At 46.7% G+C, this 71,299-nt stretch overlaps 2 protein-coding genes across 3 annotated transcripts; both read left to right on the forward strand.

Moving 5' to 3' along the window:
• The first annotated feature begins 2,683 nt into the window (after positions 1-2,683).
• HPCAL4 (hippocalcin like 4) lies at positions 2,684-19,037 on the forward strand. Of its 2 annotated transcripts, none has more exons than XM_083369153.1 (5): positions 2,684-2,821; positions 6,396-6,471; positions 14,669-14,838; positions 15,978-16,193; positions 16,611-19,037. In XM_083369153.1, the coding sequence occupies exons 3-5, from the start codon at positions 14,677-14,679 to the stop codon at positions 16,806-16,808; spliced, it is 576 nt and encodes a 191-aa protein (XP_083225279.1). In that variant the 5' UTR covers positions 2,684-2,821; positions 6,396-6,471; positions 14,669-14,676; the 3' UTR covers positions 16,809-19,037. The 2 variants fall into 2 exon arrangements, with proteins under 2 accessions (XP_083225279.1, XP_083225280.1); XM_083369154.1 differs by lacking the exon at positions 2,684-2,821 and adding an exon at positions 2,822-2,954.
• Positions 19,038-38,134: 19,097 nt separating this feature from the next.
• NT5C1A (5'-nucleotidase, cytosolic IA) lies at positions 38,135-65,725 on the forward strand (the record flags this gene model as incomplete). Its single annotated transcript, XM_083369150.1, has 6 exons — positions 38,135-38,248; positions 62,259-62,426; positions 62,728-62,857; positions 63,547-63,669; positions 64,789-64,973; positions 65,360-65,725. 6 exons carry the CDS (start codon positions 38,135-38,137, stop codon positions 65,723-65,725), a joined length of 1,086 nt encoding a protein of 361 aa, XP_083225276.1.
• Between the last annotated feature and the right edge of the window lie 5,574 nt (positions 65,726-71,299).

Consider the following 71,299-nt stretch of genomic DNA (forward strand, 5'->3'; position numbering starts at 1 on the left):
CATCCCAAAATGAACTTTTATTAGGAGAAGTTAACAGCAGGCATAAGGCAGGATCTGAGGGTTTCCTGCCCAAATCAATAGGTTAAAGGAATAAGAAGCAAACCTCACCCCAATAGTTCATCTGGTCAGTTCAAATGGGCCAATCCCCAGGTGTTAAGTCCGCTGTGGGAACGGGGCTAAGATGCCATTCCCAAGGCTGTGAAAACATTGTTGGGTCTTCGTAACTTTACTTCTGCAGCTAGAGATAAGCCAGATGGCTGAGGCACATTCCTTTCTCACCCCAGGCTGGCATCAAGAGGAAACAGTTCAAAGAGCAAGCAGATAGAGGATACATTGTACTGGTTAAGTGAAAGGAAAAAAAATACATTGCAATTCCCCAAAGCTTTCACCCCCACAGAACCTGCAGGAAAGGAAAGGGAAAAGAATTAACTAACAAAAGTCTCTCTTTCCCCCAGCAAAGGAACGGGTTCTGATATGCCGCCCCCTTTAAAAGAATGAGAGATCCACCTGTAGAAAAAAAACCAAATAAACAAAGGGACTAGTCTGGTTTATCATAGTACATAGCATGGAATTTACTAAGTAACCTAGGGGCTTTGATGTGGCGTTTATGAACCCATTCGTTCTGGGATGGAGGCAGGTGTTTCTAAGCTACTAAATACTGTGTAGAACCATATTTCCTAGAGTCTAAAATGTCCTTGATTTCAAAATGCTGCTCTCCTTCTACCATGATTGGAAAAGGAGGAGGGGCTGCAGCTGACCTTAAAGGCAAATTCAATTCATGTTTTAAGAGACTACAGTGAAATACTGGGTGAAGCTGTCTAAGTGTCTTAGGGAGCTCTAATTGTACTGTTACCAGATTGATTATCCTTTTAATGGGGAAAAGTCCCACAAACTTTGGTCCTAGTTTTTTAGAGGGCTGCAGGGATTTCAGGTATCTAGTAGACAGGTATACTTTTCCCCCCACTTGGAATGGTTTGGGCTCAGTTTGTTTCTGATCTGCCTGGAACTTATATGCTTCCCTAGCCTTGTCTAAAGCTTTTCTCACAACTGGGCAGGTGTTTTGGAGTTGTGAGATCCAATCCTTCAGGGAGGGGATGATCGGCTCGGTAGAGGGTAGTTCAGGTATTGGATTGAAGCTTTTCCTGGTCGCAGGAGCAGCAGATGACCTTGGTCCCCACAAGACAGAAGATTATTTTGACTAAAGAAACACCTGGGCAACCCCCCTCCCTCCGGTCTATGTGGCAACCTAGAATGAGAAGAAAAAAATCACTGCAGCCATGCTTATTGTAGAGTTGACACTGGCAGTGATGCACATGCTGCTCCCTCCTCTCTTTCTCCTTGTAACTTTGCACATGGGAATGGCAACTCTTGTGACTGGCAGCTTCCGTTGATTTAATGAGCACTGAAAGACTGGTCTAGGTTGGCTGTGCACACTGGAAGAGATAAAGAGGGCTGTGGCACTATCATGTTTTGAATTAGTCTTTAAGCAGTTTCAGCTCACCTTCCTGGGCACCTGAACGTTTCTAAAAATTGTGCTTGAACATTACAGGTAGTCCTCGATTTATGATTGCAAAGCATGTTGCTAAGTGAGCCCAAAGCATGTTGCTAAGTGATATAATTGGTGAGTTTTGCCCCATTTTATGACCTTCCTTGCCACAGTTGTTAAGTGAATTGGTGCAGTTGTTAACTCAGTCATACAGTTGTGAAGTGAACCTAGGTCTCCCATTAACTTTGCTTGTCAGAAGGTCACAAAAAGTGATCACGTGAGCCCAGAACATTGCAAACGTCATAAATATGAACCAATTGCCAAGTGTCTGAATTTTGATCACGTGACCATGGAGATGCGACAATAGTTTTAAGTGTGAAAAACGGTCATAAGACAGAGGCGGTAGGACACACATATCCCAGGCCAAACCCAAAGCCATGGTGGAGCAAAGGGGCTGTTCTAGGCAATGAGATTCATAAACAGGCTTTACAGCTGGGCTGCCAATTCACCTGCAGACCCATCCCTGTCCTTGCTGGGTTCCCCCTCCACCTAAGGGTTTCCTGAGTCGACTGCTTCTAATGGAAAATTATTTGAGTTTTTCAAAAACTCGAAGCTGCGTGGGAAACGGCTAGCGAGCACCTGCACGTTCTTTATTGGCGGTGCCGCCGCCCCCCCAATTTTCAGAAAAGGGGCAGAGCGAGGGAGGGGGGCTGCGGCAAGGGGCCTTCAGGTGAATCTGGGCCGCCTTCCCTACTCTCCCCCTCCGGCAGCCATCTTGTGACTAGGCAGCCTTCTCGCCTCAGCGCCCGCAGTCCGCTGTCCCCCGCGGCGACCGAGCCGCCCGCCTGAGCAGGTTCGACGGCCCTCGGCCGCTCCTGCAGGAACGGAGTCCGCGCAGCGAGCAGCCCCTCCCGCCGGCCCCTCGGACTACCAAGCGCTCCGAAGGGCTACCCCGCCTCAGGGCAACCCCTGCCCGCTCCTGCCTCGGCCGAGCGCAAGGCTGCTGCTTTTCCGGGGCTCCGGACCCCTCCGCTGCCCGGGCGAGGAGTCGCCCCTCCGGGAGCGAAAGAGGGGTGACTGCCACTCGGCGCAGCCAATGAGGCTCCGCGCGGAGGCGGCGGGCGGGCGCCGGGCGCGCCACATTCTGCTCCAGGCGAGGCGGGCAAGGAAGGTGCCGAAGCGGCGGCGCAGGTGGGGCTCAGCGCGGCGGAGCTCCTCCTCGGCTTCCCCGTGGAGCGCTCGCTGTTCCCGCGGCTCCGGCTCCGCACCGGGCGCGCCTCCGAGGGAGGGAGGGCAGGCAAGCAGCCGGCCGAGGAGCAGACCCGCGCCCGCCAGGTGAGCTGCGGCGCCGGCGCTTCTGGAGCTCGGGAGCTTCCGCTTGGCGGCTGCGGCGCCTCTTCCTCGTGGGGGTGCGGCGGATTCCTGCCCTAGGGCTCCGCAGACCACCCCCGGGCCCAGGAGCGCGCAGGTGGGTGCCGGGGAGACACGCGCCTCACGCCTTCAGGCTTCCTCGGCGGTTCTGGAGCCGAGCGCTGGAAGGCGAAGCAGGCGCTGCCTTCCGGCCCGAGGGAAGGCGGAGATCGATGCGGTCCCCTTCCACCCGCTTCTCACTCCCCCGCCAAGCCCCCTTGGGCTCCACCCGTCTGCCTGCCCGCCCGTCCCCTACGCCCCTTCTCCCAGTCCTTTGCGGCAAGCCCGTGCCTGGCCGTAGGGCATCTCTGTCTGTCTGGCGTGGGGGTGGGGGGTAAGGTTCTTGCCTTTGCAAACCGGGGGAGGGGGAGGCAAAGGAGCTGCGACGTTGCCTCTTCTCAGCCAAGGAGAGAAATGACAAAACTGTTGTCTGAAGTCGGGGGTGGGGAGAGGCATTTTCCTATTTTCCAGCTATTTTTACAATAGCTAGAGAAGGAAGTGCTGACCTTTGACTGTAACCTGCTTCTCTGCATTCAAAAGGTCACACAGCTCTTCCCCACTCCCGTAAGGGCTTTCCTTATCCATCAGGGTCTTTGCAACAATTAGTCAGGCAGAGGGATTGATAAAAAGACTCTTGCTGTGTCCAAAAAACTTGCAGATGGGCAGATGGGGTGGGCGAGCAAACCATTGTTGTGTCTCACGCACATACACACCCCTTGCAGCAGGAAGCTCCTGAGGGAGGCAAGCAAGGGGGTCTTGGGTCTGCGACCCTCATGCCTGCATTTCCAAGGACAGTAGCCTGAAGCCCACAAAGCCTCTTCTGGAAATCCAGTTTGTGCTCTGCTCCTCCTTTGCTGATGCAGCCAACCTCAATGTGAACAACTGTGTGAACATCTTCTACATGAAAATGAAGCTGACTGACTACCACTCTGGGTCCTCTTAATTGACTGAGTCGGTGGCCCGGTTGGCTCACCATGAGCCGGTCTGGCTGTAATTGCCCCCCTGGGCTGTCTTTGGGCAGGGAACTGGAAGAGTCAGCCAGAGCCTTCCCTTGGAGGGGGGCAGTGGTGGGCCTGCTCTCCTCTGACCCGTCTTCAAGAGCCAGTTATACATCTTATCCAGCCTGGGGGTGAGGGGGTGAAAGTGGCCAGGGTCATCTGCTAGGGAAGAAGTCTTGGGTTCAGCAATGGAGAGAGACCCCTAGATGTGGGGTGAGTATGGGCAGAATGCCTTATTTTACAAGTGGTTGTACAGGAGGACTTCATAAGCATATTTAGATGGATCAGTTACAAACCTGAGCCAGCTGCATTAACACAACAGACTTTTGGAGGGGGTCTCAGTGAATGGGCCCCCACCACTGGATTTTGTTTCTGATTGAGTGGTTTATGCGAACCCAGAGAATAGCCAGCTAACTTAGAACACTAAGTTGAACTCTGTATCGGTTATGCAGTCATTTGGATCACAAGCAATCACAAGCTTGCTTGCATCACTGAGCCCTTAACAGTCTGAGCACCAAGACTGTTGATGTCGCTGGGCACCAAGCTGGGAAATGCCAGGCTGGAAAACAGACCAAGAAAACAGCCTGCAGAAGTGTGGATGAGGGCAAGTCAGAGGGAAGGGGTAGAGAGGTCCCTTGATGGCACTGTTCCACCTTGAGTTTTGAGGGTGAATTCCTGGAGGTCTGAGCAGGGATCTCAGTTGTCAAGCAAATGCCCAGCAGTAGCCAGAATAGGGAGTCATTTTGGAGCATTTTCTCGTGTTCAGAACATTTTGTAAGCCAGATTAGATCAGCCTTGTTTTCTCCTTGGCAAAGCGGAGGGGGCGGAGTGTTTTGTGGCTCCTGCTGTGAATGCACCGCAATCCTGAGGGTGTCATAGCTCAACTCTTTCCTACTGAAAAGCCTCCAGCTCCCCAAAAGAGATCCCAAGAGGATGAGCATGACTCGTGTCTAGCGCTCCACAGGAGCAAGGCAGGTTCCAACTGAATGTTGGGGAAAAGATTCTCAACAGGAAGGGCAGGTTGAGAGCTGAGCCAATTTCCCAGGGAGTCCATGGTGTCCCCTTCCTAGATGGGTCCAAGGAGAAACTGGACAGTCATCTGTCATGGGTGCTGGCCTGTGGACTGAGCCCAAGGGTGGGCTTACTGACCTTAAAGGGCCTTTCTCCGATTGATTCTGAGATCACGGATCCAACACGAAACCTCAGAGGGAGCCTAAGAAGCAGCAGATGAGTAGCTTTTTCCACTAAGCAATTATTAAAAGGTATCAGCTGCTCAGTTTCTCCTGCTCTTGGGCCACCACGGACTGACGTGACTCTTCTCTTTGCCAGTCTTTGGACATGCTGGATGAGGGTTCTGTCTGTTGGCTCCCAGAGTGGTGAATTGGGAGAGGCTGACCTTGTCATTTGAAGACCTTGCCTCTCTCCCTTCCATGGGCATCTCTTTGGGTTAGAGTCTCTGTCATCCAAGGCAAGATGGTCAGCCCCAGTCAGGACATTCCTGTGTCTGCTGGAGATTCTCTCTGGAGGAGCTTGGTGGCGTAACTGATTTTTTTTACCCTTCTTGCCTATTTTTGGCTTCAGTGTTTGTCCAGCTTGATTATGGAGAAAATAACCAATATGCAGAGAAAGCCAAGGAAGGGAATCTCTGGCTGAATGTGAGGGCTCAGTGATGTGGGACTTTGGGTGCTTTGAAGGCTATTTCTGGGGCCCCTTCCCAGGTCTTCCTTACCTGTCATAGAAGTCTGTACAAACTGCCACTGGGAGGGACCCAACCACTTATAGCAAAATGACACCTCAAGCAAAGTGGTGTTTGCCTTTTGGTTTTGGTTTTAAGAGCACCATGTCTAGCTGTAACTCAGAGAGACCCAGGATTTTAAAGGCAAGACAAAACTGCATCCTTACCGGACCATTTTTTTCATTCTCTTACGTGGAATTATGCAAATGGCCACTCCTGTTATGGTTCCTGAAGCAAAATTCAGAAAATCAGTCCAGCCCCCTACCTCTACCAGCATAGAAAGTGCATGGGTCAAACAAGAAAGGGTAGGGGATTGGTGGAGCCGGACATGCCTTTGGGGCTGTGCTTGCCTTCCAAGGGTGGACAAGCGCACCTGTGCCAAGAAGGACGATGGGCAAAACAGCATGGAACCTGGCAGCCATTATAGGCATATTAAATAGCACAGTGATGTCAGATGCTGATGGGGAACTGGAAGGCAGCCCAGAGAGATGGGCATGACGGTCCATCAGGTGAACTGTTGACTTCCAGATACCTGGCTGCTGGGGGTATGGAGACAGCAAGGGCAGGATTGGCATCTGAAGCAGTGGCCCAGTTAGACAGAACGGAGAGCTTGACATGCTGGTTGGAAGAGTTGACTGCAGCATATCTGCTTGCCTTCATGGGTGGGGAGTAGAACCTGTGGGAGTTCCTTGGAAAACGGCAATTCCCCCTCCCCCTCCCATATATGCATATAGATGCCTTAACAAATAAACATTTCTCTTTCCAGTCTTTCAGCAGAAAGCTGCATTGCAAATCAAGGAAGCCTCCAGTTCTGAAAAAGGTTCTCCTAGTCTTCTGCTCAGGTAGGGCTACAGGCCTCCTTCCATTTTGCTTTTTTTTTGGTAGCACAGTTGAGAACCTGCAAATTCAACTAGCCAGACATTTTATCTGGCAGGCCTTTTTTGCAAGATCCCTAAAGAGCCTGAGGATTCAGAGGTGGTAGTACCTCCAGTCCCGTGAGATGTTCTGTAATGGTTTTTGAGGATTGCCTCCTCTGTTTTGGATGTTGAGCACAATCTTAGATGTTTGCAAGTTAAGCTTAAGCTCCTATGAATCCACCTTGTATTTCTTTATGTTACCAATCAATGCAGTGCTTTATATATTTGACCTGAAGAGTGTTGAGTACAGACATAGCAGCAATGAGAGGAGTCAGTGTGGCTACCAAGACTAACTCACTGTTTGGTGACAGAATCCCTGTTGAAGTATGTGTGACAGATGGTGGTGCAGCTTATGCTTAACTGCACCCAGTGAAGGAGAGCCATCCCTTCCCCGAAAAATTGGCTGCCCCATCTTTGGTTCCACTGAAAACGGGCCTTGCAAGTTAGGATCGAGAAGACTTTCAAAATGGCAGCAACCTCTTGCCTGGAGCCGCAGGGACCATCAGAAGGTGGTCCCTGTGGCAGCTTTGCTTGGTCATAACAGAGCAGGGACAAGAAGGAAGAGGGGCGCATGGATGAAAGGGCCAGCTGGGCAGTTGCTTCAGGGGAGATGTTTGCTGCTGCTGCTGCAGGGGTCAATCTTGCAACAGTGCAGCAGTTGCCATGACAGTCACAGCATCTGTTGCCATGTGCAACAGAGGAAGGGGACGGTGAAATGGCTGCTGTTCCTTTTCTGCCCTCTGAAGATCATCCACCAGGTATCCAGCCTGGGAGAGAGGAGAAGGAATCTGAGGGTGCAAAGCAGCCATCCCTCAGCGGAGCCTCAAAAAGCAACTCGTTTCCACCTCCTTTGACTTTGCCAGAGCAGACAGTGGTTCCCACAAAACTGGTCAGCCCTCTGAGGTACTGGTTAAGGAGTGGGAGGAGGTGGGCCTAAAACCCCCCTGACTTTGGCCACTTGGTGACAGCCAGCCTACTTTCAGGGTTGTTGCCTGGGAAAAATTGGAAAACAGAGTGTGGTGTCCAGCGCCTGGCAAAAAGGTGTGATAAACAAAGCGCCCCCCCCCATAAAGAGGTTCTGGACGAAATACAGTAGAGGTAAAGAGACGCATGGAATGCATAAGTGCAGCTAAGACTTTTATGAAGACTGGCCTGTTCCGTACAGTGTAACTTATTTATATTTGTTTTTGTACTTGTAAAATAGACTTTCCAAGAGATTTAAAACTGGTTAATTTATGTTTGGAAACTTCATTTGTCTCTTCTCCCCCCCCCCCCAATTCTACTATTACACTTTCTTGGTCATTCACTTGCTGGACCCACACAGGATTAAATCTGCGTAGGACTGAGTGAAGCTGAGTCTTGGATCCTGTCTCTTTAACAGCAAGTCCTGGGTTGCACAAAGCAATGGAAAAACGCCCGTCTCTATATCGGGGCATGTACAGATTGTATATCATAGGCAGACAAGTCAAATGTTTGCCACAAATAAACTGTTCTGACTTGCAGCAGTTTAGGTTTTGGCCTGGAATGTTTTCCTCCTGTTTGGGAGCCTGATAGATTTTTATTTTATTTTATTACTTTGTTTTATTTTATTTTACTTTATTTTATTTTATTATTTATCTTTATTTTATTTTATTTTATTTTATTATTTATTTTTTGGAAAAAGATCAGACATCTTTCTCGCAAGGCCTTTGCAAAAAATGGCTGAACTGGTGATACCTGCAGTACTAAACGTACTGCAGTACTGCAGGCCTCAATTTATCACCGCAACTGAGACATTTTGGTTGCTAAGCAAGGTGGTCCTTAAATGAGTCACACACGGTTTTACAATTTTTTGCCATGGCCATTAAGTGAATCACGGCTGTTGTGAAAGGAATCTGGCTTCCCCAGTTCCCTTTGCAAGTGGTGATGAGGAGACTTGGGTGCTGAGACTGCCCTAGGTACATGCCAGTTGCCAGCACCCAAAATTTGGTCACATGATCCTGGGGAGGCTGCAGGGATCGTAAGTGTGAGGAATGGTCATAAGTCACTTTTTTTCAGTGCCGTTGCGGGCTCAAACGGCCAGCAAATGAACGGTTGTAAGTCTGCAAATCTACCTGCATTGCCCAAAATGTCACACAGAAAATCATAAAAGTTGTCCTCACAAAACAGGGCAATTGCCCTAGTAAAGGCACAACCGTTATTAGGCATGGTGGTGAAACATCCAAGTTCAGGGGCAGTATATCTTCAGACCTCACTTGCTGCAGAACCGCCGCTGTTTGGGTCACAGTTTTGCTGCTGGACTACACAGACTGGGCGCCAAGAAGTGGCGTTTCTCGGGTCAGTCTTTGGTCTGCAGACCAAATTCCTCTCTACGCCCATCTGCGTCGCTCGCCTGTGGCTGGAGACTTGTGGAACGGGCATAAAATGAGCCATTATGGTCCACGGTGGCTGGCAAAGAAGGAATTGTGATTCTCGGGGCCAGTTGGCACAAGGGCTTCCGGGCCCTATCAGGACAAAGACCTGACCAGAAAAACAAGATTTCCTCTCCTGGCCCTTAACTTCCCTGGAGGTTGGAAGAAATGTGCCTTTCAAGAGAGAAGGGTAAATACATTAAGCGCTGAGTTGTCAGTTCCTTGGCACTGAAAGGAGAGCATGGAAGAGAAACTGAACTCAGAAGTGGAGGCGGCGGTTTAGCAGCAGCTTTCCTTTTGCAAAGGGGGCAGGGCCCTCCCCAGAATTAGGGGGCACCATCCCTCTGTGCCAAAGCCCTCTCTTGATCCCCCAAGTGTTCGGCTTGCAGGGGGGGCTTTCTCCCAGGCAGCTGTTTCCTCTAGTCTACTGGCATGGGGCTGCGAGGAGGAAGCCTGAAGCGTCCCAGCCAGGCACCCTGGCCAGTGCGGAGAGGGCTGCAGGGTCCCCCAAAGGGGTGACATGATAGGAATATTTCAATACTTGAGCAGCTATAAAGAAGAGGGGGTCAATTATTTTTGAAAGCACCAGATGACAAGGCAAGAAACGATGGAAACCCATTAAGGAGAGAAGCAACCTGGAATTAAACTTCCTGACATGAGAACAATTAACCAGTGAAACTCCTTGCCTTCAGAAGTTGTGGGTGCTCCATCACTGGAGGCTTTTAAGAAGAGACTGGGCAGCCATTTGTCTGGAATGGCAGGGTCTCCTGCTTGTGCAGGGGGCTGGACTCAAAGATCTTCAAGCTCAGTTATTGTATAAATTAGTAGCAAAATGTTCATTTATTTCCTCGATTGGATGGTGTGTAGTATACACCTATGGCAACGTCATTCCTTTTTCCTTTTATATTAACCACATGCATTATATTAACCAAATGCATCCTTGGTATCATGTCCTGTTTTATATCGGAGTTCCCCTTCCTTCTCACCACTCCTTACCTCATGGTTTGATTGGTTGTCAAGTGAGTTGCTGAAGTTGGCAATGCTGTTGTTCAACCTCAAAGAACTATTTGCTGCCCAAATGCTGAAGATCGGTTTTGCTTTTCTCTCTGTGTCATTGTTCAGATGGCAAACCTAGTAATCTTACGCCACTGAGGATGTTACCTAGCCTGGTAACAAAATGCTCAGAAACCAATCCAAAAGCTCGGAGAACAAACTTTCATCCTAATAATCTTAACCAGAATAGAGCTGGAAGGCACCTTGGAGGTCTCCTAGTCCAATCCCCTGCTCAAGGGGTACCCAAACCTATGGGCCGTGGTCCACTACTGAGCTGTGGCCTACTGGCCACTGGGCCTCGGGACAGGCCAGCCAGTGCGTGCATGTGTGTACATGCACTCACCACCACTTGTACTAGTGCAAGGCCGCACAGCTTAAATGGGGTGCTGTGTGGCCTAAGTGGGATGCTGTGCAGCAAAAACGGCACCACACGGCCTAAATGGGGTACTGCACAGCAAAAATGGCACCGCATGGTGAAAATAGGTGCCATGCGGTGAAAATGGGGCACACATGGCCTAAATGGGGCACCACGTGGTGAAAACAGGGCGCTAGCACCTGTGTGGCAAAAATGGGGCAGGGTGTTGTGATTCAGGGTCAGCCTGTGGGTTTGGCAGTTGGGTCGGACGATTCAGAGGAGGAGGAGGAGGAGGGGTTTGGAGAGCCTGCAGAGGACAGTTCTGAGGCTTCGCAGAGCTCTCAGCCAGGCCCCTCCCATCTGGTTACTACACAGACCCAGCTGTGTGAGCCTGACAGCGTGGATGAAGATGACCCACAGCTGGCCCTGTTCAAGGACGCCCGACGCAGGAGGCAGTCAATCAGGAGTAAACAGAGGAAGGCAATGGGGCACCTCGGAAGGAGGCAGAGAGAAGCCACGCCTTGAACTGTTTAAAAGGGGAATGTGTGGGAGGGCTGGTTTGCTGAAGGCAACCGTTTGAATAGCTCCTGTTTTAGTGGTTCGTATTTTGTTTTGCTCTGTTTTGGATCTGTTTTGTGTAAATAAATTTGGCGGGCTTACTTCCAGCCTTTTGCAAAGGGGTTGTCCCTGCCTTTTCTGCAGGGCCGGTAGTAGGCTGGAACAGAATACAGGGCTACTGTGTCATGTGGGCGCTAGTGTCACCCAGTTTGCATTGTGTGTGTGCTCATGGCCCCGTTTGCACACACACACCTTTGTAAAATCCTTCCCCCTCCCTTTCCCTCCAGTCCACCAACTGAGAAAGGTTGGGGACCTCTGCTCTGTACCATTCCAGATAAGTGGTTGTCCAGTCTCTTCTTAAAAACCTGCAGTGATGAAGCACCCACAACTTCTGAAGTCAAGCTGTTCCACTGGTTAATTTTTCTCACTGTTAGGAAGTTTCTCCTTAATTCCAGGTTGCTTCTCTCTTTGATTAGTTTCCATCCATTGTTTCTTGTCTTGCCTTCTGGTGCTTTGGAAAATAAATTGACCCCCTCCTCTTTGTGGCAACCCCTCAAATATTGGAACACTGTTATCATGTCACCCCAGTCCTTCTTTTCTCTAGCCAAACCCAAATCCTGCAACCATTCTTCATATGTTTTAGGTTCCAGGCCCTTAATCCATCTTAGTTGCTCTTCTTTGCACTTTTTCCTAAGTCTCAACATATTTTTTATAATGTGACCAAAACTGGATGCAGTATTCCAGGTATGGTCTTACTAAGGCTTTATAAAGTGGTACTAATACTTTACATTATTTTGATTCTATACCTCTGTTTATACAACCAAGAATTGTATTAGCTTTTTTGGCTGTTGCCACACACTGCTGGCTCAAGTTTAAGTGATCCTCCACTAGGACTCCAAGCTCCCTCTCACAGTTTACTGTTTTTGAACCAGGTTTCACCTAATCTGTACTTGTACCTTTGGTTTTTCCTGCCTAAGTGTAAAACTTTGCTTTTCTCCACCTTAAATTTCATGCTGTTGAACAGGCCCCATTGTTCAAGTCTATCAAAATATTTTTGGATCCTGAGCTCGTCTTCTGGGGTGTTGGCTAATCCTGACAGTTTAGTATCACTTGTAAATTTGATGAGTTCCCCTTCTATTCCCTCATCTAAAGTCATATCTTCAAGATATTGAAGAGTACCTAAGATGGAGCCTTGCCCACTGCTTCTAGGAGTTTTTCATTTTTGTGGATTTGTAGAGATGTAATGATCTTTTAGGGATGCAGTGGCTCAGTGGGTTAGGATGCTGAGCTTGTTGATCAGAAGGTCGGCAGTTTGGCGGGTCGAATCCGGAGTGCCGTGTAACAGAGTGAGCGCCTGTTACTCATCCCAGCTTCTGCCAACTTAGCAGTTTGAAAGCATGTAAAAATGCAAGTAGAAAAATAGGGACCACCATGGTGGGAAGGTAACAGCGCTCCGTGCGCCTTTGGCATCTAGTCATGCCGGCCACATGACCACGGAGACGTCCTCAGACAAGCGCTGGCTCTTCGGCTTTGAAACGGAGATAAGCACCGGCCCTTAGAGTTGGAAACGACTAGCACGCATGTGCGGGGGAACCTTTACCTTTACCTTTAATGATCTTTAATATATAATGCAACTCCACCTCCTCTTTTGTTCTGTCTGTTTGTTTTGAATAGTTTGTATCCTTCCATCAGTAAATTCCAGTCATGAGTTTCATCCCACCATGTTTCAGGAATGGCAACCATATCATATCTGCCTTCATGTATTAGTACTTCAAGTTCACCCTGTTTGTTCCCTAAACTTTGAGCATTCGTGTATAGGCATTTGAGTACTTTATGGGTCTTGGGTATGTTTCTTTTATCTCCTACTTTGGAACAAGGTTTTCCATCTTTTCTATCACTCTCTCCTTCACAGTGTTCTGCCTCTTCTTCTTCTTCTTCTTCTTCTTCTTCTTCTTCTTCTTCTTCTTCTTCTTCTTCTTCTTCTTCTTCTTCTTCTTCTTCTTCTCTCCCTACCTCCTTATATGATTGGTAATCTAGTGGTTTGTGCTTGGAATCAGGTTCTAAAGGTCTTGATCACGGTCTAGGAAACCAAAGTTCTCTTGACGACACCAGTTTTTCAGTTAGTGGTTCTAAAATCCTTTGCTCCATCATTGGATGTTGGCCTTTTGTTGGAAGTGTGGATGAAAACACCACTTGAGCTGCTAATTCTTTAACTTTCTTCCCTAGCTGTTTGTAATCTCTTGTTATTGTTTTTGTTGTGTCATTGGCCCCCACGTATAGGAGAAGAAAGGGGTAGTAATCCATGGGGCTGATTATTTTAGAAAAGGACTCAGTTACATCTTTGATTTTTGCTCCAGGGAGACAACATACCTCCCTAGACTGACTATTCAGTCTGCAGACTATAGTTTCTGTTCCCCAAAGAACTGAATCTCCTATCACCAATATTCACCTTTTTCCCCCCCTAAGGAAGTCTGGGATACTATTCTGCCTGTCACAGGATTGCTGGGTTGTCTCTCTTTCTTTAGAGACTATTGATGTCTGCTCTTTTATAGGGTATCTGCATATTTTCTTCTGGGGGGAGGCTATGAAAGCAGTTCCAGAGGGGCTTCACTGGAGTGGGCTAGGAGTAGATAGTAGGGGCTTTGCTCTTGGTTGTTGTTTTCTTCTAAAAGTGACATGTTTCCATCGGTCTTCCTTGTTAGGCTCATATATAGGGTCATTTTTTGAAGCTTTTTATTCCCTACTGTGTTTAATTTGGCTGTATTGGTGTTCTTATTTTGTTCACATATGGGGTCATTTTTTTCAAGCTATTTGCTCCTATTGTGTTAATTTTGGTGTAATCTTCTTGTTTAGGTTGGGGATTCTTACTTTGTTCATTGAGTTTTAGAGTGGATGGAGTTGCTTCTAGACCCTTTACTTTTTCTTCTAAATCATATAGTTTACATTTGATACATATATAGGTTGAGTCTTCTGTGGGCATAAGCTCAAACATATGACATATTTTGCAAGTCGCTATAACGTCAGTCTTTATTTCAATGATTTTTTTGTTTGTTAAAAATTAAAATGTTTTAAAAATTAATATTTTCCCTGTTGCAAAATGTCAGTTTAGAATAGTTTACAAAAGTTTTTGACCCTTTGTAGAAAAATTCATCACTATCTTCCCTGTTTTAAATGTCTGTCTCTTTTTCTGTGATTTTTTTTATTTTTTTCCTCTTAGATCATTATGAATTTAAAAATTTCTAAAGAATTAAAACAAGTAAACTGGTTTTTCCCCCAAATGTTTAGTTGAAAAAGAAATTGAAAAATTGAAAAAAAGCAGTTCCATTGGCTTAATTCTAGAATAATGTTGACTAGACCTGTCAAACTCGTGACATCACGTGACATCATGCAATGTATTGGGACAGTTTTGCTATTGCCAGCAATGGGGTGGGCGCGTGACGCATCTGGCCCATGGGTGGGCAGTTTGACACCCCTGATGTAGGCTTTGTATAGGTATAGGTATAGGCATTCCTTCTGGCATGTCTTTCTCCTGGTGTTAGTGAATCACCGTTTGGCTCCCTTTTTATTATGAAATATGTAGCACCATCAGAGGAACAGTCCTCCGGGAAAATGAAGGGGTACAGCTTTATGACCCAAATGAAGGGGTACAGCTTTATGACCCATGCAGCTTTATGACCCAGAGTGGGCACATGACAGAGAGAGGGAGCCAGAGGCAACTGAAGACTGTGCCAGGGCAGTGGCATGGCTAGCATCTTTCTCTTTCCAGAAGTCACAATGGGGAAGCACAACAGCAAGTTGGCTCCAGAGATGCTGGATGACCTGGTGAGAAGCACTGAATTTAATGAGCAAGAGCTGAAACAATGGTACAAGGGCTTTTTGAAAGATTGCCCCACAGGCATCCTCAACTTGGAGGAATTCCAGCAACTTTACATCAAGGTATGGCATGGAGGGGCGAGGGCAGCTGAGTTAGGGCAGCTTGCTTCAACCAGGCTGTCAATGCTGCAAACATGGGATGTTTTTGCTCTGACAATGTAAGAGGCAGCCTTTTCCTTTAAACTGTTTTGCTTTGAATTAAATGAAGCTGGGGCTGGGGGAGGAGAATGCTACTCCGGTTGTTTTAAATAAGATAAGGAATGGCAAGAACGGAAGTGAAGCTTTGCATGTTAAACTAATTGGAGAATGTGATTTATGACATTTAAATTAAGGGAGGGAATTATTTGATATGATGTATTCGGGGAGGAGAATTCAGATTTTGGCATCCCATTCATGCCATGCTGACGTGTTGTTCTTATTATATAGACTTTTTAGAATAAACAATGCCTGAAGATTCTTTGAACTGTTTCATTAGTCGGAACCTTGACACAGGCATTCTCTTGATGTATGAACTTCAAAGCTCCCGGAGTAGCCACAAAGGTTGGAAGCTCTACTGTCCCATTTTAAGAAGTTTGTTGGTTGTATCTTTTGATTTATGATTTATCACTTTGTTGCTTGTGAGAGCACATGCACATGAGACAAATTCCTTGTGTGTCCAATCACAGTTGCCCAACAAAGAATGTTCTATTCTGTTCTACTTTCTGAGTGCTATAGGTCCGATGAAGTTCACTTGGATAATGTTGGCTTATCAGTAAAGCCTCCCATCTGGAGCTCAAGGTGGCCATTATGTCCTGTAACATCAGTCCTGTGAGGCAGGAGAGTGTGACTGGCTCTGGGTTACCTAGCGAGCTCTTGAGAGAACTTGAACCCAAGACTCAGGATATCATAAATAAATAGATAAATAAATCTGAGCTTCATCACTTCTAATCCAACAGATTAGCCGTGTCACCATACTGGCTTTGCAAGGGATAGGATGCACTTTTCAAGTCATTTGTGACTTTCTGGAATGAACCTTAGGAAAAGCAACAAATTAGGTTCAGCAGCAGCATCCCATCCCTCAAGACCCTCACCCAACCAGCTGAACAGGTCTTCAGGGATGGGATGCTGCTGCTGTTGCTGTTTCTGCTGCTGGAGCACCTGCAGGCGTTTCACCTGAGGCAGCAACCCCTGTGATGACGCCTCTCCCATTTTTCCTCTTGCAGTTTTTCCCCTATGGTGACGCATCCAAGTTCGCCCAGCACGCTTTCCGCACATTTGACAAGAACGGAGATGGGACCATTGACTTCCGGGAGTTCATTTGCGCTCTGTCCGTCACTTCCAGGGGCAGCTTTGAGCAAAAGTTGAATTGGGCCTTTGAGATGTATGACTTGGATGGGGACGGGAAGATCACACGCTTAGAGATGCTAGAGATCATTGAGGTAACAGAAGTTCTCTTGGGTGGATTTCCACCTCAGGCTTAGTATTCATAATTAGGCCAGTGCAGGGTGGCCAAGCTGAAATTATGTTTTGAAGTCACAGCAGATCATCACTCAGACACAATTTTCTACAGCTTTATAATTTTTTCCCCTGGGAACCCCATAAAATAGGCTTGACCAAAAGTCAGGAAAATCAGGAAATCTTGTGGTTCCCAATCCCCCCAAAGTTGTCCTTTCCTGAAATGAAGAGCAGATAACGGTACCATATCTCCCTTAGGCTGGTCCTATGCTGATGGTCCTACTTTCAGGTGTCCAGAAGTCTATGCACAGTCTATGGCTGCTTATTGCAGCAAAGTAGGGATTAAGTCTTGTGATCAGCACTGGAAGAACCATGGCTCATTTTTCCCATCTGTCTTTCAGGCTATCTACAAGATGGTGGGCACTGTCATTATGATGCGGATGGATCAAGATGGGCTGACACCCCAGCAGCGGGTCGACAAGATCTTCACCAAGATGGATAAGGATAAAGATGACCAGATCAGCCTGGAAGAGTTCAAGGAGGCAGCCAAGAGCGACCCCTCAATTGTCCTCCTGCTGCAGTGTGACATGCAAAAGTAGAAGGGTTGGGGCACTAGTCAGCCCGTCCTTTGCCTGGCTGTGTGCTCTTTCTTTTCTCTTTAGGCCTGCAAGCCCCCTCTTGAGGGAGGCTGCTGCCTTTGCCCAGATGAGTCTGCAAGTGCCTGTCCCAGCACTTGCACCAGCACAGCCAGCCCAGATGTTGACCCTTTGGCCAGGGGCCTTAGCTTCTAAGCCAGGAGATGTCCACCTCTATCTACTGGGTCTACTCTGGCTGGAGCCCCTGGCCTGTGCTTTTCTTCTTGGACATGAGGTGTTCCCAAGACCTGGCAGCAGCAAATTTAACTTCTAATGGGCTGCCTGAATCCAAGATCCAGATGGCTACAGCTGCAAGGTCCATTGTCTTAAATTACTAGCTTTTGCTCTTAAGGGTAGAAAAAACTATATCCCCTCCCCCCCCATTGTGTCCCCCACAACAAATCTTTACAGAAACTCTTTTTGATGGCAGGTCTAGGGCTGTGTTTTCCACTCAGTGTCCTGAGATTTCCCCTCCAAGCCTGAAAAGAGGAAATATTTCTTTTCTCTCCTTCCCCCTATCACTTCTTCACTACCAGATGCAACTGTTTTTGGCCAGGGGGAGCCTGTGGTTTCTTTTTGGAAATTTTAAAAAAACTGTAACTCCCCCCCTTTAGATTAGGGGTCTCCAAACTTGGCAGCTTTAAGACTTGTGGACTTCAACTCTCAGAATTGAAGAGTTGGCTGGGGCTTTGGCTGGCTGGGGAATTCTGGGAGTCCATTAGTCTTAAAGTTGCCAAGTTTGGAAATCCTGCTTAGACCATTGTTCCCTGCACAAATCCACCCTCTGGATCTCTAATTAAATTCCCACCTCCAGCCAGCCAAAGGGCAGGACTGGGGATGTGGGAGCTGTATTCCCACACCTCTGAAAAGCTTTGGTTGGGGAGGGCTGGTTGAGATTCCTGCGTGCTTGCTAAAAAGTATATTTCTGTACTAATCGTATGTAAAAGTACAGGTTGTTTTCATTTTTGCTTCTGCCAATAATTCATTGTAATAATTAATGGGCTCTAAAGACGGGAGAGGAAGAGGCACTGGCTTTTCCAAAAAGCCAGGGATGGTGCCGACAACCCCTATTGGTGGAGATTTCTGGACGGCCCCCAGAAAGATTATTCTTGGGTGGCCAGTGCATTAAAAATAAACTGTTGGTGCAAGCAAAGGGCACCAGAGGGGACTCTTTCAATGAATGACCCTTGCCAAGGACTGGAAATTCTATGGAGGAATGCTCTGTTTGGGGACAGATGTAACCTGTGACAGACGTAAATAAGCTGCTTTTTGTTCCTTCCAACTTACAACCTGGGAACTAGCTGTGCTCCTAAGGTGAACAGGAAAAGGAAGTGTGGCAGGGAGCATCAGTAGTTCTGGCAACTCTGATGCCTTTCCACTCTTCATTCCTTCTCTCCTCCCCCCCACTTAGTATTTAAGGTTTACAACTGAGCAGACATGCACTGTGATTGATTCCCCATGAAATTTAGGGCAAAATGTGAATTGGCTACTCCAGAAGGCCAAGGTGATGGTAACCTCCCTGCAATGAAGTGTCTGATTAGGATAGCTAAATACAGAAGTGCCAAGAAAAAGGGTGATGAGAATTTCAGGCACTCTTAGGAGGGGGGAATGTCCCCCCCCTTAAAGCAGTGGAAGGACTGGGCAAAAGGCCCAAGACAGAGCACAGTTACTGGCAGCTGTAGGTCATTTGCTCCCCAGGAGCTTTTGCAGGGTGGGAGGTTAGCTGTGGCTTGCCATGTGAATGAAAGGCCTGGAGTTCATCTATGGAAGGAAACAAGTCAGGTCGAATGAAAAAGACTTTGTCCAAGCAGAGTTCTAGTGAATTGCACTTTTCACAGTGGGTGTTTTAGTTTCTTCATGGCAGTTCTTTGACTGGGGCAGAAGAAATGAGGTGGGGTCAGTTTAAGGTCCCAGGAAGGTTTCATGCGCTGCAAGGCAGCCACCGTCTATGCCAAGGCAGTCCCTTTGGCTGCCGTGTCCTGCCCTTCCATGTCCCGTCCTGCCCTGAACATTGCTCTTGGAGATTGTCCTATCTGCTTATTGTGATTGTGAGTATTGTACTTGTTTAGGAACTGTGAGGTAGGTTGGGGAGTGTTTATGTGTGCGCACATGTAAATCTATTTTTATTTAAGTGTTCAAAGGAATCCTCATCCGATGGGAGTTTGCAATTTGGTCTCTGAATAAAAGAATGATCAGTGAGCCTGGTCTGTCTCTGCGTACCAGGGAGGGGAGGGGAACTCTTGAGAGTTTCCAGTCTCACCTCATGCGTGGCTTGCTTGCCTTTGCCATTTTCCCAGATGGTTTGCAGTAAGAAAATAATGAAACTACAGGAAAAGGGATTTGCAGGTGAAAGCTGTCAGCATCTGGGAGCAACCCACGTGCTTGGAAATGGCTGAAACTAGAGAGGAGGGTGGGAGATGGAGGAGAAAGCATGGAGGGGCCGGCCTCAGGCCCAGCCACTGGATGCACCCTGGCACTCCCATTCCAGCAGCGTGGTTCCTTTGTGCCGAGAGCCACATCACGTGTTTGCTGAGCTCCAGCAAGGTTTTGGAGCCTGGGCAAAAGCAAGGTTTGATCTACTTCAAACTAAGGGATATTAATTAAAAGCAGTTGGCATATTTATACTTTTCTGCCATATTAAAAATCAGTCTGTTGGGCCTCTGGTATTGGCAGCCAGCAGTTGTGATAAGGGCAGCCAATGTGGTTTTCAAAAAGGGGGTGCGCTTTAGCTATGCACTTTGGGATGAACAGCCTTTGAATGGTGAGAGTATGAATGGGTTTCCAGAAAACATTGCAAACTATAGGAACCATTTGCACTTCAGTTTGAGATGCAGACATCACAGACTCATCCCCAACAGCTTCCACCTGTCTTCAGCCGTGAAGGGACCCAGGGCAGAAAACATCCTGCAGCCAAGAAGGCACCACACCCATTTGCACTACTCAGGTGACCCAGAGGACACAGCTAAACCTCCAAATGGTCCCAAGGAGTCGCTAAAAGAATGCAAATGACCATCGGTCTGCAAGCAATATAAATCCTTCCACTCCCCACCATCTAGTCAGAGCTGAAGAAGCTTCTTGGATGAGAAGTGAAACATCTTTAAAAGAAACATAAGAAAGTTCAGTTGCCTCCTGAAAAAAACACCTTTGGTTCAAAAAGGGCAGTTCAGGTTTCCAGATTTGGGCCTTCTCCCTTCTTCATCCGAAGCACCTAGTCTCACAGGCCGGCTGTAAAGCAGGCTTGACCACTGGATGCTGACAAGGTGGACCTTAGCACCTTTCCAATGTTCTTATCTATAGGTAGTCCTCGACTTACCATTTGTTTAGTGACTGTTCAATTCTGCAACAGCAATGAAAAAAGTGACTTATGACCATTTTTCACATTTACAACCGTTGCAACATCTCCATGATCGAAATTCAGATGGACCCACCCTATTGCAGCTTGGCAATTGACTTATTTATGACAGTTGCAATGTCCCGGGTCATGTGATCGCCTTGTGTGACCTTCTGACAAGCAAAGTCAATGGGGAAGCCAGATTCACTTCACAACCCTGTTGCTAACTTAACAACTTCGCTGATTCATTTAACAACTGTGGCAAGAAAGATTGTAAAAGGGGAAAACTCACATAAATGTTTTGGTTAGCAACAGAAAAGCCTAATTCAAGGACTACCTGTTCTATGTTGCTGGGATATCTGTTGGACAGTGACAAAGATGGATGGATACCCTGTTGCTTTTTTGGGGGGGGGTCCTTGCAACTCCTACGAGAGGGACAGTAGTCGTGGGGCAGCCAGTTTGCCCACGAGCTTTATTTACCAGGCCAGCATCCGCACTGGACCACGAGGTTTATGTATAGTAAAGTGCTTTCTTTTTTTTCCAGGTATAACACAAACCTAAGAAATGGGTTAACTCAAAAACTAAATGAAGTCTGGGAACTATCATCCTCTTGATCAAAATTTTGAGACAAGGACAACAAAAATGATACTCCTCATCAGGTTGAACTAAAGTCATATCATTTGTGGAGTCTGTTTCTTTCACAAGTATTTAAAAGCTACTAAAGTAATATAGGTGATGCTATATTTTGGCTAGGTTTGTGTAGGTTAATACATTTTCAAGTGGATTCAATACTTGGAATCGAGTTTTTTCAAAATGGTTCAGACAACTGGTTCTTTGCCCATCCAGTGTCTGACACGTCCATTGCTCGTTGGGACAGTCATGGGCAACAAACCAGTAATGCGGGGGGCAGTGGTCTGTTCTCCTTCCTAAATTGCCCCCAGGGACCAACCTATCAATTCTGGTGGACCTTTTGACTGGCTACAGGTCTGAGGTGGCTGTTTGAGATGGGTGGGTGGTGGAAGAGAGGCTGAAGGTTCAGTCTGCACCATCCCTGTGCTGAAGCACTTTCTCTTCTGGGCTTTGTGGAACCTCTGCAGTTCCGGTGAGACACCAAAGTGAAAAAGGCCGCTGTGTGTCAGATGCAAACAGCAGAGAGCAGTTTGGGACCTAACAGTGAAAGCAAACATCATTTAGAAAATAAGCCACACTCCTCCTCTGTCTGCCAATGAGTGTGCAAGAGAAGAGCCTGCCCATTGCATCTCTCCTGTTAAGGGGGCAGAAACCTCTTGCCTTGTATAACTCTTATTGCTTTATCAATGCATACAATACAAAGAAAGATAAAAATAGGAAATTAAGGAAGGGGTAAAGAAAATATGAGGTTCAAGGGAAGAAAGAAAAAGGCATTACAACCTCAACTTTTTACTTTTACACATTTGTATATAACTAGCCATTTCTATAACAACCAATCTAATTGGCAAAACCAAAGTCAAATTTTCATTTTTTTTCATTACAACCACAAAATTCAGAAGTGATATCCAAATAAAAACATAAATATATTCTCCTCTTTGAATAGAACAACCAATTTAACCATTTCTACTTTATCTTCCTTGCTGTTCAAATGTATTTCTATTTGCACTTAATAATCTTTATAAACTATCATCATTTATATTAACAAAATTTATGTATTCTTTCAGATTCTTTAACCTTAAAGGGAAAAATATTTTTTCATCCATTTTAAAACATTAACCTTTTCTTTAAAAACATTTCTAAATTTAAAATATTCTAATACCTCTTTTCCTCTTAGCATACATCCTTTAAAGTTCGCTTTCAGGCCAATAAAATTAAAGTATTAAATTTAGATCACTCCCTTCAAGTTACCCTCATAGAATATTTTTTCTTGTATATATCCTTTTTGAAACTATATTTTCCTTTAAGTTAATACATCTTTTTCTTTAACTTTCTCTTAACATAGATATTTTCAAATACATTTCAAATAACATTTGGCAATCTTTAGGAATTACTTAAACATTATATATAAAGGAAAATACATTTTCAAACTTTAGATTAAGACTTTTAATTACAAATATCAAATCAATGAAAATACATCCTAATTCCAATTGATTCATTAAGTTTAAGTCACTCCTTCCAGCTTGTCTTCATGGAATAAAATCTTTTTCTTCTCTGATAAGCTTTTTTTTCTCTCAAGGATTTCTCAACCTTGTTAATGTCCATGAGGAAAAAGTCTCAAACTTGTCCTTCTAAAAGTTGTGAATTTTCTTGGAGCTAATCTTTCAATTGTGTTGGGAGGCGGTATTTAAACCATCATAATAAAAATTGGTGTCAGGTTTATATTCCAAAATTACAGTTGACTCTACATTTGCTTCACCATTTTCTTAACCCTCTTTAGAGAAAGAGTAGTACCATCAGGTATACTACTGCGGGCAAGAAGCCCTCAGAAGAAATGGAGTAGCCTTCATAGTCAATAAAAAAGTAGGAAAAGCAATACTGGGATACAACCCTCAAAATGACAGAATGATCTCAGTTCAAATCCAAGGCAAACCATTCAATATCACAGTAGTCCAAGTCTATGCCCCAACCACCAGTGCTGAAGAGGATGAAATTGACCGGTTCTATGAAGCCCTACACCACCTTATAGAACTAACACCCAAAAATGATGTCCTTATCATCATGGGAGCTTGGAATGCTAAAGTAGGAAGCCAAAAGTTAACTGGAATAACATGCAAGTTTGGCCTTGGAGTACAAAATGAAGCAGGGCACAGGCTGATAGAATTTTGTCAAGAGAATACGATGGTCATAGCAAACACTCTTTTCCAACAACCCAAGAGACGGCTTTACACATGGACATCACCAGACGGTCAACACAGAAATCAGATTGACTATATGCTCTGCAGCCAAAGATGGAGAAGCTCTACACAGTCAGTAAAAAACAAGACCAGGAGCTGACTGTGGCTCAGACCATGAGCTTCTTGTTGCAAAGTTTAGGCTTAAATTAAAGAAAGTAGGGGAAAGCGCTAGGCCAGTCAGGTATGAATTAAATCATATCCCTGTTCAATATACAGTAGAGGTGACAAATAGATTTAAGGAATTAGATCTGATAGACAGAGTGCCTGAAGAACTATGGACAGAGGTTCGCAACATTGTACAACAGGTTGCAACCAAAACCATCCCAAAGAAAAAGAAATGCAAGAAAGCAAAATGGCTGTCTGAGGAAGCTTTGCAAATAGCTGAGGAAAGGAGGGAAGCGAAAGGCAAGGGAGAAAAAGAAAGATATGCCCAATTAAATGCAGAATTCCAAAGAATAGCTAGAAGAGATAAGAATGCCTTCTTAAATGAACAATGCAAAGAAATAGAAGAAAACAATAGAATAGGGAGGACCAGAGATCTTTTCAAGAAAATTGGAGAGATGAAGGGAACGTTTAATGCAAAAATGGGCATGATAAAGGACCAAAATGGCAGGGACCTAGCAGAGGCAGAAGAGATTAAGAAGAGGTGGCAAAATTACACAGAAGAACTATACAAGAATGAGTTTAATGTCCCTGATAATCACAATGAGTTGGTCACTGACCTCGAGCCAGACATCCTAGAATGTGAAGTGAAGTGGGCCTTAGAAAAGCTGAGCAACAACAAAGCTAGTGGAGGTGACAGTATTGCAGCTGAGCTATTCAAAATCTTAAAAGACGATGCAGTAAAAGTGCTACACTCAATTTGCCAGCAAATTTGGAAAACTCAACAGTGGCCACAGGATTGGAAAAGATCAGTTTACATTCCAATTCCAAAGAATGTTCAAACTATCGCACCATTGCACTCATTTCTCATGCTAGTAAAGTTATGCTTAAAATTCTACAAGCTAGACTCCAGCAGTATGTGGATCAAGAACTACCAGAAGTACAGGCAGGATTTCGAAGAGGCAGAGGAACTAGAGATCAAATTGCTAACATACGCTGGATCATGGAGAAAGCTAGAGAGTTCCAGAAAAACATCTACTTCTGCTTCATTGACTATGCTAAAGCCTTTGATTGTGTGGATCATAACAAACTCTGGCAAGTCCTTAAAGAGATGGGCATACCAGACCATCTTATTTGTCTCTTGAGAAACCTATATGCGGGTCAAGAAGCAACAGTGAGAACTGGACACGGAAACACTGATTGGTTCAAAATTGGGAAAGGAGTCCGGCAAGGCTGTATACTGTCGCCTTGCCTATTTAACTTATATGCAGAGCATATCATGAGAAAGGCAGGGCTAGATGAATCAAAAGTTGGAATTAAGATTGCCAGAAGAAACATCAACAACCTAAGATATGCAGATGATACCACTCTAATGGCAGAAAGTGAAGAGGAACTAAAGAGCCTCTTGTTGCGAGTGAAGAAGGAGAGTGCAAAAGTTGGGTTGAAACTAAACATTAAGAAAACCAAGATCATGGCATCTGGCCCTCTCAATTCCTGGCAAATAGATGGGGAAGAAATGGAGGTAGTGACAGACTTTATTTTCCTGGGCTCCAAGATCACTGCAGATGGGGACTGTAGTCAAGAAATTAAAAGACGCTTGCTCCTTGGGAGGAAAGCCATGGCAAATCTAGACAGCACACTAAAAAGCAGAGACATCACCCTGTCAACAAAAGTGCGTATAGTCAAGGCTATGGTCTTCCCAGTTGCAATGTATGGCAGTGAAAGCTGGACCATAAGAAAGGCTGAGCGCCAAAGAATTGAAGCCTTTGAACTATGGTGCTGGAGAAGACTCCTGTGAGTCCCTTGGACTGCAAGGCGATCAAACCGGTCAGTCCTAGAGGAGATCAACCCTGACTGCTCTTTAGAAGGCCAGATCCTGAAGCTAAAACTCAAATACTTTGGCCACCTAATGAGAAGGAAGGACTCACTGGAGAAGAGACTAATGCTGGGAAAGATTGAGGGCAAGAGAAGAAGGGGACGACAGAGAATGAGGTGGCTGGATGGAGTCACTGAAGCAGTAGGCGTGAGCTTAAATGGACTCCAGAAGATGGTAGAGGACAGGAAGGCCTGGAGGAACATTGTCCATAGGGTCACGATGGGTCGGACACGACTTCGCAACTAACAACAACAACAAGCTTTTTTGTAAGTCAGTTAAGAATTGCTGACCAAACAGAAATCATAAAAATCAGAAAGTTTTAGCCATCCATAGCAAAGCAGACCAAGTTACAAATTACTAAAAATAAGAAACTATAACCACTGATAATTCTCCATCATTTTTTAAAGATAGTCCATATTTCCTTATTTAAGCTTGTGTTAGCAGCCTTTTTCCTTGTTGTTTAACAAGAAGAAATCCCCAAAGTGGCACAGATCTTCTAAATTGAGCCTCTTTTAGCTTAATAAAGATTAATAGTCCTTAAAATGATTAAGAAATGAAAGGCACAACTTACTGTCATGGTTCCGACTGACGAACCCAATGAAATAAGCGCAGCTGAGGCAGTCCAATCTCTAAGGCAAAACTTTATTGAGTACATCACTTTGGCACAGATGAAAGAAAAGCTAGCTCTAACTTATTTGGCACCAAACTCAGCATATTAAAAGTATAGAAACTCCCCTTTCTCTAATACTGCAGGTCACATTGTCCAGTTAAGTTCCAGGCAGTTATTACAAGAGAAAGCCTTCAGTTCTTTGTAAACAGCATCTGAGTGACCTTGGTTCTCACAGCCTGGCCGTTGGGCACCTGCAATCCACGTTCCATTCCTCCCCCTCCCCCTGAGTCTGTAGGCAAGCTAAGAAGCAATTATGGCCAAAACAGCATGAGCGTTCTTCGCAGCTTGACTGTCTGTTTGAAAAAATAAATTCCAAAAAGGCTGCTTCAACAATGAACTGATTGCAGCCCTGTCAAGGGGGGGAGAAACCTCTGGAGTCTGGGGGTGACTTGATGCTGCAGCCAAATGGCAAGGCTAGTTTTGGGAATGTGTGAATGAAAATGGACAGACTGCCCTTAGAAATCCATATTCTTTTTTTTATTGAAAAGTTTTACAATACATTTTTTTAATACAAAACCCCCCCTCCTCCCCCTCCCCTCTCCCCAACCCCCCCTCCCTTCCCCTCCTCCCTCCCCGACTTCCCAGAGCTGAATACAGGGTATAATAATACAAACAAGCATAACCTAAAATATGCTAACAACAAAAATAAAACATTAAATTCTATCGCACTTTAACTCTCCATAGTCAAAATATTAATGACATAACTACTAACTAGTTATACGTCATAAAAATACTACTTATTCAAATGCTAAATGAAACTTTTTAGTCCCATATTTATTCTGAATATATTCAATCCATCTTCTCCATTCCACAATGTATCTCTATTGCATGTTTAGGTATTGCCCACATTGGTATCTTATAATTTAACTTATGTCTATGCTTTTTCCAAACTCGCAACAGAGCATACCTTAAAATATGTGTCTTAAACACATTATCCACCTTCTTATCATACAATAAATATGCATGCCAACCAAATAACAAATCATGACCCTCAAGATTTAATAATCTCCCTTGTGTTAAATTAAACCAGTCACTTATCGATGACAAAGCAGCAGCCTCATAATATAATTTGAAATTAGGCATTTTAAGACCACCTCTTTCATGCGTATCTTGCATTATCTTAAATTTAACTCGTGGCTTTTTCCCTGCCCAGACAAATTTATTAATTCCTTTTTGCCATTCCTCCAAATTTGAATCCTTTTTAAGTATAGGTATCATTTGAAATAAAAATAAAAATTTTGGCAAAACATTCATTTTGACTGCTGCAATTCTTCCCAATAAAGACAATTGTAGTTTTTTCCAACTATCTAATTCTTTTTGTATTTTTCCCCATAACATTTCATAATTATTTTTATATAACTTCACATTTGAAGCTGACAAATATATCCCCAAATATTTAATCTTTTTAACTATTTCAAATCCTGTTAGCTCTTCTAGAGCAGCCTTTTGTGCTATAGTCATATTCTTAGACAATATTTTAGTTTTTTGTATGTTTATCTTAAATCCAGAAACTTTCCCATATAACATTATTATCTCCATCAATTCTACAACTGAATAATCCGGCTGAGTTACTGTAATAACCAGGTCGCCCTCAATCTATAATCCTGATGTCTTATTTGAATTCCCCTAATTTTATTTGAATCTCGTATTTTAATCAGTAATATTTCCAATGTTAAAACAAACAATAAAGGTGACCCCTGTCTTGTACCCTTTTCAATATTGCATGATTCTGTCAAACTGTTATTTACTATTATACGGGCTGTTTGCTTCTGATATATTGCCCTAATAGGTTGTAAAATTTTTTCCCCAAATTCCATTTTCTCGAATACTTTCATCAAAAATTGCCAGTCCAATTGATCAAAGGCTTTTTCAGCATCCAGAAAGATCAGCGCTGCGGGGATCTGGTTATTTCTTTCCAAAAATTCCAATAAATCTACAATATGTCTCACATTATTCTTCATTTGTCTACCACTTATAAATCCAGTTTGATCACTATGAATCACTTGTTGCATTACCTTCATTAATCTGTTAGCTAAGATTTTTGCAAATATCTTATAGTCAGTATTTAAAAGCGATATTGGTCTGTAGTTTTTAGCTTGGGTGGCATCCTGATCTTCCTTCGGAATCAATGAAATAAAGGCAGTTTTCCACGATGGAGGTACCCCTCCTCCCAATTGAATTGTCTTAAACAATTCCCTTAAAGGTTCCACCATTTCTAACTGTAAATTTTTATAATAAACAGCAGTCAAACCGTCAGTTCCCGGCACTTTACCCACTTTTAATTGTTTAATTGCTAGAAAAATTTCTTCATCAGTTATCAATTGGTTCATCCCTTCCTTTTGTTCTTGCGTAAAAACAGGAATATTAGCTTTTATCAAATATTCATCTATATCTACATCTCTAATCTTATCTCTGGCATACAACTTAGAATAAAAATCAACAAAGGTCTTTTTTAATAAGATTCTGCTGATATACTACTTTACCCTTATGTTCTATTCTAACTATATTACAAGCTCTTTGTTTCTTCCTTAGCAAGTAAGGTGCTGGTACTTACCTTTAAAGCCCTACATGGCTTAGGCCCAGGATACTTGCAGGACCATCTGCTGCCAGGAACGAATTCCCATCGCCCAGTACGCTCACACAGAGAAGGCCTCCTCAGGGTACCGTCAGCTAGGCAATGTCGGCTGGCAACCCCCAGGGGAAGAGCCTTCTCTGTGGGAGCGCCAGCCCTATGGAATCAGCTCCCCCCTGAGCTTCAGATGGCCCAAAATCTCCAATCCTTTCGCCACGGCCTCAAAACACTCCTTTTCCACCTGGCTGACCTGGACTGACAGGCATTTTAATTATATTTACAATTTTTAATTTTATTTTTAATTTTTAATTTTAATTTATTGCACAGATGATTTTAATTTTATTTTTATCTTAATTTCTGTACTTATTATGTTTTGTTGTTAGCCGCCCTGAGTCCTTCGGGAGATAGGGCGGGATATAAATCCCATTAATAAATAATAAATAAATAAATAAATAAATAAGCTAACCATCTACCCGGTTTATTAGCATTACAAAAAGTGTTATGTCTAGCATACCGTAAGTTAGTTGCCACTTGATCTGCCATTAACATATCAAACTGACTCCTTAATAAAGTAATTACCTCTTTAATCTTCCCATCAGATGGATTCAGAATTAAAGCCTTTTCTTTTTCCTTAATTTCATCATCTAATTCTTTTCTCTTAAATTCCAATTTACGTCTATGTTTATTGTTCAAATATATTAATACACCCCTCATGTAAGCTTTACTTGCATCCCAAACCATCTCAATAGAGGTACCTTTATGCATATTAATTTTAAAAAATTCTTTCATCTGTTTTTTACACTCTTCCACATTTTCCTGGTACCTAAACAAATTTTCATTTAAACGCCAAGACCGTCTATCTCCATTATCTTTTTCTATCTCCAACCATACTGGACTATGATCAGATATAGTTCTTGGACAAATCTTGATCTTCTTAATCCTAGGAAAAAAATCGCCGGCGGTGGGGTCCCCATGTTGCCCTAGGTCGCCTCGGGCCGCTTTCAGCGGCGGTGTCGCCCTCGGGCCGTTTTGGCGGTGGAGAGGGCGATTGTCAGTCATCTTGGCGGCGACGGCGTCTTCAAGCCATTTAGTGGCGGAGAAGACGACTGCGGGTCATCATAAGGGTGTAAAGATGATGTGGTTCCTGCACCACTTTTGGACTGCTTTTGCAGCGACGATGGCGACTTTGGACCATCTTCACTATCCTGGCCTGCCTACCCTTTTTGCCTCGGACATATGGACATATATATTTATCATCTTCCTGCCTACCCTCCCCCCTCTCCCCTTGGATTTTGGACACACCTGGGTATTGGCCACGGTGGGAGAGTGGCTTGACTTTTCCATTTGCAGCCCCATAGAGGTGGGAGCTCTATGGGGTTTGCCTACCCAGAGGATATCTGGTCCACCTCCAGGAACAGAGTTGCAACCCCTCGTGAGAGGGCGGGGGGCGGCCCGTCTCTGGGGGCACCCGACTGAGTGGCAGTGAAGTTGGGTGGGGACCCAGATATCTGTCTCCATGTTCGATCCTCCCATGGAGAACTAATGGGATGCCTATCCTGGACTTCCTAGACTCATGCGACAATACACTAGCACGGACTTGTACGCCCTCAGGGGTGCCCCCCTCTCCTGGGTGCGACCCGCCTCCTTAAATACTCGTAACCTCGATGACGGGCCCGAGTTCTGGGACCCGGAGAGATGGCTGGGCAGGGGCAGAGGCCGTCAATACAAATTTAATAGAAGGCCTCTGATTACTTTTTTATCAAAATTTTTTATGGGGTTAGGGAGAGGGGTGGGAGATAGGGGTTGTTTGGCTATGGGGGGTGGCCAATCAACCATGGCTCAGGCCAGACTTGGGTTTGACCGCTCGGGGGGAGAGCGGGGTGTGGTTGTCTCCGGGGCTCATGAGCGGGTCGTGGGATTACCGATTCCCACGATGGGGAATGGCAGCAGGTGGATAGACAGAGGGCCGTATCGTTACCGGGAGGGCCGTCTCCGCTATTTGCAAGCGGTGGGGCGCTCCGACCCTCTGCTTCTTTCCCGAGGCTCCGGGAGCGAGGATGTGCAGCCTCCTGAGCTCCGGCTGGTGTACCTGAATGCCAGGTCCGTGGTTAATAAAGCTCCCCTCGTTAGGGATTTAGTTGAGGGTGAGCACGCGGACCTGGCTTGCATCACGGAGACTTGGTTGGGCCCAGAGGGTGGGGTCCCTTTGGTTGACCTCTGCCCACCAGGCTTCTGGGTGCTACATCGGCCACGAGCTCATGGTAGGGGTGGGGGAGTGGTGGTGATTATTAGGGAGACCTTATGTCCGCGGGAGACCACCGTTTCTCAGATAGTCGGGTGTGAGTCTCTCTTTGTGAGATTTGGTTCTGGGGCGCAGTTGGGCTTGCTGCTGGTGTACATTTCGCCTAGTCGCGCAGCAGCAGCCCTGCCCGAGCTGCTCGATACCCTCTCGGGGTTGGTGGTTGAGTTTCCCAAACTTATAGTTTTGGGAGACTTCAATCTACCATCCCTGGGAGGTTCATCTGAGCTAGCTCGGGAGTTCATGGCTTCCATGACGGCCATGGACCTGACGCAAGTAATTTCTGAACCAACTCATGAGGGAGGCCACACCCTTGACCTGATTTTTTTATCTGGATGGTGGTTGGATGATCTTGGTGGGGGCTCTCCATTTATTATGCCCCTGTCATGGACCGATCATCACCTCCTGCGGATGGTCTTCCGTTTTGCCACCCCCCGCCATGGGGGTACGGAGCCAATTAGATGGTTCCGCCCCAGACGCTTAATGGATCCTGATAGATTCCAAGCAGCGCTGGGGTCCCCACCTGCCTCCATTGCTCACAACTCGGCGGATGCCTTAGTGGAAGCCTGGGAAAGGGCAGCCACTGAGGCACTTGACCGGGTTGTACCCTTGCGGCCCCTGACCCGGTGCAGATCCCAGCGAGCTCCATGGTTCTCCGCGGAGCTCCGGGAGATGAAGCGTCAGAAACGGGGCCTAGAGAGCTGCTGGAGGTCTAGCCGAACTGAATCCGACCGGTTGCGGTTAAGAACCTATATTAGGTCTTATCTCGCAGCGATGAGGGTGGCGAGGTGTAATTACTTCTCCACCCTCATCGCGTCCGCAGATAATCGCCCGGCCGCCCTGTTTAGGGTGACTCGCTCCCTTCTTAATCAGGAGGTGAGGGAGGATCCCTTGCAGGGTCGTGCCGAGGAATTTAGTCAACATCTGTTGGATAAAATCGCTCGGATTCGGACCGGTTTGGACTCCAGCTGGGCAGAGTCTGGCGATCAGGACACGGGCGGTCTTGTCAATGTTATCTGGGAAGAGTTTGACTCTGTGACCCCTGATGAAGTAGACAGGATTATGGGGAAGCTGAGCTCCACCACATGTTTATTGGATCCGTGCCCTTCCTGGCTGGTTCATGCAGCTAGGGAGAGGACACGAGGCCTGCTCCAGGCGGTTATATCTGCTTCTTTGAGTGAGGGTTATTTCCCCACCGCCTTGAAGGAGGCGGTGGTGAGACCTCTCCTCAAGAAGCCTGCCTTGGACCCAGCTGTATTGAACAACTTTCGTCCAGTCTCCAACCTTCGCTTTCTTGCGAAGGTTGTTGAGAGTGTGGTGGCGCGTCAGCTCCCTCTGGTCCTGGAGGAAGCGGATTATCTGGACCCTTACCAATCGGGTTTCAGGCCCGGGTACAGCACGGAGACGGCATTGGTCGCTCTGGTGAATGATCTCTGTAGGGCTCGGGATAGGGGACATTCCTCTGTCCTAGTCCTATTAGACCTCTCAGCGGCTTTCGATACCATCGACCATGGTATCTTGCTGCGGCGTCTCAGGGGATTGGGAGTGGGAGGCACAGTTCTTCAGTGGTTCTCCTCCTATCTCCTGGGACGTTCGCAGTCGGTGTTGGCAGGGGGGCAGAGATCGGCCCCTAGGTCTCTCCTTTGTGGAGTTCCTCAGGGGTCGGTTCTCTCGCCTCTCCTGTTCAACATCTACATGAAACCGCTGGGTGAGATCATTCGTGGTTTTGGAGTTGGGTATCATCAATATGCTGATGATACCCAACTTTTTATTTCGACCCCAAACCACCCCAGTGATGCCCTCGCTGTGATGTCCTGTTGCCTGGAGGCGGTTCGGGTCTGGATGGGGAGGAACAGACTTCAACTCAACCCTGACAAGACTGAGTGGCTGTACATTCCGGCATCCCGGGACATTCAAAATGTTCCATCTCTTTCTATGGGGGGTGAGCTGTTACCCCCCGTGGATAGGGCTCGCAACTTGGGAGTCCTCCTAGATTCACGACTTACCCTGGAAGATCATGTAGCAGCTGTGACTAGGGGGGCTTTCACCCCGGTTTGCCTGGTGCGCCAGTTGCGGCCCTATCTGGACCGGGATGCCCTGTGTACGGTCACTCATGCGCTCGTGACCTCTCGCCTAGACTACTGTAATGCTCTCTACATGGGGCTTCCCTTGAAGACCACTCGGAGGCTCCAACTGGTACAGAATGCGGCCGCGAGAGTTGTCTTGGGAGTTTCCCGGTACTCCCATGTTACACCTTTGCTCCGCGAGCTGCATTGGTTACCAGTTGTCTTCCGGGTGAGGTTCAAGGTCCTAGTTATGATCTTTAAGTCCTTACATGGCATGGGTCCGGGTTACCTCGGGGACCACCTGCTGCCGGCGTCAACTTCCCTCCGCCCAGTACGTGCCCACAGAGAGGGCCTCCTCAGGGTGCCTCCGGTCAGGGAATGTCGACTGGTGGCCCCCAGGGGGAGGGCCTTCTCTGTGGGCGCTCCGGCATTATGAAATCAACTGCCGGTTGAGCTCCGGATGGCATCTGACCTCCGAACCTTCCGCCGCGGGTTGAAGACCCACTTATTTGAATTAGCTGATCTGGCCTGATGGGGGAATACGGGTTTTTAAATTGGTTTTTTACTATTTATTATTATTGTTTTAACTGGGCACTGGTTTAATTTTCTTTTAACTTTTGTATTGTTGTTTATGTATGCCCTGTGAACCGCCCTGAGTCCCTAGGGAGAAGGGCGGTATACAAATCTAATAAACCTAAACCTAAACCTAATACAAAATCAATCCTGGAGAAAAATTGATGCCTATCGGAGGAAAAAGTAAAGTCTTTTTCTTGCAAATTCCTCTCTCTCCAAACATCTCGCAATTCCAAGTCATCCTTCATCTCAAAAAAAGATTTAGGCAGTTTAGCATGACTTGGGATGCTTTTAAAAAGACCTCCCTTATCCATTTGTACATCCAAGACGCCGTTCCAATCTCCCATAAAAATACAAGATTTATAATCCCACTGAATAATCTTGCTGTGTAATAAATTGTAAAAATCTCCTTGCTGTTGATTAGGAGCGTATAATCCAACCAAAAGCGTTTTCTTGCCTTCTATTAATAATTCAATTATAACATATCGTCCTTGTTTGTCTGCTTCAATTAAACTCGCTGTTAAAGTATTCTTAACATAAATAACAACTCCATTTTTCTTATCAGGCGCGGAAGCAATAAACTGTGTGCCCAACCTATAGTTTACCAAGAACTTTTGATCAGCCGCTCTAATATGTGTTTCCTGTAAGCAAATAACATCGTTTTTAAATTGCTTTAGATATTGAAATACTTTCTTTCTCTTATGTGGTGAATTTAAACCATTAACATTCCAGGTTAGAAGCTTTGTCGCCATCTTTTGCGACCTGAAGCTTTTGGAGCACCTCTTCCAAAATCACCTGCACTCTCTTTGGCCTCGCTCCTCCCACTGCTTCACTGTAAGTAAGTTTTTGAGATGTAGTCATAACTCTCTGGTGTTCTTGCTCTTGTCTCATTCGTCTAGCTGCAGCGCATGTCATTCTTTGTTCTCTGACCTCCTCCATTGATACTGAAACCTGATCCACTCCTGTAACTTTCTGGAATTCTCCATCTTTCAGCTGCGTAACTCCTTCAGCACCGTGGGTACTCTCACTTTGTGGTTGACGCTCTCCTTCACCATTCTTCCTTTTGGATTCCAGAAGTGGTATGGGGACTGCCTGTGAGATGTTCTCACGAGGCCGATGGTTCGTTAAGGTGCTTCCAAGTAAAAGGCATCACGCAGGGATGCAATCAGTCAAAGCTTTATTTAACGATAAAGTAAATAGAAAGAGTTCCCTACCATGGAGGCATCCATGCCTGGGTTGAGCTCATGGATCAGCAAGCAAGCAAGCAGAAGAGAGAACAAAGAGAGCAGAGAAGAGAGAGCAGCCCATGAGCAGAGGTTTTTATGGGGGTCCTCAGTCCCTCCCTTACCAGTTAACTCTCTCCAATGGGGATGCAGGGGCCGGGGACCCCTGACCCACCAGTGGGAGCAAAGAAGCCTCTTTGCTCCCATCTGATGACCTTTTTGGGGAACTGCCATGGCTGGCACAAAACATCTAACACTGCCTTCAAAATGTTGGCATAAAAATCACGTGCCTGTAACACTGTGAGAAGACGATATCTCATGCCTGCATGCATCACCACCATACCTACTGGGATCTCCCATCTGAACTGGATATCCCGTCTTCTTAATTCTTCTGCCAAAAAAGCAAACTCTTTCCTTCTCCTTAAAATTATTGGAGGGATCTCTTTAAAAATTAAAACTTCTTGCTCTGCAACTGCAAATTTGCTATTATAAAAGGCTTGAATAACCTCATTTCTAATTGCTCTCTTTGTAAAATAAACCACCACGTCTCTAGGTAGTTTCCTTTGTCTTGCAATCCAGGAATTAACACGAAATATTTTATCTATATCCACCATAATATCTTCTGCTGAGCGCCCCAGAACCTCTTCAAGGGCTTCTGAAACTACTTTTTTCAAATTTTCCTTAGGGTCTTCCTTCATCCCTCTAATTCTCACAGCAAACTCCATCTCTATGCTGCACCAATAATAAATCGTCATCAATCTTTTCCATCACCGTTTCAGCATCCGTCATTTTGGCATCTAATCTCACATTATTTTGGCTAAGTTCTTCCACTCTCTCATCCAAACGTTCAATACAAACAGCCATGCCTTGAAGTGCAAGTAAGATGTCTGCCCTTATTTCTGTGTTCTTCTCCTCAATAAGTTCAGCTAATTGCTGAGATTGCTTTTTCAAAGCCTCTTGCAAAACATCCTGCAAATCTTTTATTGTCAAGGCTGGTGCGGGTGCAAGTGCCGGGGGGTGGGCATTAAAGGCTGTAATGAAGATTGCTGAACTGGCGAAGCCCCCGTGCTTCTAGTAACTTTAGATGATTTGGTAGCCATTTTTACCCACTTAATTCTGTTGCGCACTTTCACTTTTAAAAGTCTCCACAAAGTCTACTGAGTTAAAGTTCATATACTTGCTCTGACAACGTTCTCCTGTACAGCTCTGCCTGCATCCAAGTAATCAAAAGTTCACTCTCGCTAGCAGGGATGGTTGCAGCGTCCTGCTCTGCTCCAAAGCCTTGGAGCAGAGGCTTCCCAGAGTCCGGAGCAAACTCAGGCTTCGGGGTGGCTCAACCCTTCAACCACCAGAGTTTCAACTCTGGCGATCTGGGGGAGCTCTACCCTGCCTGGGCGCTCACCCCCTCCTCTTCTCCCGAGGAGCGGGCTTCCGAGCCACCAAACAGCTGATCGTCGCTGTTTTTGGCGGCTCTACGGAAACAACGGGGCTGACAGCTGAAATGGCTGCCGTCAACGGAGCCTTGCTACCCGGAAGTTCCAGAAATCCATATTCTTAAAGCAGCAATTTCAAACACACACATTGCCCATCAACTGAGGCAGACTAGCCTTCCTGCTCCTGAGTGGCACATTGGCAAGGCAAAAGGGGGAGGGGGTGCTGTACAGAGATTCACTGGGGCTCTTGGAGCCACTAGAGGGCCCTGGAAACCACTGAGCTGAAAACACAATGCAGAGAAGAGCAGGTGCTTCCGCTTCCGACTGGGAGGGGGATATTTTTCCAGGTCTGCTGGAGGGAGAGGTTTGTTCTGACAGCTAAAAACTGTTTCTGCATTCACTTCAACGTGACACCTTTCTTCCTATCTTCAGGAGAAGCTTGGCCTTTCCTGCCTGGGAGACGCTCGGCTGAGTCTGCCTTGCGGGCATTTGTGGGGGGGATGCCTGGAAGGGAAGCCCTGGAGCTGCCCGCGAGGCTCCAGCTGAAGCTGCCCAAGGAGAGCAAAGTGTGCCCCCCCAGATGATGCCAGGCCAGGCCCAGGGCCAATGCAGCATGCCAGAGAAATTCAGCTTCCCGGTAAGATTCACTCATTCCTTGACAAAGATTGGTTTGTCAGGCTTTTGACCCACTTTTTCTCCAAGGCAGTTTCCATGAGGATCAGCCTTTGTTTTCAGCACAAGCACCACCTTGCAAGGAGGCTGATCTAGAACTCCCCACCAGGGGAAGCTGTGTACAGGACTGCACCAGCTGTAGCTGTTGCTTGTGGATGCCAGTCAGAGTCAGCTTGGATAAAGTGGGTTACAAATGCAGAAAAAGTGAGCCGAAAGCACCAAGTGCTGCACCATCCTGGCCCCCTGGCCAGTGGTGTGGGAAAGGGAGGAAGACCCGGGGAAAAGCACGGCAGTGGCCACCCAGCAAGCGAGTTGAATGGACATTCCGGGAAGCTTCTCCCCGACTAAAATCAAGCGGGAGAATCTTTAGCCTTCTAAGCAGCTGGATTTTGGACTACTGTAACTAAAGCTTTGCTCTTCTCCAGCCAAATACCAAGGGCCTCTTTTCAGCACCTGCAATTAATTTCTCTTAAAGGCTAATCAAGCAATTGTGGTCACATTTAGGTTCAGGTCTTCAACTGAAGTAGACCCAAACCCCATCATCCATGACTGAACACATGCTTTTGGAAAAGGAGCAAGCAGAGCTGGTGAGCCAAAGCATGCGTGTGCGTGCACACACACACACACACACACACACACACACACAGAATTTCCCAGCACATGGAGCTGAGCATCCTTTCTCTGGAATGCCCTTGAGGTCAGGAGCCTTGGCTACTCTGTGGCAAGTGGGAATAAGTCAATCAAAGGATGGCAGAGCTGGGCATCTCCTCTCAGGGAGATCCAAGAAGAGGGTGGGAGAGGGGTGCAAGCCTGGGAATGCCTCTTTTCTCTGGAATAATTGGGGGGCGGGGGCAGAGAGAATGTGGATAATTTATAAAAGTGAATCTTTTAAAAACCTCTTTGCATTTGTTTCTGACAGCAGAGGAACAGTAAAAGACCCCTAAAATCAGTAGGTGATGCAAGACAGCCTTCTCTTCCAGGAATCGGTCCAACTCCTGGCCCCCGTTGGTCTAGCCTTCGGCTCCCTGGGAGCCCCTACTGGATCTAAGAGGGTCTCCTTTTAGCACACTGCATGCCATTTTAAGCGGTCTTTGCCATGAATGTGGGCATTCTGCCCAGATAGGTCCCCTCTCACAGGCTGTTTAAGTGCAGACTCTTTTTGGCCAAGACAGAGGAACCCACCCCCCACCCCACCCCCGCTCTTTCTTAGGCAGCACACTCTGTGGGTCCTGCCCGCAGCCTGATTGGGGCTGCCCACAGATTTATGGGTCTGAGGAAAGGGAAGCCAGGAATGTGGGAGGACTTGGGCAGCTGCCCTGATAGTTGCTTTGGGAGCAGGAGTGCCCAGGAGGTTCATGGGATCCCTTATAAAGAGTGTGCTCTGAGCGACACTCACACACACACACACACACACACACATGCAGGGGTTCGCCTGCCTCCTCTCCTGCCCACATATCTCTGCGACTTCCACCGGATTCACCCTCCCTTTGTAGCCAGCAGAGGCGGCAGCTGTCCTTTTGCAGCTGAACTGGGGTCTTGGGCAGAAGGAAAGCAACCGGCCAGCTGGCTGCATCTTCTCCTGCTCCTAGACGGGTAGAGGGAATGCGCCATGGAGCCCACTGGACTCGGATGCCCGGAAAGCAGAGGGCAGCCAAAACAAGCGAGTTTGGAGGATGCCAAGGCCTTTTATGAAAACTGCTCTCCCAAAAAGAAACCCAAATCAGTAAGAAAAATTGTTTTTCCTTCTGGAGTGGATGGGGGAAGGCTTACTTGTTGGCATGCCAGGGCACTTGTGATGCTGGTCTGGTGTCGAGAGGCAGGTGATCCCACCCTGTGTCGTCATCAGGGAGATGAGCTTGGCTCTAACAGGGGCAACTACCCAGGACTGTTGAGGATGAGAGACGTGGCTGCTTTTGAGGCTCAGAGATGCTTCCTGAATAGATGGCACTGGTTGGCAGAATTGGCACTCTTTTCCCAGGGAAAGGCTGCTCTTGTGTGTAAGATTGTCCCCCCCCACTTTTGCAGGGACCTGAGATAGAAAGCAGGAGTATGCCTTCCTTGTGGGGCTGAGATCTCTCTGCTGCTCAGTTCTGTTGCTACTTTTGTGTTTCGGGGGCAACATCAGAGCCCCGTTTGAGAAGGAGGGGCCTGCAGGCCACCATCTCCCTCATCAAATGCAATTTAGAGGCTTCCCTGGCAAGAAATGTAGTGAAAATCCTGGTTTTATTATTTAATATTAATTGCTAGGATAGACAGTTCTCTTGTATGATGATTTGACTGGGATTTCATGCTGTCTTCTGCTGTGAGTGTCTGGCCAGAGTCCACCCTGCAAGGACGTCCCTCTTTATCTGCAGAGATGGACCTGGCCCCACTTCTTTTCAAATGGGCCATGCCCACTGAGGAACGATTACTCTCACTCCCCAGCCCCACCATCTCACTAGGGTTTGCAATGTCCATCAAACTAGCCTTGGCTGAAGGGCTGCCCACATCCAGTCTGCAAGGGAGCCTCTTCCAGGTGGCCCCTTGATCTGGAACTTCTTGGAAATCTGGGATATCCATGACCTGCTTCCCTCCGACGAGGGGTCTCCAACCTTGGCAACTTTAGGATTTGTGGGCATCAACTCCCAGAATTCCCCAGCCAGCAAAGCAAAATTCTGGGAGTTGAAGTCCACAAATCTTAAAATTGCCAAGGCTGGAGACCCCTGCCTCAGATCATGCACCAATCTCTCCTTTGCTGAATTGTGAGCTGCTTGAGGAGAGGTGTAACTTTAGAACCTGAGGACTGAGAGGCAGCGGAGTCAAATCTGTGGACTTCTGAGTGTCCACTGCCTTCTTTTATTCTTTTTGCTAGCTGGACACAAGCATTAGCATCTGCCATCTCTTATAAAGCTTGCAAAACTGACAATCGTCCCCCAAAGCCCTGAAACTCCTACAGGGACACACTGTACATCCATGTACAGAAATATTGCTGACCCTCAGTTCAACAGGAAAGGGATTTCAGGAGATGCATCTGCAGAAATGGGGTCATGGTGAACAGGCTCATTTTGTTTCTATGCTCAGTCTTAGCCTTCTCAGCATCAACCGTAGGGAGAACATCCGATCTGTATGTGGAGAAACTGGTTTGTGATGTCCAAGCAACAGGGCATTAGGAGATCTTGCAGAGGGCAAAGTACATGTTGCAACAGAAGGGTCTGCCTGAAGGATTGATATGCTGGTTCTGAGAGTTTGCTTGATAAAAAATACAGGAAACCAGAAGTTGCCTTCAAGCTTTACGTTTTTATTCACCTGAACAAAGACAGGCTCCTCTAAAAGAGAGCAGCAGGGAAAGACAAGAAATCCTTGTATTTATTCTTTCTGGTTACATAAGCAAGCCATCCAGCAAAGCTTACCCATATACAATAAAGATTTCACCCAGTAAGTCTGGCATACTGTAGATAAGAGAGCAGAAGTAGCTAAACATGATCCCCTTTGGGTATTTCCCTAAAGATATCGTATGTTCTCAGGTGGGTTAGGACATTGGGTGTTTTCCTTGCTGGCCTTTCATGATCCTGCATCCAGGACTTTGCAAGGGCCCAAAGACAGCAGGGCCATCTACACATTCACAACTGATATTTCCTATACTGTCCCCTAATTCCAGGTCAACAGGATGGGAGCCCTTAGTCAGCAAGTGGCTCATGAAGACATCCTAAATTAACTGAAAAAGTGGAGGTTTTTTTCTCCAAGGAGGTGAAACCAACTTTCCCATCCTAGCGACTCAATAAGCAGTGAGAGACCAGGGGTCATTTTCTCTCTTTGTGACTTAGCATGTCATGTGAACGCAGATACAGTCAACACATTGTGACTGAAAGTGGAGGCAGCCCTGGAATAAAGCAGAAAAGCCTTGAAGTCACACCTGAGAACTGGCATTGCCCTCTTTCTTCTGCAGCCCTTTAAACACAACTCTGCAAGGCTGGGGGGGGGGTTTGTCTGTCTGGTGTGAACAGTTATCTCCAATTTCTGCCAGTAAACTTAGGGCTGACCTCCCCATATCCCTACCCCATACCTGCCCAGCAAGCATTCTCATGCACCCTGTCCTCAGGCCAGAGTCTTGGTGGGGTTCTCCCTTCTGCTCTTTTGCCCCCATGGGCAGACTGGCAAAGCTTCTTGCCATCACTTGTCCAGGAGACAATCCTCAAGTGCCACAGTCAGCCAGCATTTGGAAGGTGCCTTGGCAGGAGCAGCTGGTGTCAAAACAAAGAGGCTGGGATGGATCCTGCTTTATTTTTCCAGAACAAGCAGTGAGTGAGTTCAGAAACTGCCTTATCATTTATTGAATATTGGTGTTTACACAGCATTGCTTATCCGTGAGAACTGTTTAATCCCAAGCAATCCTGGCAACTATTATGGTTAAAAGTCCCCAGCCCTACACTAACTAGGGTATGCAAACCCTGTCTTTGACCTGAAGAAAGATATTTTGTGGCTTACAACCAATAGGTCAAACCCAACCTGATGATTTTGGGCAATGTATGAGTGAGGCCATTGGTTGGTTTCACACATTCCACTAAACCTAGGTTTGCTTAAGCCATTGCTGGGTTCATGCAGTGCACTAAACTAGAAATCATTCTTTACCAACCTACGATAGCTGAGTAAAACTACTGTTCAGTAAAGCCAAAATAAAAGGCAACGGAACAAGCCATCCTATGGCTCCGTGCATGGCATAAACGAGGTCTCGGCCTTTGACTCTCAATTTTGTACCTTCCTGAGAGTTTTGGGCAGGGAATCCCTTCCTCTGGGCGGTCACCTTTGCTGCTCTTAGAGGACTTTGGCTCTTCAGATCAGAGAGATGCCATATGACTACCACAGCAAACTTCCTGGAATTAGTCAGCTGCACTTCTGCACTTGCACAGCTCACCCAAAGCAGACTGGACATGCAGTTCGCTGAGTCCCTAAATGGCAACCATTTGTGGCATTTCCACCTGGCAGCTTCCTGGTGTGAAATTGCTGAAGGTTGGCAGGAACAATGGCCTTCCCTTCAGGGGCTGCCCTTCCATCCAGTTGAGGGTGAGAAGCTGCTGCTGAAGGGGGCCCGGGAGGAAGGGACGCTTTCGACTAGGAGGGAGTTGCCTGTCCCTGTCCCCTTATCAAATTTTAGGCATTTATTATTAAACATCTATGCTGCCCATCTCAGAGGGGGAAACAGTTGGCAATGGTGGCTCCTTCCCTCTGGCTGGTGGTGCAAGGTAAGGACATGCTGTGCTGTTTTCCGATGAGTCGGAGCAGATCGTGAAGGCTCACAGCCTAGACAAGTTCTTTGAGCACGAGAAGACTTATAACAACAACAATTTTATTGATTAGCCCTTGGGCCATATCAAAGTACAAAGTTCCAGCAACAAACCGTCACCAAAACTTGATAAAAGCAATCCAAAATGGAATTTGATAAAATACAATTTAAAATGGAATTAAAATACAATTTAAGTTGAAATAGTAATAAAATACAAATTTAAGATATAGATAAAATATGATAACATTATATTTCAGAGTTGCCCTTACAATCTACCCCAATCAGTCCCACATATGCAGATCTTAACCGGATCATTTTGTTTAAATACTGTGCTACGTTGAATGTTATTTTCAAGTTCTGGCCGGACATAAGGTAAGTTATTTTGATATGGGGATCCCAATGGGTCATTCATTTGGTATATAGACCAAGATACTTGTCTCTCACCCTCTTATACAGACAACAGTCAAATAGGATGTGAACCAGGTCCTCTACCTCTGCCGCTCCGCAAATCCAGAGACGCTCATTGTACGGTATAGCATGAAATCTCCCATATCTGACCATTGTATCAAGCTGTTCAAATCTCGCACTCGTAAATATCTCCCTAAGATGTTTTGGGAGTTGTAACTTCAAATAACTGTCCACTTGAAAAGTACATTTGTATTTACTCAGCCATTTCAAGTTACCCACCTTACTAAGGATAGCTATATCAGTTTGACGAGAAGACTTATGAGAACAAGCCTCTTGCTCAGGTGTGGTTCGGGGACCAGTGGTGTTATGTACTGGGCTCAATAGTAATACCACGTGGGTTGCTGGAGCAGCTAACGGCTCTCCAGCAACCCAGACTACAAGTTTCCAGTGCTATAATTGGCGGCAATGGTTGCTTCAAACCTATTGGCTGCTGCCTAGGGGCTAGACGGCTAGTTGCAGCCACGCCCCTTCCTGATTCTTGTCAACAAGTTTAAATGTGCATGCCCAAGATGGCGGACGTGCTTGGGCGAGCTCCGTGGTGAGCTCCGGCTACCTTGGCGTCCTTGGAGTCCTCGGAGTCCGAAGGGGGGCTGCAGAGGTGTTTCCCCTCTGCGCTGGAATTTGCTGAGCTGAAACAGCTAGGAAGAGAGATGGCTGATATTTCTGTCGGCGATGCAGACCCGTTTTGAAGCGCTCCAGCGTTTTCTGTTTCGGAGCGTTTTCCAGCGTTTTCTTCCTCTTCGGAGGCCCTCTGTGGAGCGGTGAGCTGCCGTGGCTTGGAGGGCTCTGAGCAGCTGTTTCTCGGAGCCATAGAGCTGCGACCTAGAGTGGCCTCCAGAACACGGAATGCTGAAAGCTGAGAGTATGCGAAATGGCTTTTTGCTCATGCTGTTTGCTGTTTGCTGGCCACTGGGAGTCTGTTTCGTGCCTGTCTCTGGTGAAGGGGACCTTCGGCTGGGCGTTGGATTTCTGGCGCTACACGCTGTTGGTCAGCTCGTGGTGCTCATGTCCTGTGGCCATTTGGACTTGAGCTACTTGGCTTGGATCAATCTGCTGTTTTAGCCTTCTTTGCTTTTCTCGCTTTTGAGAAGATTCTTGTGACTGGAACTTTTGTCATCTTCAGGTTATGTCGGTTAATTGCTGCTCTAATTCCTCTCTTCCCCTCACGAACCCACCGAACCCATCGGACTCAGAAGGTCTTGGAGCTGAGCCGCTGTGAGAGGGTGGCTCAGCTATACCATCAATTGCACCACCCTATACCATTGGCTATCTCCCTAGAGGTGAGAGATCTAGGGAGGTATGCTTTATTTGGGTTGGTATTCTGTCCGCTTCTGGATAGGTTTGGGCCCTCTGTGAGAGAGAGGTGCCCGATCTGTCTCGGGAGTCACCTGGCCAGCTCAAGTGGCAGGGAGCTGGTGGACTGGACATTGTTGATCTTCTATCTTACATCTTTCCGAGTGACTATGGGACTGCCTGGCTGGATCTACCCGAAAAATGGTTTTATCCTACTCAAGCACGGACTTATTTGCGCTCAGGGGTGCCCCCCCCTTCCTGGGTGCGACCCGCCTTTATTTCAATCTATCCTCTTAATGACGGGCCCAATTACTGGGACCCTGAGAGATGGTTGGGCAAGGACAGGCGCCTCCATCACATATTTAATAAGAGGCCCCTGGTGCACTTTTTAGCTCAATTTTTTGTGGGGTTAGGGAGGGGGGAGTTTTCTAAAAAGGTTTGGTTGTAGATTGGGGGGTTCCACCAACCGTTTCTCAGACCAGGCCGGGGATTGATCACGCCATGGTTGGGCTTGGGTTGGGGGCCTACGGGGCCCCGGAGCGGGGTGTGGGATTGCCTATTCCCACGGCAGTAGGGAATGGCCACAGGTGTATGAACAGAGGGCCATATCAATATCCGGGAGTGCGTCCCCGCTGTCTTCAAGCGGTGATGCGCTCCGACCCTCTGATTTCGGCCCGTGGTACCGGGAGCAAGGATAAGCAGCCACCTGAGCTCAGGCTCGTGTATTTTAATGCCAGGTCCGTAATGAATAAGGCTCCTCTCATTCGTGAGTTGATTGAGGAGGAGCATGCGGACCTGGCTTGCATTACGGAGACCTGGTTGGGCCCAGAGGGCGGTGTCCCCCTGGCTGATCTTTGCCCATCAGGCTTCTGGGTGCTGCACCAGCCTCGGGCCCAGGGTAGGGGCGGTGGAGTGGCAGTAGTTGCGAGGGAGACCTTATGTCCGCGGGAGGCCACCATGGTCCAGATAGTCAGGTGTGAGTCCCTCCTCCTGAGATGTGGCCCTAGAGCTCAGTTGGGCTTGCTGCTGGTGTACTTTTCGCCTAGTCGTGTAGCAGCAACCCTGCCTGAGCTTCTCGATATCCTCTCAGGGTTGGTGGTTGAGTTCCCCAAACTTATGGTCTTGGGTGACTTCAACCTACCATCCCTGGGGGGATCATCTGAGTTAGCTCGGGAGTTCATGGCTTCCATGACGGCCATGGACCTGATGCAGGTTATTCAGGGCCCAACTCATGGGGGGGGGGTTCACACGCTCGATTTGGTTTTTCTATCCGGACGGTGGTTAGATGATCTTGGTGGGGGTTCTCCAATTATTACACCCCTGTCATGGACCGATCGTCATCTCCTGCGGCTGGTCTTCTGTTTTGCCACCCCCCGTTGTGGGGTTGTTGAGCCAATGAGATGGTTCCGCCCTAGGCGCCTGATGGACCCTGAGCGGTTCCAGGCGGCGCTTGGGCCCCCACCTGCCTCCTTTGCCCACAGCTCGGCCGATGCCCTAGTGGAAGCCTGGGAAAGGGCGGCCACAGAGGCACTCGACCGAGTTGTACCCATGCGGCCCTTGACCCGGCGCAGATCCCAATGGGCTCCATGGTTCTCCATGGAGCTCCGGGAGATGAAGCGTTGGAGACGGGGCCTAGAGAGCTGTTGGAGATCCAGCTGATCCGAATCCGACCGGTTACGACTAAGGTCGTTCACGAGAACTTATCTCGTGGCGATGAGGGTGGCAAGGTCTAACCACTTTGCCACCCTCATCGCGTCCGCAGATAATCGCCCGGCCGCCCTGTTTAGAGTAACTCGCTCCCTCTTTAATCAGGAGGTGAGGGAGGAGCCCTTGCAGGGTCGTGCCGAGGAGTTTAGTCGATATCTGTTGGACAAAATCGCTCGGATCCGGACTGGTCTGGACTCCGACTGGGCAGAGTCTGATGATGAGGATACAGGCAGTCTTGTCGATGTTATCTGGGAGGAGTTCGATCCTGTGGACAGGATCATGGGGAAGCTGAGCTCCACCACGTGTTTGTTGGACCCGTGTCCCTCCTGGCTGATTTATGCGGCCCGGGATGGGACACGAGGCTGGCTCCAGGCAGTGATAACTGCTTCTTTGAGTGAGGGTAGCTTTCCCGCCGCCTTGAAGGAGGCGGTGGTGAGACCCCTCCTCAAGAAGCCTGCCTTGGACCCAGCAATATTAAACAACTTTCGTCCGGTCTCCAACCTTCGCTTCTTTGCGAAGGTTGTTGAGAGCGTGGTGGCGCAGCAGCTCCCTTTGTTCTTGGATGAAGCTGATTATCTAGACCCGTACCAATCAGGCTTCAGGCCTGGGTACAGCACGGAGACGGCATTGGTCACGCTGGTGAATGATCTCTGGAGGGCTCGGGACAGGGGTTGCTCCTCTGTCCTAGTCCTTTTAGACCTCTCAGCGGCTTTTGATACCATCGACCATGGTATCTTGCTGCGACGTCTCAGGGGGTTGGGAGTGGGAGGCACAGTTTTTCAGTGGTTCTCCTCCTACCTTCTGGGACGTTCGCAGTCGGTGTTGGCAGGGGGGCAGAGGTCGACCTTGAGGCCTCTCATTTGTGGAGTTCCTCAGGGATCGGTCCTCTCCTGTTCAACATCTATATGAAGCCGCTGGGTGAGATCATTCATGGTTTTGGAGTTGGGTATCATCAGCAGATTTTTATTTCGACCACAAATCACCCCAGTGATGCCCTCGACGTGATGTCTCGTTGCCTGGAGGTGGTCCGGGTCTGGATGGGGAGGAACAGGCTTCAGCTCAACCCTGACAAGACTGAGTGGCTGTTTGTGCCGGCATCCCGGGAAATTCAGATTACTCCATCTCTTGCCATGGGGGGTGAGCTATTACCCCCCGTAGATAGGGCACGCAACTTGGGGGTCCTCCTAGACTCACAGCTCTCTTTAGAAGAGCATATTGTAGCTGTGACTAGGGGGGCCTTTGCCCAGGTTCGCCTGGTGCGCCAGTTGCGGCCCTATCTGGACTGGGATGCCTTGCGTACAGTCACTCATGCGCTCGTGACCTCTCGTCTGGACTACTGTAATGCTCTCTACATGGGGCTGCCCTTGAAGACTCCATGGGAGGAGGCTCCAACTGGTGCAGAATGCAGCCGCACGAGTTGTGTTGGGAGTCTCCCGATACTCCCATGTTACACCTTTGCTCCGCGAGCTGCATTGGCTGCCGGTTGTCCTCCGGGTGAGATTCAAGGTGTTGGTAATGACTTACAAAGCCCTACATGGCATGGGTCCAGATTACCTACCGCAACACCTGCAGCCGGCGTCAACCTCCCTCCGTCCAGTGCGCTCCCACAGAGAGGGCCTCCTCAGGGTGCCTCCGATCAAAGAATGTCGATTGGTGGCCCCTAGGGGGAGGGCGTTCTCTGTGGGCGTGCCAGACCTGTGGAACTGCTTGCCGGTCGAGCTCCGGATGGCCCCCGACCTTCGCTCCTTCCGGCGGGATCTCAAAACTTATTTATTTGAGCAATCCGGCCTGGTTTGATGGGTTAAGGGTTGGGGTTTTTTTTATTGAAAAGTTTTACAGTACATTTTATCTTTAACAATCCCCCCTCCCCCCACCCCTACCTAACCCTCCCTATCCCTCCCCCCCATTCCCCCCTCCCCCCCGACTTCCCAGAGCTAAGTACAAGGTATAAAAACAAAAAACAATCATAAACATCCATATGCTAACAACAATAAACTATTAATTCTATCGCCCTCTAGCTCATATAAAATAACTACAAGCAATATTAATATTACATATAAAAAGAAAAAGAAAAGAAAAAAAGGAAAACTAAATGAAACTTTTTAGTCCCATATTTGTTCTGGATATAATCAATCCATTTTTTCCACTCCATAATATAACGTTCTTGCGAATGATCTTTCAAGTAGGCCGAGATTTTTGCCATTTCTGCCAGGTCAGAAACCTTTAGAGTCCATTCTTCAATAGTCGGCAGTTCCTCCTTCTTCCAATATTGACCTATTAAGAGTCTTGCTGCTGTAATTAAATTCAACATCAACTTAGTGTCCACAACAGTAGCATCTGTAATCATGCCCAACAAAAACAGTTGCGGACAGAACTTTATCCTTTGCTTGAAGATCTTCTGCATATTCCACCAAATTTTTATCCAAAAAGCTTTAACCTTTTTGCAGGTCCACCATATATGAAAATATGTTGCATCTTCACCACCACACCTCCAACATTTTGGCTGATAGTTCAGATACATACTTGCAAGCTTTTTAGGATCTAAATGCCATCTATAAAACATTTTATAAAAGTTCTCTCTTAAATTTTGAGCTTGTGTAAATTTTACATTCCTCACCCAGATCTTTTCCCACATGTCCATTGTAATAACTTCTTGAATATTCTGGGCCCATTTTATCATACAATCTTTAACAAGTTCTGTTTCTGAGTCAATTTCTATCAATGCAAGATATATCCGTTTGATATGTGCTGGACCCTGATTTCTAATTTGCTTTATCAAATTTTCATCAGTCATTGCAAAACCAATTTTCTGATCTTCTTTCCACCTGGCCCGTAACTGAGTATATTGAAACCAAGTTTGAACAATCTTCTCATCTCACAAGAGGTTGTACGGCTTCAAACACCAGACATTTCTTTCCAAGCTTAAAATCTCTTTATACGTAGTCACATCATGTTTGAAGCCAACATTTATGTTTTCTATTGCGTGTTTTGGAATTGCCCACAACGGTATCTTACAATCTAACTTATGTCTATACTTCTTCCAAACTTTCAACAATGCCTGTCTTAAAATATGCACTTTAAACACATTATCTACCTTCTTATCATACAACAAATATGCATGCCAGCCAAATAACAAGTCATGGCCCTCAAGATTTAATAATCTCTCTTGTGTCAAATTAATCCAATCACTTATTCCTGATAACGCAGCAGCTTCATAATATAATTTAAGATTAGGCATTTTAAGACCACCTCTTTCACGAGTGTCCTGCATAATCTTAAGTTTAACTCGTGGCCTTTTCCCTGCCCAAACAAACTTATTGATACCCCGTTGCCATTCTTCCAAATTAGAATCTTTTTTAAGGACCGGTATCATTTGAAATAAAAATAAAAATTTAGGCAGGACATTCATTTTCACTGCTGCAATTCTTCCCAGCAAAGACAATTGCAGTTTTTCCCAGCTCTCCAATTCTTTTTGAATTTTTCCCCATAACTTTTCATAGTTATTTTTATATAACTTTGTATTAGAGGGTGACAAAAACACCCCCAAATATTTGACCCTTTTAACAATCTCAAATCCAGTTAATCCTTCTAAAAGGGCCTTTTGCAATACTGTCATATTTTTGGCCAAAATTTTAGTTTTTTGTGCATTAACCTTAAATCCAGAAACCTTCCCATATTGCATTATTATCTCCATCAGGTCCACAACAGAGTTTTCTGGCTGGGTCACCGTAACAACCAGATCGTCTGCAAACGCTCTCAGTCTATAGTCCTGATCTCTAATTTGAATACCCTTAATTCTTTCCGAATTCCGTATTTTTACCAGTAATATCTCCAATGTTAAAACAAATAATAAAGGTGATAACGGACACCCTTGTCTTGTGCCCTTCTCAATATTACATACTTCAGTCAAACTATTGTTAATTATTATTCGGGCAGTTTGTTTTTGATATAATGCCCTAATTGGTTGCAAAAATTTATCGCCGAAATTCATTTTATCTAAAACTTTCATCAAAAATTGCCAATTCAATTGATCAAAAGCTTTTTCAGCATCTAGAAAAATTAGCGCTGCAGGGATCTGGTTGTTCCTTTCCAAAAACTCCACCACATCAACTATATGCCTCACATTATTTTTCATTTGTCTACCACTAATAAACCCAGTTTGATCCCCATGAATCACCTGTTGCAGAACCCTCATCAATCTGTTAGCTAACACCTTGGCAAATATCTTGTAATCTGTATTTAAAAGTGATATCGGTCTATAGTTTTTTACTTGAGTAACATCTTGATCTTCCTTCGGAATCAAAGAAATAAAAGCAGTTCTCCAAGACGGAGGCACCTTTCCCCCCCTCTGAATTGTCTGAAACAATTCCTTTAATGGCTTTATCAGCTCCAATTGTAAATTTTTGTAGTAAGCCGCAGTCAAACCATTCGTGCCTGGCGCTTTATCCACCTTCAGTTCCTTAATTGCTATAAGAATTTCTTCTTCTGTTATCAATTGATTAATCTCCTCCTTTTGTGCTTGCGTAAGAACTTCTTCTTTCGTTTTTTTTTCTTTTTCTATTCTAGTTTTTTATATATATTTAATATTGCTAAGGTGTGTCTTATCATATATAAGCTAGAGAGTGATGGATTTTAGAATTTATAGTTGTTAGTATATGGTTGTTTATGATTGCTTTTTTATATATATATACCTTGTATTTAGCTCTGGGAAGTCGGGGGGGGAGGGGGGGAGGGAGGGGGGGAGGGAGGGAGGTTGGGGGGAGGTAGGGGGGGAGCAGGGAGGGGGAAGGGGGGTTTTTTTAAAGGAAAACTGTATTTTAAAACTTTTCAATAAAAAAAAAGAATACTAAAAAAAAAAGAACTGGGATGCTAGCATTCTTCAAATATACATCAATGTCTTTTTCATTAATCTTCTCCTTAGCATATAATTTAGAATAAAAATCCACAAAGGCTTCCTTAATAAGATCCTGTTGAAACACAACCTTTCCCTTATATTCAATTTTATCTATATTAGAAGCCCTTTGCTTTTTCCTTAACCTGTAAGCTAGCCATCTACCTGGCTTATTAGCATTGCAAAAAGTATTATGCCTAGCAAACCGTAAATTGGTTGCCACTTGATCAGCCATCAACTTATCAAATTGTCCTCTTAATAGGTTAATAACCTCCTTAATCTTCACATCCAATGTGAAGGCGGAGGCTTCAGCTGGTGCAAAATGCGGCCGCGGGGGGACTTATGGGAGTATCGAGATACACCACTCCTCCGCGAGCTGCATTGGCTTCCGGTTATCCTCTGGGTGCGATTCAAGGTGCTGGTAATAACCTTTAAAGCCCTACATGGCTTAGGCCCGGGGTACTTGCGAGACCACCTGCTGCCATTATCAACCTCCCATTGCCTGGTTCGCTCCCACAGAGTTGGCCTCCTCAGGGTGCCGTCGGTCAGACAATGCCATCTGGCGACCCCCAGGAAAAAAGCCTTCTCTGTGGGCACGCCAACCCTCTGGAATGAACTACCTCTGGAGCTGTGGATGGCCCCTGACCTTCGGTCCTTCCGCCATGACCTGAAGACTTGGTTATTCCAACAATTGGGTCTGGACTGACTATGTTTTTTTATATTTGGCTTTTACTGAGTTAAATTGTCATGTATCTATTACATTTACTGTTTAATTCTTTTTTAAATTTTCTATTTCATGTTTCTTAAATTTATTTGCTGTGAGCCGCCCTGAGTCCTTAGGGAGAAGGGCGGCATATAAATTCAATAAATCTAATCTAATCTAATCTAATCTAATCTGTACTCAGTTACCTCGTCTTCATTCCTGTGCCAAAGAACCCACTATTTAACATTGGCGATGAGGATGGGATCCTGGTTCACTGAAAAAAAAGTTGAAGTCTACGAGAGAAAGGCAGCGCACACCAGAGGGAAAAGGTATTTCCCCCCCCCTCAAGGTCATCTAGCAAGCTACGCTAGCGACCTCATGCTCAGTGGACTCATTCCCTGAGCCTGGAAGCAGGATTTGGAAGGAAACACAGGAACCAGCAAAGAAAGAATGCCGAAGGTTGGGAAACTTTGAGAATTCGACGTGAAGCCACCCAGAGGAATGGCCATCCTATTTGTCCCAGGTAGAGAACTACCTCAGGGCAAATCAGATCGCGGAAGAAGGACTGAAGGCCACAACACTACTCTGCCTGTGCGGCCCAGCAACTTTTGACTTGGCCAAGAACCTTTTTGTGCTGACACCGATTGAAGCGGTCTCCTACGCAGACCTCAAAAAGAAGCTAACCTGACATTTCCAACCCAAGATGTCTGAAATAGCTTGGCGGTTCAAGTTCGACCAGAGAGTGCAGCAACCTGATGAATCAGCTTCCGAATTCATAGTGGGCCTGAGGCAGGCCGCACACCTTTGCTAATTTTCAAATTTAGAAGAGCGACTACGAGACCAGCTCGTCTGCAGCCCACAGGACCAAACGATTCAGCAGAGACTCTTTGCCAGACCAAACTTAACATTTTCTGAAGCACAAGACGAAGTGATGGCCGATGAAACTGCTGGGGTCGCAGTTCAAACAGTACAGCCCGCCAAAATGACAAAGTTTGAAGAAACGGTCCACCTTGAGGACGCCAAATGCACTGTGGAATCTTCCGAGGAAGATGAGCCTGAAATTAACAGACTCCAAAAGCAACCCAACGCGGAACACCGCAACAGCCTACAGCGAGAGAACACTTACAAGGCAGTTCTCTTACCTAGATGTAAAGGGTGCAGCAGCAACCATTTTTGCGCCAATTGCAGATTCCGTTCAGCCACATGCAGAGCTTGCGGAAGAACATGCCACATCGCAGTGATTTGCAGAGACCGCCAGAGACCGGCCACCCAAACACCTGTTGGAAGAACTGACTAGGAGAGGTACTGGGGCCCAGGGTCCAGTTATTGTGGGTTTTTTCAGAAGCCGTAGAAGCGTGTGCTGCACCGGGGCTCGACACCCCCTCAAAGCTAAACTCAGGCTCTTGGTAGAGCTACAAGGAGTTCCATGTAAGATGGAATTGGACTCTAGCTCTGCAGTCTCAATTATTTCTCAAGACACTTTTAACTTTGTGTGCAGGTGCAGTAACAATTGGGCCAAACTAAGGCCCTCAGATATAATCCTAACCGACTTTCAAAATGCTCAAGTTAGTTAAGGGAGAAGCCACTTTGACGGTAAAATTTAAGGGGTTTTGGGGGCACCTGGATGTCATTGTAGTAGGGGGCCAGAGAACAAGTCTCATTGGACTCGATTGGTTTGATGCCTTTATTTAGTGTTTATGCCAGATTACTGGCATAAACCAGACACAAACTGTAAACCTAGTGTCAATATGTGAGGACTATGCAGATGTTTTTGATTCAGCCCTATGAACATACACAGGCCCACCTATCTCATTTAAGCTAGATCCCAACGTAGTTCCAATCAGGGTTAAGCCTCACAGGGTCCTCTTTGCCTTAAAACATAAAATTGATTCAGAAATTGATAAGCTTGTAGAACAGGGCATGTTACAGCCTGTTGATGGTGGGGAGTGGGAAACTTCTATAGTCACTCCACTTAAAGCCAACGGGGAAATTCGCATTTCCGCTGACTATAAATGCACACTAAATAAAGCCCTCAAGCAACACATTTACCCGGTCCCAGTGGTCAACCACATTTTAGCCTCCTTGCAAGGGGGTACTATTTTTGCTAAACTTGATTTAGCACAGGCCTATCAGCAATTGCCGGTTGATGAGGCCACAGCTGTGGCTCAGATGATCGTGACTCACAGGGGGGCTTTCAAAGTTAAACACTTACAGTTTGGAGTCAGTGTTCCACCGGGCATTTTCCAAGGAACCATGGAGCGTACACTTAAGGGTATTCAGGGTGTCTGCCCTTATTTTGATGATGTTCTTATTGCAGGGGAATCCCCAGAAGTGTTAGCTAGTAGGCTCAGGGCTGTTTTGCAGAGGCTTCGTGAAGCAGGCCTCAAATTAAAAAAGAGCAAGTGTAGTATTGGGGTTCCTTGAACAGAATTTCTGGGTTTCTGAATTGATGCTAACAGCATTCACCCCGCTGATTCTAAAGTGAAGGCCATTAAAATGGCTCCTAGGCCCAAATCCAAAGGAGAGCTACAAGCATTCTTAAGCCTCCTAAATTTCTATCACACATTTCTACCTCATAAGGCCACACTAGCAGAGCCCCTCCACAGGCTTCTAGATAAGAAAGCTCCATGGAAATGGACTAACTTACATGAAAAAAGTTTCCAGGACTTAAAAGCACTATTGTCAGAAAAGTCCACTGTAACTCACTACAAAGAGTCTAAACCAGTATGTCTTGCACGTGATGCATCTCCATATGGCGTGGGGGCAGTTTTAAGCCATGTAGAAAAAAATGAAACACAGGTCCCTACAGCATTTTACTCAAGGACATTGTCCTCTGCTGAGCACAACTATGCTCAGATTGACATCGTTGCTGGAATAAAAAAAAATCCATGAGTATTTATATTTATTTTATTTATGGCAGGGACTTCACGGTCTTTACAGACCACAAACCTCTTTTGGGACTTTTCACAACAGACAAACAAACCCCGCCACATACTTTCTCCAAGAATGCTGAGATGGTCTATTTTTCTATCTGCATACACTTTTAAATTGATTCACAAACCGGGCAAAGAAATGGGCCATGCTGATGGCCTCAGCAGACTACCTCTGCCACTAATGGAACAAGATCTGGCTCCAGCTGCTAGAATACTGTCCATACAGGACGTACCTGAATTTGCCCTCCATGCGGGGGACATTGCTGCTGAAACTGCCACAGATAAAATACTTAGTAGAGTATTGTCATGGGTATACATGGGCTGGTTGGATAAAAGCCCAGGTTCTAAATTTCAAAACTATTTTGTCAGAAGGCGTGAGTTATCTGCCCGCAAGGGGCGCATTTTAAGGGGAAACAAAGTCATAATTCCCACAAGTCCATGGTTGTTATACATGCCAGCAATCTAGGCCTGAAATGCCACAGGTTCCAATTCACAGGTGGGAGGAAACGCACACTCCCTGGTCTAGAATTCACATAGACTACACTGGGCCCTTTCAGGGACAGCTCTTCCTTATAATAGTGGATAGCCACTCCAAATGGCTGGAAGTAATTCCAGTCCCTAACATGACTACTGCTAGGACCATCCAGGTGCTGAGAAAACTCTTTGCCACACATGGGTTGCCAGATGTCTTAGTTTCAGACAATGGGGCCCAATTCACTGCTGCTGAATTTCAGGCCTTCCTTAGAGCTAATCTCATCAGACATGCAACGTCTGTGCCTTTTCATCCATCTTCTAATGGTCAAGCTGAACACATGGTGAGGACAACGAAGGAGGCACTCAAGCGCATTGTCACAGGTGACTGGCATCACAGATTGGCAGATTTTCTACTCTGCCAGCATTCTATGCCCTGCATTGCTACAGGCAAAAGTCCTGCAGAACTATATTGGAGGAGGCGATTGATCACTAAACTGGACAGGTTGCATCCAGATAGAGTGGCAGCAGAAGCCTCTTGACCAAAACCCCTGAGGGGGCTACACATGGGCGATTGGGTTTGGGCCAGGAACTATGGTCATGGGAATCTGTGGGTTCCTGGTCAAATTACCAAGGCATCCGGACCCCTATCTTATGAAGTGGGGTTGGCGGGAGGGCGAGTTGTCAGACAACACATTGATCAGCTCAGGAAATGGTTTCCAGAATGGCCACTAAGTGAGGACTGAGTCATAAGTCCCTCCTAAGGTCCTCAAACTTGCGACCAAGCCAGTCCTCACATGGACTCTCTGGACTTTTCCGTCATAACTAAGGTGGAACCAGAGGGAGAAGTAAGGAGTCCTGGAATGCAACATGGATCCCCTGAAGCGGCAAGCCATCCAAACGTCAGCAACTGCTGCGCCTACTCTGCTGATCAGTCTGACTCTGGGGTGGGCCAACCTGGAGAGGCCAGCCAGAGAGCATCTAATCCCCTTGACTCAGGAGCACAAAGGGACACAAGTCTACCCAGCCCACTGGGTAAGCTGGTAGACCACAAAGTAATTGGAACTCCGAGACATTCCACTAGGGCACACAAGCCTCCTTCATATCTCGCTGATTACATTGTAAAATAAAGAGCTATAACATGGTTGTATTGTTGTTTGCCACTATACTACAGAAACTAGTGCTATGTTATAACTGTCTAAATGTGCTATCCTTGAAGCCTATTCATTCAGACGTTGTTTAATAATGTTGTAACCTATATGGTTGTTTATTTTTCTATTACTTTTATTTTAGTGTATTTTGATAATGAGTCTTGATAGTTGCATTGAGACTAATTTGTGTTAATATTGTCTAATCTAAGAGGGAGGGGTGTTATATACTGGGCTCAATAGTAATACCACGTGGGTTGCTGGAGCAGCTAACGGCTCTCCAGCAACCCAGTCTTCAGTGCTATAATTGGCTATCCCTAGGTGGCAATGGTTGCTTCAAACCTATTGGCTGCCGCTAGGGGCTAGACTATATATTGCGGCTAGTTGCAGCCATTCGCCAGTACAGAGTCTGCACAAAATAAAATATGAGTTTCCCTATACTCAGTCACCTCGTCTTCATTCCTGCACCAAAGAACCCGCTATTTAACAAGTGGCATTGTAACAAAATTGACCTTTTCATTGTTTTTGCCAAGAGAGAGGGTGGTTTTATGGCTGGCCTGCTAATGCACACTTTAGCTAGAACAAAGTGAGAAGAAACATTCTGAATACCAACAAAGCTGGTATTAAAGCTGGAAGCAAGATAGCAACACCATTTCAGGATAACAATTTATATTAGACCCAAAGAGGGATTGGCAAATTCAAAGAACAGGAGGGCAAATGTGCCCGATTAAGGAGAGGGCAGGAAGCCTCTGGCCCCGGAGCCCCCCCAAGGGTGCTGTGCCTCAGCTGGTCCCCATTTCCTGACCACCTGGGGAGTGGGCCGCATGCTGGGGCTGACGCTGTGTGTTCCTATGTCCAGGGACCACTGAAGGGCTTCCTGGAAGTGCTGGGGAAGCTTCAGAAGAAGTTCTACGCCAAAGGCCTTCGCCTGGAATGCCCCATCCACACCTATCTGGTCACGGCTCGAAGCGCTGCCAGTTCCGGGGCCCGAGCCCTAAAGACTCTCCAAAGCTGAGGACTAGAAATGGTTGAAGCCCTCCCAGCTGGGAGCTAGACCCAAACAACCAGAATTAGTCTGGTCATCAGAGTGGATTAAGCACAGCGGAGACACCAGGCGCCTCGGAGCAGCCTTGCCATCCCCAAGGGATTCAAAGGCAGAGGAGGTGGGGCAACAACAAAGAGATTCCTGCACATCGTATTTCCCAGAATGGTGGGGAGCAGCCAGGCCAGCTGAGATTGAATACTTGGGTAAGTGGAAATGTCTGCAGCCCATAGCCAATCAACTGACAATCTAGCAGAAAGGTTTGAAGAGCTAGAAGTGAGGAGTGCAGAACAGCTCCTGCCAAGGGAGGCCACCAGCCCCTAATAGAGCTAATAGCCCACCAACCCCTGGAGTTCCCTGCTAGGGCCTCCAGTCCCACAGAGGAAGAGGACCTAGGGCCTCCTCAGCAGTGGGGAGTATGGCAACCCCCACAGAAGGAGGGGCAGCAAACTCTGGGCCTAAATCAGCTAATAGAGGCCTTGCAACAGATTGGGGTGATGCAGAAACATGGAGAGCAACAGCTAGTTGGGGGACGACAACTCCATGGAGGCTGGTCACCACCCCCAAGTGCCAAGGAACCACTGAGGGGCCCGCAAGTGAGGGAGGTGCCACAGCACTTGAGACTAACATGTCTCTTAGTAGATCAGCAGCAGAGGGTGCCACTATTCCCTGCAACCAGAATAGACAGCAAGCCCCATCTATCCAACGACCATTGAGGGGCCAACAACAGCAAGTGGAGCCACAACTTCCTGCTGACCAACAGCACCCTCCCCTCAGACAACCACAGCAAGGAGGCAGTGGCAAGGCCCAAACGTGCAACCCCTGGGCCTACAGCAGCACCAGCAGGGTAAACAGCAGTGGGGGCCCTGGCAGCTGTTAAATCAACAACCAGGATGGCGCCAACAGCAACTGGGGACACAACAACAGCAGTGGGTACCCCAGCAGCCATCGAACCAACAACCAGGGTGGGACCAGCAGCAATGGGGGCCCCAGCAACCAATGATGAGCCCATGCTTCAAAGCAACCTTCGATGGGGACCCAGACAAACTGATTTTCTTCCTCAACCAAGTAGGCTGGGCCTATCTCTACCCAGACCCAGGTGCTCTGGTCAATGTGATTGCATCCAACCTAGAGGGAGAAGCATCCAAATGGTTGAACAATTTATATAATGAGCAAGCCCCTGAATTGGAGGACCCCCACCTTTTCCTCCTAGGGCTGAGAGAAAGATTTGCGGACCCATCCCTTGCCCTAAAAGTGGAAGAACAAATCCACAAGATAAAACAAGCTGGCCTGCCTGCCCTGGAGTTCATGCAGGAGTTTCGAAAGATGGCCAGTTGGATAGAGAGATGGCCTGAGCAATCCATAATTCATCTTTTTTAGATAAGGGTTAGACAACCACTTTCTCAGGCATGTATCTACCGAGCTGTGCCTGACCATGAATGGTACCAGGCAGTGGTGAAATTAGATGTACAGCTTGCCCGCTATAAGAGGCTTCTCCCACCTGAAGCTGTGCCAAAGCCAGGACCCAAATGGCTACCACCACCCCCGAAAACCCCCAACTACTGCTACTGCTGAAAGACCTACAGGCCCGCCAATCAAATGCTTTCAATGCGGACAGCAGGGACATTGACCAGCGAACTGCCCAGTTCATTACGCGCAACAGCAGAGTAGACCAGAACCAACAACGAGGAGGAGACCTGCACAGCAGCCACTGAGAGAAAAGTCCAACTGGACTACCCAGGTGCCCGTTGCCAGGTTACGTCCCCCACCCAGGAAGACACTAGCCCACCGACTGGACCCACCCTCACTTTACTCGGCTTTCACAGCAACAAGGGGAGAACAACCCGATGGTGAGTCGACACGTCCTACCTTTTTCATTGCCTGCTAAACTCATAATCCCTAAGTAAGGGGCACAAGTAGACCTGAAAGTGCTAGTCAATACTGGCTGCTCCCAATGCATCATTAGCTTGTCATGTGCCTTGAAATTGGGCATACGGGCCAAGCCGCTCTCCAAACCTGTGAGGTTTGAGCAAGCTGATGGCTCCCTAATTGGAGGGACTTTAATCACCCAAATAACAGAGACCTTACTCCTAGAAATAGGCGAGCACTGGGAGTTTATTCGCTTCCTGGTAGCTCCAAAAATGTCTGAGACTGTGATCCTAGGACTAGCCTGGCTAGACAAATGGAAGCCATTTATCTGGGAAAAAGGAATGAGAACTGTGAGACTACCCATAGGGCCTGATCCCCCCATTGATTCAACAGATGTTACAGGAGATTTTAGCCCACCCAATGAGTGAGTGCACATGGCTGCCTTACAGCCACCTGGTGAGCCACTTATCCCCAGTGAGTACCAAGACCTAGTGGAGACATTTAGTGAGAAAGAATGTTGCCTCCTCGCCGTCCCAATGACTGTTCCTGTCAGGACCCACCCCAAACCACATCTTAGGAAGACAAAATTCTTGGAGTCAAATCTATTCCAAAAAGAATCTTTACTATGACATGCTTGGTTGTAGGAATACGAGACAGGACTTAATATTATTCCACGAACTAAACCCTTATAAAGAGTTCCCGGTTTAACCCCCCTTAGCCCCATTTGGTCAGTCCCCCATCCTTTATCTCGTATCATCCCTCTCGTGGGAAAAAGGAACTTAGGACCTTTCATGTTTATTGCTCTCTTCCGTGACACAAGCCAGATGCTAGCCCCCCCTTTTGTTTCCCCAGTTCAAAAGGCTTCTCCTTTCCTTTGAAATGCCTAATACCGGTTCAATACACATCCATTCTCTTCTCTTCAGGAGATGGCAGAATCCATGGAATAATGTTTGAAACATTCCATTTATGAATATGATATAAATGGATTCTGACAGTTCCGTTGAACTGCTACCAGAGGCCAAACTCCCCCGACCAAGAATGTACGCTATGTCCCCCCTTGAAATGGAGGAGATGCAGCGATATGTGGATACAAACCTAGCGAGGGGATTCATAGAGAAGGCCAAGTCTACTGTGGGTGCCCCTGTGTTGTTCAAAGAGAAAAAAGATGGGTCTCTACATCTCTGTGTAGACTATAAGGGCCTTAACGCTGTGAGTGTGGAAAATAAATACCCTCTCCCCCTCCTGAAAGACTTACTAACCCACTTGGCGAAGGGGAATGTCTTCACTAAATTAGACCTGAGAGAAACATATTACTGGGTGAGAATAAAGGAGGGAGATGAGTGGAAGACAGCTTTCAACTGCCCCTTGGGAAGCTACCTATTCAAAGTCATGCCATTTGGACTGCAGGGGGGCCCAGCCGTATTTATGCAGTTGATTAATGAGGTCCTACAACATGATCACCTATACAAAGGGGTTCTGGTGTACCTTGATGACATCCTGATATACAGTACGAATATGACTGACCACATAAAACTGGTCAGAGAAGTGTTAAAGAAACTATTGAATGCCAAACTTTATGTCAAATTGTCAAAATGTGAATTTCACCAAACCCGATTAGATTACGAGGGCATTGAAATGCACCCAAAAGCCAGTTCCTAACTTGTATTTTGTTTACATTACAGGATCTGTCCTTTTTGTAAGGTGGGCCCGGATGTCAATGCTGCTAACATCAAATGTTCTTGCTTGACAAGAGATGAAGAAGCAGCTATTTCATATGTTAAACTTGTGTATTACTTTAAGAGCTAGGATTATTGCTGGGAGGAGGGAGGAGGAAGATTGTACCTTAAGGCTGAAATGAAAGAAGATAAGAAATTGGCGGGTTGTCTAACAGAAGAGAAACTGATTCTTCAAATTAATTGGAGAATGTGATTCATGACAGAAATAGAAAGGTGGAGAATTGTGGTTAATATATTGTGCAAAGAGGAGGGGATTCAGATTCCAGCTTCCTCTAGCAAACTTTTGCCGATGTATAGGGCTACTAAATGACTTTTAAGGTAAACAGTGCCTCAGAGTCACTTGAAAAGCTCATCCATTGGAAACTTGACATACCAAGCAAGACAAATTTCTTACAAGCTGCCAGGAACTCCTTAATAACAACAGCAGAGATACCCCACAGGCAGTACCTAATGCTAGGTTTCATGCAGAAGCTCCCCACAAACAACACAACCCCAAGAGTTTTATCAAAACATGGCACCGTGACTTCATGGCCCTGCTAAGTTCAGGAGGCTGTAAGATTGATCTTGACTGGGTGTTGCACGACTCAGATGAGAAGAAAGTCTGAGGCTTTCACAGCAAGAGAAGCTTTGAAGTTATGTGAAGATTCCCCACCTTCTCCTTTTTTCAGCAAGCAACAGTGGAAAAGAAGCAAGATAGCTCAGAAGGAGCTGTAACTTCTAAACTTTTCTTAATATGAAGGAGAAATCAAAATACGCCACTAACTTCTCAATAACAATTGTTAAGGAATTTAGTGTGCAGAGGTCTCCTTGTGCTACCAAAGAGTTGCACAGACAAGGAAGGGTACTGAGAGTAGCAAGAGTCACACAAGAATACACTGAGTTATAAAAACAAAAAGTAGTTTACTTTGAGGTGGTGTAAAAACAAAAATGCACAATCAAAAATAAACAGTCCAGATCATAAACAATAGCAACAGTCCAAGGAGTAATCCAAATATAAAGTCTTCTTACCGGTCCAGAGGTCAATACACAGTTCAGGTTTACAACAGTAGTAAACCAACAGCAGAGCAAAAACAGTAATAGTAGAGATCAGTGAATTCAGAGAGAGAGAGAAGCTACGTTCCTAGCTTCCTCTTATGGCCATGAGAACACTTACACACCCATTGGCCAATTAATATCTTAAAGACATAACAACATCATGGTTAATATATTTTCAACCTAACATTGTAGGCTAACACCATATGCCTAACAACAATGATCCTCCCCTATGCCACTATGCACATGCACACATGCACACACACACACAAACACCCAGATGTCTGATTGGATGAAGGCAGCCAAGTATTGCCAGTCTGCCAGTGAGAGGGATTTGTTCATTGGCCAAGCACAAAAATATGGGGAATTTGTTCCATTTTATTTGAGGGAAGGCGGGGCGGGGGGCAGAGGTTGCCGACCAAGTGAGCCCCAGTGGTTGTCAATTTTCTGCAGTTAGCAATTGGCTAGAAATGGCAACCAGTGAATGGCTGGTTGTTCTCTGCAAGCCTGAAAGACTCATGGACATGTAAACAAGTCGGTGCTCACAGCTCCCTGATATGCAGGCAGGCCTGAAAACAGTGAGAACAGAGTAGATCTAACCCAGCTAGGAAAAGCAAGCAAAAACTTGTCTGAGCTAGAAATGCTTGGCTTTTTCCTTGGCAAGCAGGTTTCATGGCTAAGCAACTCTGATGGACCCAAAAGGAGCAAAAGGAAACAGGCAGAAGAACCGTTCATTAGAAAGAAGCTGTTTGCCAACGGAGGCCAGCATTTGATGACCAGAAGCCAGGCAGAGCCCAGAAGCTGGTGTGGGCTTCTGCTGGCCCTGCCACACGGGGCAAGCAGTGAAGCCCACATCCCCACTTTCTCCCAGCATGAAAACAAGCACAGCAGTGAGGAAGTGTGGGGGGGACAGTTGGCAAGGGTGGCTCTCTCCCTCTGCCTGCTGGTGCAAGGTAAGGTCACCGGAATGTCACAAAACAATCAAACTAATATGGAAGCTGGACAAACTGAAATGAAGCTAATGACGAAATTGAATCATTGAGGGAAACTGGGCTGGCTGAGCACCTCGCCTTCAAGGGCGGGGAATCTCCAGTCCCTCAAGGGATACTCCCTTTGGCCCAGGCATCAAGTGTCGTTGTCCTCTCTTATGGGAGATGCAACCACCGCTCTTCTCTTGCAGCCAAAGCCGCAACACGCCATCACCATTGCTGTGTCCTCCCGAGCCCTGTTCCGCATGGAAGAAGAGCAGAAGATTTACACCGAGCAGGGTGTGGAGGCCTATGTGAAGTATCAGCTGGAGCATGAGGAGGAGCCCTTCCTGCCTGGAGCAGCTTTCCCTTTTGTCAAGGTCTGGTCTCTTTTGCTCACATTCACACATGTCAACACTGCAAATGTTGGTCCACAGCGAGGGGTGGGGGAAGTCAGCACTCGTGGCCATTTCCCTGGTGGCAAGGTTTGGGGCTTTCCACCCTCTTGCTCTTCCTCCCATCACCTTGGAGAGCAGTATTCCCATCCTTGCTGGAGATGATTGCTAGTTGGGCCAACACCAGTAAGCAGCCACAGACAGTTTGAGCCCTTCCTGTCTGATAATCCCTTAAGTTAATGTGTTGCCTCCTTGGTCCAACCATTCTCTCTCATTGGACTCCCAGGCTCTGGAATCAGTCAACAGCCAGCTGCGAGAACTATTCCCAGAGAGCGAGGAACTTTTTGACATTGTCCTTGTGACCAACAACCATGCACAAGTGGGTGTTCGCTTGATCAACAGCATCAACCATTACAGTAAGTAACTGGAAGGCAAGATCCCTTGCCAACATCTGCCAGCAGCTAATGCCCTCACCCACATCCCGTAAATGGGGCAGTGGGCTCAGTGCTTGGAAGGATTGTCCACCTGTACAGCCCCAGAGAACCCTGAATCTCTCATCAGGACCTCCACCGAGCCAGGAGGAAGCTCTACCTTTTCACTTCCTTAGGGAACTTATTCTTGGGTACTTATTGTTAATTGGGTCTGGGAGGTGTGATGAATACCAAAAATGAGTACCAAACAATTTTTCCCCATAAGGAATAATGTAGTGAGTCACAAGGCAGCCAACACCAACAGGTTCTAGCCAAATACCAAAAAAAGATGAATATTGGGATACAAATTTCACATCAAAATGCATTGAGTATCAAAGTTGATGCATTTCAAAGCAGCTGAGTACCAAGGTACCACTGCATAGCATTCTTCTTTTTGAACTGAACTGTCAAATTTCTGCCCAGCTTAACTTTCCCTGTCTGCTGGTTCAGTGCTTCCGCTGTTACATTAAACATGGCCAGTTTTGGCAACTCTTCAGGTACTTCCAGGATCCTCATTCCTGTCCACCATGGTGTCCTCCAGATGTGCTGGCAAGTGAATCTGATACCCAGAAGGCCTCTGGATGGGGATGGCTGGTTCCTGTTTACCGACAAAGCGTCTCTTCTTTTACTCCCAGATCTCTTCATTGAGAGGTTTTGTATGACGGGCGGGAATAGCCCCATTTGCTACTTGAAGGCCTATCACACCAACCTCTACTTATCCTCGGATTGTGAGAAAGTGAGTGAGGCCATAGAAGAGGGTAAGTGATTCTGTTGGGCAGAAGTGTAGTGGAGGTTTGAGGGGCCTTTTGGACTGAAAACGGGGGGAGGAAATGACACATTTGAGTCTGTAGGTACCTGTGGGGATGCATGTTTTCTAAAATTCAAAGCAAGGCCAACTTTACTGCTTGTTACTACTCATACGCTCTTGTGAGCCATTTAGTTGTGTTTGTTAGTTTATGAAGAATCATTTTGGTGTGGCACTTAAGGCACCAGGCCAGAAACCAAGAGGCTGTGAGTTCTAGTCCTGCTTTGGCCAAAAGGCAGCTGGGCGATCTTAGGCCAGTCATTCTCTCCCAGCTCCAGGAAGGAGGCAATGGCAAACCAATTTCTGAAAAACCTTGCCAAGAAAACTGCAGGGATTTGTCCAGGCAGTCTCCAAGAATCAGAATTTTTTTAAAAAAGATTTACTGGTCCTACCAATCCCACACGCAAGACAATGTATGCTTGTTGGCCTTCCTAGACCTGGCAGAAACAGCAGTGGGAGACAGAGCGAAGCATATGTCACAATCTCTTACCATGTAAGAGACGTCTTCATGGGGCAAAGTAACCCTTGACTGAGATTTGTTTGCTTTATCAGAATCAGGTTGCTTAGAAGAATCCCTCCAGGCTGGGATTTCTGCCGGTTGGAAGAATGTGAGGATCTTGTTGGCTCATTGTCGTTGTTGTTGTTGTTAGTTGCAAAGTCGTCCCAAAAAGTTGGAAGCTCACATATCTGGGGGACACTTTGACAGGAAAGAAACTTTTAGGGAATCCTCCTGCCAGATGTGAGAGGTGGTGGGGAGGATTCAGAGGGATGGAAGGAGAGGATACAGAAAGTAAGTCCCTGACAGCTGATCTCACAAATAGAACTGTAACCAGGTAATAAGCAGCATTTCAAAACATTCAGAGATTTTGCCACTGTAAATGAGACTTGGAAGTTCCTTTTACAGTTTCCCAAATTTTGTAGTTATCCTGACACTAGCATTAAGTAGACATCACTGAAGTCTGTGAAGTTCTTGCTCCAGCATGAATTGAAGGAGGTTTTCCTTCCTTCCTTCCTTCCTTCCTTCCTTCCTTCCTTCCTTCCTTCCTTCCTTCCTTCCTTCCTTCCTTCCTAGGAATTGCAGCTGCCACTATTTTCACCCCCAAGAAAGATGTGCAAGTCTCAGAGAAGCAGCTTCGTGTCGCCTTTGATGGAGATGCTGTGCTGTTTTCCGATGAGTCGGAGCAGATCGTGGAGGCTCACGGCCTAGACAAGTTCTTCGAGCATGAGAAGACCTATGAGAACAAGCCTCTTGCTCAGGTGTGGTTCGGGCACCAGTGGCATTGTGACAAAATTGACCTTTTCATTGTTTTTGCCAAGAGAGAGGGTGGTTTTATGGCTGCCCTGCTAATGCACACTTTAGCTAGAACAAAGTGAGAAGAAACATTCTGAATACCAACAAAGCTGGTATTAAAGCTGGAAGCAAGATAGCAACACCATTTCAGGATAACAATTTATATTAGACCCAAAGAGGGATTGGCAAATTCAAAGAACAGGAGGGCAAATGTGCCCGATTAAGGAGAGGGCAGGAAGCCTCTGGCCCCGGAGCCCCCCCAAGGGTGCTGTGCCTCAGCTGGTCCCCATTTCCTGACCACCTGGGGAGTGGGCCGCATGCTGGGGCTGACGCTGTGTGTTCCTATGTCCAGGGACCACTGAAGGGCTTCCTGGAAGTGCTGGGGAAGCTTCAGAAGAAGTTCTACGCCAAAGGCCTCCGCCTGGAATGCCCCATCCGCACCTATCTGGTCACGGCTCGAAGCGCTGCCAGTTCCGGGGCCCGAGTCCTAAAGACTCTCCGAAGCTGGGGACTAGAAACAGACGAAGCCCTCTTCCTGGCCGGTGCACCCAAAGGCCCCTTGCTGGAAAAGATCCGACCTCATATCTTCTTTGATGACCAGATGTTTCATGTGGAGGGTGCAAAGGAAATGGGTACTGTTGCCGCCCATGTTCCTTATGGGGTTGCCCAGAAGTACAAGCTCTCTGGACAAAGAAAGGCAGCTCAGGACAGCAAGTAGTGCCCAGGGATGGCCAAGGCTGGACCAGCACTTGGTAGAGAATGAAGTCTCAGTTGGCGAGCGCCAACTTCTGAGATAACTAGAACCAAAGGTATTGGGATGGTCCATGAAGGTTCTGCGGCAGCCTATACATGTTGCACTTTATGCTCTTCCCCATCAGCACAATAGTTTTGCCCCACACCCTCCTGCAGGGCCCTCAGAGCACTTCTAGGGTCTTTTTGGTGTCACTCCTGTAACCAGGAGTGTTTCAACATAGAGCTACTAACGTCCTCTTCCTCCAAAGTGGGATCATTTTGCATCTGGGGAAATTTTCTTGTGACCTATGCCATGTTAACTGGACACGCATCACCCTCTCTTGAGTGCAGCATGCAGGAATGGCTGACGATGCCCGGGGAAGCCTTGTGAAAAGACCCCCTTGCAACATTTCCTTGTTTGCAAAAGGCCATTTATCACTAGTTGCATGGCAGAGGCCAGCTTGAAGCATTGTGATGAGCCAGCAGAGACAGACACACCCCCCCCCATCATTTGAGGGAAATTATCACCCCTCCCATTTCTTCTGGCCACGGGGTGGGGGTTGGTCATTGCTCTCCCCTCCAAAGTGTCTGTCAACGCTGTGACAAAGACAACTGAAGCCATTTTTGTTTTTGTCTTCATTGTCACATATTAGCTTAGAGATTTTACCTAGATGAAGAAGGGGAGGGAAGGTGTAGTTTTCACTTAGCCAAAACAACTTCTCTGTGTGAGAATCAAGGTCAATACTGATAACATTTTGGCGGGCTAAAGTGCTGGTAGGAGAGCCTGTGTTTTGAAACAATTGGTGAATGTGATTTATGAAAGCAATTTGAGGTGGGAATTGCAACTTGTAACTTTGTAGCCTGAGGGAGGGATATTTAGTCTTGGGTTCACCTTTGTATGTGCAGATATCTTGTTTCCTAAATAAAATGTTCTTTAAGGAAGAAAGCCTTGCCTTGAAGTTCTTTTAAATGGTTTCATATGTCGGAACCATGACATTAACTCAAGACTCATTTTTATATTAAATTCCATGGGGTCCTGAGCTCTGGTTGCCTACCCAAAGCTTTGGAAGGACGAAAAAGACTCAGGGAAGAACCAGCACCGTAACCACAGCTTCTTCATCGGTGGGTGGAGCACAGGCCATTGCCCCAATAGAGAGTGTGATTTCGGTGACTCCAGTGACGGAGGTGAGACCAAAAGAATGGGATCACATCTGGTCTTCAGAGTGGACCCTGCCTAGCGGAGATTCTTGGTGTTCAGAGGTAATCCAGATGAAAAAGAATTCTGCAAATGCAGCTAAAACTGAATTTCCACTGACTGCCTCCCACGAGTCACACTCTCCTGATCGAAGAGGCACTAAGCATGTGGCACCTTCAGATGAGTCAGGTGTGTGGAAATACCTGACAGCAATTCGAAGCCAGTCAGTTAAGCGTTTGAGAGAGAAGTTTGAGGGACTGAATGTGGGAAATAAGGAGCAGGTCACCTGTCAGTTACTTGTCAGTGAGTGGGATAGTAATGATTGGTTTTTTAAATCAGAGAAGATAGAAATAAAATATAACTGGATTCTTGAACTAGCATGAGGCAAGGACCGAGAGAGACAGCTGGCAAGTTTCTCGAACCTTTATTTAGGGAAGGCACCGGATGAAAAACACAGCCGGGGGTTCCCTCTATTTATACACAACTTTGACAGGTAACCAACCAATCACAACAAAGAGTTCTCCTGCCGCGTGGCTGTGGCCAATCCGCTGTCGGCAGCTCTGACAGCCGGGAGCTGTCAACAGCCGCTGCGCCTCATCTTCCAGCTGGCAGCAAGCCTTTTGACAGCTCCGGCTAATGCGCATGTGCGGCTGCAGGCCACCTTGACAGCTGTCAAGTGCTGCGCCTGCACGGACAGCTAGCGGCGGCCTTTTGACAGCTGTCACTGTCAGCTGGCCACCGCGCATGCATGTTGGGTAAGTGGCAGCCCTTTGACAGCTGTCAACTGTCAAAAGGCTGCTGCGCCTTTTTACCTCATGGCATTTGTATCTTTTGCAGAACTTAAATTTACAACACCCCTTCCCCACCCCCCTTGCTTTAGACAGAATACTCTTAAAGGCACCGGTCTTCGAAGATTTTGTTTACTAAAAGGTAGCCTTCGACCTGCCCTAGGTGCGACTCCCAGCCCTCTGGGTGCTGTATGTCAAATTCCCGTATGTGTCCGAGAGTAGCCATGCTGTCCAGGTCCGCAGTTCTGCTTTGTTGAGGTCTGGTGGAGGGCTCCCCCTTTCCAACTAGTGAATTCAGTGAGTGTCAGCTGGTGGGGTGGCTTCCCTCCTTCGGCTTGCAACTTCAGCTCTGTGACTTAGCTCAGTGAAGCAGACCGCATCCCATCCTCATCGCCAGGTGAACTAGCGTGAGGCAAGGACCAAGAGAGACAGCTGGCAAGTTTCTCGAACCTTTATTTAGGGAAGGCACTGGACGAAAAACACAGCCGGGGGTTCCCTCTATTTATACACAACTTTGACAGGTAACCAACCAATCACAACAAAGAGTTCTCCCGCCGCGTGGCTCCAGCCAATCCACTGTCGGCAGCTCTGACAGCCGGGAGCTGTCAACAGCTGCTGCACCTTATCTTCCAGCTGGCGGCAAGCCTTTTGACAACTCCAGCTAATTTATATTTATATTTATATTTTATTGCATTTATATACCGCCCTTTCCCTGAGGACTCAGGGCGGTTTACAGGGAGTTAAAAATCAACCATACAAAAGTTAAAAAACCAATTGAAAAAAGATTAAACCAACCCTGTACAATTAAAAACCCCAATTAAAATAAATTTCTCCTCAGCCTGGGCCCGAGAGCTCAAAGAGCCAGGTCTTCAGGCCCCGGCGGAATGATCGGAGGTCGGGGGCAGTCCTCAGCTCTACTGGCAGCTGGTTCCAGAGGGCAGGCACCCCCACTGAGTGCATGTGCATGTGCGGCCGCAGGCAGCCTTGAGAGCTGTCAAGTGCTGTGCCTGCACGGACAGCTAGCGGTGGCCTTTTGACAGCTGTCACTGTCAGCTGGCCGCTGCGCATGCGTGTTGGGTAAGCGGCAGCCCTTTGACAGCTGTCAACTGTCAAAAGGCTGCCGCACCTTTTTACCTCATGGCGTTTGTGTCTTTTGCAGAACTTAAATATACAACAATTCTGACAGGGTCTTTGTCTTCCTAATTTCATAGCTTTTAATTTCTAGCCTTCCTGAATGGAATATTACATCTGCATTTCTAAAAGCTGGTTTCTGCTGAGTTTTCTGGCTGGGGGGAGGGAGAGGTTTCTGCCTTTTAAGGAGAGAAAGAGTTTTACAACTTTCATTTAAGATAAGATAACATAACTTTTATTGTCATTTTTTTACAATGGGCACAATGGCACACATCAAAAATGAAATTTAGTTGCCCGCTCTCAAAGTGGAACACACACTTTGACACACACCTAACCATACTATATACATATATGTATAGACCCACACCCCTACATATACATAACAAATATTAGATATTAAATACTGTCCATCTTAAATATGTAACGGAAGGAGGAAGCTTGAGAGTTCACAAGGTTAATGCTGTATGGAATGAAACTATGGCTGAATCTGGATGTTCTGCTGTGGATACCACCAAGCTCCCTCCTCCCAGAAGGTAACAAGGAAAACAGGTCGTGAAGAGGATGAGTAGTGTCCAAGATAATCTTACGAACCCTGTTCAAACAACAGTTCTGTGCTATATCCTGGATGGGAGGGAGGGAACTGCCAAAGATCTTTTCAGCCATCCTCACCACTCTCTGCACAGCCTTCCTGTCTGAAGCAGTGATGCTTCCAAACCAGACTGTGATGCTGTATGACAGGATGCTCTCGATCATCCCCCTGTAGAAAGTGGTCAGGGCAGGGGAAGGAAGATGTGCTTTTCTCATGTGACACAGAAAATGCGGGCCTACTCATTAGCGGCACACCCAGGAATTTGATGCTGGTAACCATCTCGCAAAGTTGGAATTGATTGAACTTTTTCGTCCCACCCAGTCTGCCATTACCACCGCAGACATGCCCACCCAATGGGTCACACGCACACATTTGGCCACACCCACCCAATGGGCCACGCCCATCCAGCACCCAACGATACATAAGTGGGTTTTGGGTTGCAGTTTGGGCACTTGGTCTCTAGATTGCCACAACACAACAGCAATAAGGCAGAAATAACAGACCCACTCATGCCATCAAAACAGGTGGCAGTGCAAGTCACCACCTGAGCGCAAGCTAAAATCCAGAAGCCTCTAGCCAGGATTGAATTTAAAAAAAAAACTAGAGACTGACAAATGGTTCCTAAGCCACAAGCACAATAACTGATGGACTACCATGCGTGGGAGGGAAACTATACATTCCAAAAATCCAGAGACTGACTTTCATGCAGCTCTGCCATGACTCAAAATCAGCTGGACATTTTGGGTTTGTGAAAACTCTACACCTAGTTAAATGGCAGTTTTGGTGGCCATTGATAAAAAAGGACATTGAAAGCTATGTGGCTAGTTCGCCAATATGTGCTGCAGCTAAGAGGAGACGGGAGAACCCTAGGCTTGTTGCAAACAATAGTGACTCTGTCAGTGTGTTGGAAAAAATTTCTATGGAGTTTATCATGGAGTTACCAGAAAGCGGGGGAAACAGTCATTTGGGTCATGACAAATTTATTTTCTAAGCAAGAGCATTTTATCCCATGCCCCCAAATCCCCAATGCAAAGACACTAGGCAAAATTATTCATTCAACATATTTATCGGCTTCATGGGGCTCCACAACAAATCATATCAGATGTTGTTGTTGTTAATTGTGAAGTCGTGTCCGACCCATCATGACCCTATGGACAATGTTCCTCCAGGCCTTCCTGTCCTCTACCATCTTCTGGAGTCCATTTAAGCTCACGCCTACTGCTTCAGTAACTTCATCCAGCCACCTCATTCTCTGTTGTCCCCTTCTATTGCCCTCAATCTTTCCCAGCATTAGGCTCTTCTCCAGTGAGTCCTTCCTTCTCATTAGGTGGCCAAAGTATTTGAGGTTTAGCTTCAGGATCTGGCCTTCTAAAGAGCAGTCAGGGTTGATCTCCTCTAGGACTGACCAGTTTGATCGCCTTGCAGTCCAAGGGACTCGCAGGAGTCTTCTCCAGCAACATAGTTCAAAGGCTTCAATTCTTTGGCGCTCAGCCTTTCTTATGGTCCAGCTTTCACTGCCATACATTGCAACTGGGAAGACCATAGCCTTGACTATACGCACTTTTGTTGACAGGGTGATGTCTCTGCTTTTTAGTGTGCTGTCTAGATTTGTCATGGCTTTCCTCCCGAGGAGCAAGCGTCTTTTAATTTCTTGGTTACAGTCCCCATCTGCAGTGATCTTGGAGCCCAGGAAAATAAAATCTGTCACTACCTCCATTTCTTCCCCATCTATTTGCCAGGAATTGAGAGGGCCAGATGCCATGATCTTGGTTTTCTTAATGTTTAGTTTCAACCCAACTTTTGCACTCTCCTTCTTCACCCGCAACAAGAGACTCTTTAGTTCTTCTTCACTTTCTG

The sequence above is a fragment of the Vipera ursinii genome, assembly GCF_947247035.1.
Source record: "Vipera ursinii genome assembly, chromosome: 9".
Classification (NCBI taxonomy): Eukaryota; Metazoa; Chordata; class Lepidosauria; order Squamata; family Viperidae; genus Vipera; species Vipera ursinii.

Coding starts and splice junctions, on each gene's coding strand:
- HPCAL4 (XM_083369153.1), top strand. CDS start 14,677: ATGGGGAAGCACAACAGCAAGTTGGCTCCAGAGATGCTGGATGACCTG. Junction 14,839..15,977: donor TCCAGCAACTTTACATCAAG/GTATGGCATGGA, acceptor TTCCTCTTGCAG/TTTTTCCCCTATGGTGACGC. Junction 16,194..16,610: donor AGATGCTAGAGATCATTGAG/GTAACAGAAGTT, acceptor TCTGTCTTTCAG/GCTATCTACAAGATGGTGGG.